Genomic DNA, 72089 nt, shown 5'->3' on the forward strand with positions numbered 1-72089 from the left:
AAGAACAGGGGCGTCTGCACCCTTAGTCGTGCCCGTGAAGCTTGCTTGAAGACATGCGACGCCTGCGAAGTTGTGTATATTTATTAAGGTTTGCAAATTTATTAAATCGTTTGGTTGCTTTTGAAAATTTTATAAAACGTGCTACTCTCTATAAATTTTTCCATTCGCTGTCAACTATTTTCAATAACACAATCCTGTTGTACTGTTTTTTTTCTTTTGTGTTTAGATTTCACAAATTTTCCACCGGGAAACAACAATGTCATGGTGACAGGTAGTGGAACATTTACCTGAGGCTAAGTGGTGAACTACACATACCCAATGCATCTAATGCTTGTCGGAAATAATCAGAACATCTGCCTACGCAACAACATGTGGGGAGTTCCCTCACCTACATGTCTTTCATCTGGGGCTTATGGAGAGAAGTCAGATTGATATTGATAATATACAGAACCACATGATGACGTCGGATCAATCACCTTCACCACTGAAAACTTTCTTCTATTTTGTGTTGATGATGTATTGCGCTTAATATGTAGAATAAATATATGACCTCCAATAACAGCATTTATCCAGCTAAAAGGCGTATAGTCCAGTATTAAACAGTCACGCACACACAATAGTACAGAACATACGATCGTTCTGACCTACAAATAAGATAGTGGTTTGCATTGCGGCGCGAAGGAACGAAATCATTACATCCAAACCGATAGCGTTATTCTCAATACCTCGGATGATAGAGCATTGATTTCTGTTCAGCATATATGCTAGTATACCTCGTATCATAATCAGGCTCACACAACACAGCACTGTCATTATGTGAAAAACAATTAGAACTTTATAGGTGAGAGAGGGTCTTGCAGATTATATTTATGATGATCAAGTGAATAAATTTATAATTGATTAATATAGTGTTGGATATGGATGCAGCTTTACCCTTTTTTCTCTACAAACAAACTGTTTACAGGGGACTTCAACGTTGCTAGAACCACAATTAAGTCACAGCATAGTACCTGTGTAGCTTACGATCATATCTATGTTCATACGTCTTCTCAGCGTCACCACAAATCCGACGCGGCAGTGTTATTTCCTTAACGTTGTCAAATACCACGATCGTTCAATAAATCAAAGAAATGCCAAACAACGTATGCGCATTGCACTAGTGCAACTTCACCACAATACCCGCTGCTATATAAACCAATTCTATGACAAAAATTCTCTTATTGAAGTCAGCAGATTTATTGAAAAAAATTTTTCGTTTCATCCATTTACTTTAAGGAAACGGTATTCATTTATTGGTGGAGAGGTCAAATATTTTAATGAGAGGGTCATTGATCGATATAAGCTAGTGATTTGTGTGCAAAATATTTTTGTATCGATCATTTACCACTTATGGGCCTTAACGATTGCAATGATGCAAGACGTGTGGGTGACGGCAGTCATTTGTCGCTTATTTTATGATGATATGCCAGGTTGCAGCGGGATGGTTACCACTAATTGACGATGTGATAAACGCTTTGCTTTAATGATTTATGTCATGATGTACAGTTTACTTTAGTTTGTAGATTTACAAAACCGTCAGTTGCGTTCCTCAGCTAAGTTTAAATAGCGGTAAAGTACACGGACTGTTGTGTCTATACTGATCTACTGACATCAAACTTCAAAATTCTTTTAGCATTTTGAGGGAGACCTCTCAAAGAGATTAAAATGTCAAGAAAGTGGTTCATTTGCGCTCTTCTAATATTTTTTGTTTTGGGCAATAGAAGTGAAGCAAACAGTAAGTAAGCATTTTACATACCTGACCTCTACCTATGTCCCTAAAATAAGCGCAACCAAATATTTGCTTTCAGCTGTGAGTGGCAACACGGATTTTGGAACCAGTGAAGTTAATACAATCAATGTCTCTCACGTGTACGACACTTGTTACAAGTTACCACCCCTGTGTATTGCTGCAGTGGCATCTGGTGAGAGGTATCAGCCAGACACATATCAAGTCGATATATTGGCTAATGAGGTTTGGGGATTCAGGGGAAGATTGTTTCGATCGGATGACACGACAGGTTGGGGGCAGACAATTACGATGCGATGGATTGCAGAATTCAGTAAGTGGTTTTGTTTCTCAGCTAAAGAAAATGTTGAATTGTTTTCTTTATATAATTCATTGTATTTTCCTGTATATACGCAACTTATTATTTCCAATGAACTTCCAACTCACGTTGAACTTGTATGTGGCTTGTTGAAGAGCACATTTGATGTACCCACTTTTTTTTATATATCTCTCGATAAATTAAAGTTGGATTTGCTTGGGAGTGTAAGTTGTGTTATGTGAACACGCATGCCAAAGTTAATCGCAATGGCAAATTAATATCTGAGACGTTATTTTACAGCTGGAAATTACAGAGGTGATCCTTGCGCACCCGGTGGGAATTGCACCACTGATGTAGGAGTTCAAAACTGCTCATGTTTTAGTGGATACACAGGAGCAAATTGTACAAGTATGCGACTTAAGCGATACTGTTAATTAAGTATAGACTGGAACGCGGTTTCTACAAGTATTACAATGCAGGACATCAGACCTTGGTATTCCCGTGCCGTCGAACAAGTTTTACATTAATTTTGAATGACAATCGCAAAATACAGGGATTAAAGTCTAAATCTAATTAGTTGTATGTTACTGTCTTTCGCAGACATCGACGATTGCTTGTCTAATCCTTGCATAAACGGAGGGACTTGCTTTGACCACATTAACAACTACTCCTGCAGTTGCGTGGCCGGCTTTGAAGGAATCAACTGTGAAACAAGTGAGTACAAATATAAATCTATCAGGGGTTAAATTAGGCACGTTGGGACTTTTTGTGGAAGTTCAATGTTTTTCGTAGAAAAAGACTTCGATTTCCGGTTGCAGTTCATGTACATTAAATATTGCGAGTAATAAAGTTTATAAAGCTGTAGTGTAAATCCTGTCCAATGAAAACACATGTGAGGTGATGGGTCCGCTATCATCATTTGACATTTACAGTGTCGATTTTATCTCACGAGTAATATTTTCAATTATTGTTAAAAAGACATCAACGAGTGTTTTTCAAGTCCTTGTCAAAACGGGACGTGTGTGGACCAAGTCAACCAATACTTTTGTAACTGCAGCTCTGGATATTCCGGCGAAACTTGCGAAACAGGTCGGAGAAAACGTTTACAAGTATTAACTCATTAATAAACATCAGTAACGCTTGTATTTCTTCTACTTATTCCAAGAGAACACGATAATAAAAATTTGAGAAATGTTGAACATTAGGTTTGTTGTGCTGCGATGCGTTATTGTAAACATTCGAAGTGCAGAGATATTTTTGCAAATATTTATCATTTCGATAATTATTCCCCGATATTGACGAATGTAGATCAAAGCCGTGTCGCAACGGTAAATGTGTTGACCGGGTAAATTTACTTCATGTGCAGCTGCGTTGTGGGCTACACCGAATGGCAAGGGCAAATACATATAAGTTTTGTATAAAATAAGGCAATAAAGTCGAAATCTAATTAGTTGTATGTTACTGTCTTTCGCAGACATCGACGAGTGCTTGTCTAATCCTTGCATAAACGGAGGGACTTGCTTTGACCACATTAACAACTACACCTGCAGTTGCGTGGCCGGCTTTGAAGGAATCAACTGCGAAACAAGTGAGTACGAATACAAATATATCAGGGGTCAAATTAGGCACGTTGGGACTTTTTGTGGTGTTGCTTTTGTATAATGTTTATCATAGTGAAGGTAAATGTTTTTCGTAGATAGAGACTTTGCTTTCCGGTTGTAGTTCATACACATTAAATATTGCGAGTAATAAACTTTATAAAGCTGTAGTGTAAATCCTGTACTATAAAAACACATGTGAGGTGGTGGGTGTTTTATCATCAAATTTTTAATATTTTCGGCGTCGAGTTTACCTCGCAAAATATAATTTAAAACTAATTTTTAACAGACATCAACGAGTGTTCTTCAAGTCCTTGTCAAAACGGGACGTGTGTGGACCAAGTCAACCAATACCTTTGTAACTGCAGCTCTGGATATTCTGGCGAAACTTGCGAAACAGGTCGGAGAAAACATTTGCAAGCAATCACTCATTAATAAACATCACTATCGCTTGGAAGTATTTCTACCAACCTACGAAGTGCACAGATTTTTCAAATATTTAATTTTTAATTAACATTCCCAGATATTGACGAATGTAGATCAAATCCGTGTCACAACGGTAAATGTGTTGACCGAGTAAATTACTTCATGTGCAGTTGCGCTGCGGGCTACACTGGATCAACTTGTCAAACAGGTAGGACAAATCCATATTGTAGACTTGTTTCAATTGTTTTGTATACGTAAGTGCGCAATCAAGTCTTGAGCCGTTTGAGGTTACCAACAATGCGTTGTGCGGTAATTGACCACAACCTGATTAACCTCGTTAAATATCTTCTCCAAATAGCGCTGACGTCATACTTTGTCAGGGGTAATATGTTGAATTTGTTCGACCTCAGATATCAACGAATGTGTCTCCTCCCCGTGCATGAACAACGCTGTGTGCCACGACGAAGTGAATGGATACCGCTGCATCTGCAGAGATGGTTTTGCGGGCAACGACTGCCAGAACGGTATCAGCAACTGTTGTGATGCTTCAAAATGTTGAAACACACATTTCTTATAATTTCTACTAGCTTGTTGCACTTGGTCTGTTTCTATAGCAGTTTACAAAATCGACAACAATAAGTTAAAGTATTTCCGCGAATCGAATCGTAAAATGGGCATAATTTTGTCGTGTATTTATATCATTCAGCGGGTGATACTAGAGGACACAAAATAACTGGACTGGACTAGAGAGGATACACCAAATAGTTACTTAGTGTTTGTAATTAGTTGTTCAAGGCGTTTTCTTTATTCCTACGGATTTTCTATATTTCACCATTGTGTTTCGGGTAATTCTTGAAAATATAGTTGGGAGCATGTTTTGTAATGACGACCAATCCCTATGCATGTTCAGCCACTAAATGTTTTACTGTTTTACACTTTCTTGTGTGACTTCTTTGTTATGTTTAGTAACATGTCTACGGAATCCCTGCCAGAATCAGGCAATCTGTTTAGATACAACCACTGGTCACCTCTGCAATTGTCCACCGGGTTACGGTGGAGATAGTTGCGAAATTGGTCAGTATTGACTATGCAGTTACCATCCAACCTTAACGCATGTTGTTGTTTTACGTGTTCGTCATTTTAATTAAATTTCGATGTCTGTTACTTGTTCTTAGCTGTAAGGATACTCTTATAGATATTGACGAATGTGCACACGAACCATGTGAGAACAATGCAACTTGCAATGATTTGGTTAACGGTTACAACTGTTCTTGCCCACTGGGATTCATGGGAAGAAACTGCTCCACAGGTTTGCGATCGATTTTGAAAAGTTTGATAATAAAAAATTAGTCGCTGCAGCGAAATATATATATTTAAAATTTTAGGACCTTCCTCTTCCAGTATTTAACTGGTTTATCCTATATTTTGTCTATTATTTGGTAAAACGTGACCAAAACCGGCAAAATTTGCATATAACGATGAATCAGCTAAGTTTGACATACTGTTCAGCACAAGCAAATACGACCATAATAGCTTAAAATAACCGAGCTGCATAGTAAAGGATGTATTTTTAGTCACCAACATTTGTGGGGATAGAAACTGCAGCAATTTGGCCAAGTGTTTTCTACAAAACGGACTTTACAGTTGCAAGTGTGGAAGCAATTACGAAGGTGATGGTTACACATGCAATGGTAAGATTCAGCAGATGTTTTGTAGAACCTTTAATACACTTTAATTTTCTGTGCATTCCTGTATATGAAGCATACTTTTGTAGAGTACAATTCGGGTGTTAATTATGACATCTGAGCTTTTAGAATGAAAAGAGCCTGACCCCAATAAATGTCATGCCCTATTGTTTCAGCTTTTTGCAAGAGATTGGTCATATTTAGCAAGGCTTCCAATCACTCATTAACTTTTGACAAAACGAGCGTCGGTGAAACCACTTCATCCCATGAACTATGCTTAAACGGTAAGTAAAGGAAGGAAACTGCCTGATATTAGTTTCATTGCACCCTGATTTTGCTTAACTAAAGGACTTCGAAAACAGGTAGTCAATTGAAAGTATTGTGCTTATGTGCCACTACAATAATGAGTACATTCTGAAAAATACCGTGTGGAATAAGAAATGTAGCAGAAATGCATGCGTCTTGGTCAATTTATATCTTTCGTGACATCATTCTGTATATTGTATCAAGGTCGTCCGATGGCTTCGGCTCAGTGCACCTTCACAGATGGAAATGCAGCAAGTTTCGGTGAAATCAATAGTTTTAGTTGCGGTCAGACTCTTTCGTCAGCGGCTGGAATGGTAAGACGTCAAAAAGTTGATACAAACCAACCTAAACAATGCGTTCTGGAAGGTTGGGTAAAAACGACAAGTATAGCAACATGCATTCTATGAACGAGGTGCGTTAGGGTCATAATATACAGCTGTTTCCTTTAAACTGCCAACGATGATATTCTATTGCCACAAATGTAATGGTTCTTAAAGTAGCGTGTTCGGTGTAAGTCATTGATTAAGAAATGCCACTAACGTAGTCCTGACTATTAACGGAGTTTCCCTTTTAACAATTTCCGCTATAAATCACTACAGTATATGGCAGGATGAAATAGCTTTGTTGTGTGCAAAGTCGTCATACAAGGGTTCGAGTGATCTCTGTCATATAAAAGTTGTGTTTTTATGGCAAATTCAGGATAATCCATTGATTAGCTTCTTCAAAAACTGCTGCTTCAATATATAACGAAGCTCATATACATAAATATGTCTCTCACTTAAGAATAGGGGCATTGATATCACCTCCCGGATTCGGACGACCCCTTTGCAATTATAATATCTTTCCAAGATAACGGAACACATAAGCACAGAGGAAATATCTTCAACTGTGGCATTCTTCAACTTGGCTACAAAAAATAAGGATGGTATAACAGCAGAAGGCGCCACACAAATTGTAACGGGACTGGAAACTATTTATTCAGTTGTATCGAAAAACAAAACGGAGGTAAGATTGTGGGCGAGTTTGTGTAACCTGTATCTAGTTTACTCCCAGATATGACTTTTTGCGATAGTTTTACAGCAACGACTGCTTTATCATTTAGATATCTCCAAACACCATGTTTAACACCATGGAAATTGTCGTGCAGCTGGCTGTATCAGCATCATTTCAAACTGACCCTAACGCGTAAGTTGCTAAAAATTCTTGTCAGGTTGTAAATTGGATAATAAATACTGCTCAATTTCTTTGCAACAGAAGTTCCCAAAAGAGTAGAGAAAAAAAGCAGAACCTTTTGAACGTCTTGCAAAATCTGGGGGAACAAGTTGCACTTCCTGGAAATGAGACGCAACTTACACTGAAAACTAACCAAGTTACTCTACAAGTAATTACAATCTTGATTAGTAGCAGCACCTAGTGGTTGGCATGGTATGAAAATCAAAATCAATTCTTGTCCCTGTACTTGTGACAACAGTGGTGTAATTAAAATATCCAAAATCTGGGTATACGGGCCTTATCTAAAGTGATTTATGCGCCGTAATAAAATTACCATAGTATTTCTGGAATAAAAGACCAACAAACACGGGTAAAATAGCAAAGATCCCTCATCTTTAGGTGATCCAAGCAAAACCAATGGGCATCAATGGAGAAACGACCGATGTAACGTATTCGCCCGCCACAAAGTCAGAAACAAAAGTTGTGCTACCTGTGGATGTTACTGTACCTGGAGCTCTTATCGCAGAAGCCGCGGTTGCCACAGAAACTACAGTACCTCGAGTTTCATTTATGCAATTTGACAATGACGTTCTTTTCACATCAACCAATCGAACAAAATATGTAAGAGCTTTTCACTCGAATGTTTGCATGGTCAGAAATCATAATTTTTTCATCAAATTTATTCACCTTTTAAGAAGCTATAAAACACGCATTTATATTAAAACCTTTTCAAATAGGAAGCATAAGTTTCCCAGTAGAAATTGTTAAAACAACTGATTTTCAAAACACATGTAGACTGGCATTTGTCGGTACCCTCAGGTAGTTATAAAACAATTACAAGTTGATTTTTATTTCTGTATACAGGTTATTTCGGTTCGTATTAGGAATTACAATCAATTTTCAATCGGTAAGAGCTTGAATCTAACTTTTAAGAACGAAACAAGTCGACAGGGGAACAAACCTTTCACAAACGGAACACTGAAGGTAAAAATTAAAGTCATTTGCAACTCTAATTTAATCTAAGCAACTCTAATAGTTACATTGGAAATAAGTTTAATGCTTATTTTTATGCGCGACCAAGTGATAGAGACTGCACTGTGCAGTGTTGGAATCATTGTCAAAAAACATCCGTGAAATATCCGTTAAACATTTTATTGAAGCTGGTCAATTGCTGCGAGAAACAAAATTGTCATTTACAGGAAATTGTGACAAGGACCCAATGCACCGTATGGGACAGCAAGCAGCTTCAGTGGGTTCCCAATGGCTGCCAACTTGTCCCCGGAAGTTTTCCACCGCAATGCAAATGTTTCAAATTAGCAAACTTCGCAATGCTGGTGGTACGTCAAACCTAATACTCTTGCAGATTGGTTTTGTATATAATATTATTTGCCACACAAAAATAACATCTATCAAATGAAATCACGCAGTGATACTTCATGCAATGGCATGATTGACTGCTCAAATCAAATCATGCGTATTTTTCGCAAAACTACTTCACGCTAAACAACACACAAAAGAAATAAAATGGCATAGGCACTGACAAAAAGGTTTTCATGTCAAGCGCCCAAAACCGATCATGATTTGGAAACCGTGGTCTTAAACGCATGATGAATTTTGGGTAGTAAAGAATCGTTTAGAAAATTTAGAAATACAATTTCCCTCTCCACAACCGTTTTTACAATTTCCACTAATCAGCATTTTAATTTAAAGAAAAGAATATGTCTTTTTTCATCGCTAAGTTTTAAAAAAAACGCAATAGGCTCATATGTATCAAAACAAGTAAGCATCCCGTTACAGTCTCATCTGTGCAACTACTGATTAACGTGCATGTGTACTTCTTACTTGTTATGCATGTTATTATTGGTGAGGGTATTGGGTTGATGTTTTTCAGGACACCAAAGTCCTTCCGTCAGCATTTGCATTGGGTCTCGTCACTTATATCGGTCTAGGTCTCTCAATTATCTGCCTGGCAGCCACCATTACTATCTACATTACAATACAGTGAGTATCTTACATATAATGATGGAATTCCGTTCGAAATAATTTACTTTCCAACTTATTTATTGGATTATTTGACACTAATTAGTCAACTGTACCTGAAAACATCTAATGACATTTTCGACAAAATCATGCATAATTCACAACTGATAATCATACTTTTGGTCTCTGTAGGAAATTGAGAAGTAAAAAACCAACGGTGTTTCTTCTCAATATATGTACTTGTTTGATGTTGGTCTGCGTTTTGTTTCTCGTTGGTGGAACTCAAGCAACACAGAGGATTCCGTGTTACGTACTCACATGTTTGCTGCATTACTTCCTGCTTGCTACTTGGTTCTGGATGACTTCTAACGCTTACAACATGTACTCAACTTTAGTTAAGGTTTTGAATTTATTGCATTTTTGATAAACTAAGCCCAAGCTGTTCCTCGACGTGACAATGTAGCGATACCAGCAAAAAAATGTACTAAGATCGGTTTATAATTGTGTAAAGCAAAATGATTCAACAATAATTCAGCTAGTTAAGTTTTTCGAAAAGCCATCGCCAGTTTCTGCAAAAAAATTCTGCCAATTTCTTTCAAAAAATGTTTTTTTTACAAGTTTTTGTTGTGGACAAGTAAAAATAATGTGCCGTTGGCAACAAATATCATCATGCAGCCAAATAAACACATTAAATTTTGTTCAACGCAAAATATGCTTCATTTTTGTAGGTTTTGGGAGTTCCCGAAAATTTGCAAGCAAAATCTGCCATCGCGTCGTACATCACACCGTTTGTGATAGTTTTGATTGACTTTTGCACTACAGTTGTCGGTTTTGACCTTAAAGCCTACAGACCGGGTAAGTTTAACTTGTGTGTGCTGATGATACTTACATCTGTAAAATCTCATTTTTTAGATGATATTTTCTTTGAATCGATGTACAAATCTCGTCACATCTGCTGGCTTCGTCTCTACTCACTCTACTATGGATTTCTGCTTCCGGTTGGGATGCTGTTTCTATGCAATGTCTACTTTTTCATTGCTGTGATGGTGAAACTTACTTGTCTGAGAGCAAAGGTATGAGTTTACGTTGACAGAGGGTTCGCTTGTTTCCCTCGTACTTTGACAGACTGATTACTCAAAAACAGATACAGATACTGAAGATTAATAAAATAATGAACATTCGTAGATTCGATCGACAGCCAGGGAGAAAAGTGCAAAGGAAAATTTCCTGAGAGCAGTTACATTGATTGGCATTATGGGTTTGACCTGGGTATTCGGGTTTCTCATGTTGTTCGCTGATAATGAATTGTATCGGAGCATTATGGCATGGCTTTTTACCTTATTTAACTCGACACAAGTAAGTAAATTTCGTATTTTGTCTCAATGTTTGAGTTAGGATTCTTAGTATTTATTGACCCGCAAAAAAATCGAGTAAAAACACTATCAGTTTTGCTGGAGTGCAGTAAAGCACCGCTTTTATACGAAAGAACAAGTGCTTTTAAAATGACTGTTTTGAAACAAAGTCATGAATATTTTAAACGTTTTATTCATACATAATTCGAACACAATATAAATGTGCCATTCTACTGGGAGCGATGGACATTGTTTACAAATATAATGACTTTCTCTAGGGAATTTTTGTTTTTTGGTCGAACTGCGTTCGAAATGAGGATGTACGAAAGTTGTGGCTCCCATGTTGTACGAAGCAAACCCGGACGGTATCAGAATTATCCACGAGAAGCACAGAAACATAATTTCGTCACTAATGTGATTTTATTATCCGAAAAATAAATTTTTTTATTACAATCGGAGTATGCACGAGAATAAATGTGTATGTTTAGCGTTTTTGTATTCAAGACATAAAATAAAATTTCCTTAAAAGTTTAGTGTATAAAATGCTTTTCTTTCTACAAAGCAATCCACCATCTGAATTAAAACATATAAATATCATCAAAACACGTCAGAATAAGTGGAAATGCTTCATGCAAAATTACCTGGTTCAGGTAAAGGTTAACCTTAATTAAGTGATTAATCATGCATTGCTTTGAACCTCCTTTGGTTAGAACGGCCTGCAGTGAGGTCAAAACCCGAACAGAGATTCAAACATTAGAGTTATTGCCTGGTTGCCAGTGCACAGTTTCAATTCGTTTTATTGTTGACGTAAAAACACGGCATTTTGATTTTCACAATCACTTGTTTCTTGCAACTTTAACGACGTGATTGCAATTACACGAAGGGAAATGAAAGGTTCAAAGGATGCAGATTACAGTAAAACGTTTATTATTTTTGGTTAGATATAGGCATACATGACCAGATAGCCTTTATATGTGAAGCTCAGTCATTAGAACAATGGGAACAAAACATATTGGCTAACCGCTGAATAAACTTGTTTTAAGGTTTCTCTACACTGTTAGCCTTGACGCAAAAAGAGAAGATTTAGATCAATTTAAACTCGAAATGTCTGGAACACTTTGCGTTCTGGTTCTTCAAGTCTTTGTTGCAACAGCTCTTTGTGGCAACATTAAGTGTAAGCGTTTGTAACTGCTTCATAGAAGTAACATAATAACTTAAAGTTAGGTACCAACCAGCATTCCTTCTATCACGAACATACTAATGTGTGTAGTTTTGCTCATCAGTTTCAGTTATTTAATATGAAATTGTTTTTCAGTAATTACTGGTTCTGGATTTTTCGGTGCCGATACAGACGGTATTCACCACTTTTCTCAAACTTTTTCATCCTGCTACAAGATACCCCCGGAGTGCGTTGTAGCCGTCGTTGCAGGTGCTAACGACATAGCTGATACGTTTGCAATCAACGTCACATTGATCGAGGTGTGGGGTTTCAGAGCAACCCTGACACGATCCGACCAAGCAACTAGCTGGGAACAAACCCGTCTAACATGGGCATGGACTGCGACCTTTGGTAAGCGCAATGTTTAAACCTTTTAGAGATGTAGTTTGAATGTAATTTGAAAGAAAACGAATCGAGCTTAACGTTGAAACACAACTGTTTTTTTTGATACATAGCCTTTTGCAACCGTGAACACGAATTTTTGGCATAAACGTTCAAATACTAAGAATATGTCGGTACAAACTACTTACGCTAAACGTACGGTATCAATAAACATGTCATTCTGCTATTGTTGCACTGGGATATTTATCAATGAGTTTTGAGTTAATGAGATAAACGGTAAAAAAGTATTACAACAACAACAACAACTGCATTTGACAAAAAAAGTAAAAAAGTTTTGAAAATTATATATATGGTTGCAAATCGCCTGAAAAACGTTTTCGCATACACATGGTGGGAATCCCTGATATAGAACATGTTTGAGTCACTTTATTCAGACCAAAAATACCGTAGAACAGGTATTTGTCTGACATTTCCCACATTCAACTATAGTATTGTTTATTTTTAAGTGGGAGATTTGAACGGAAATAATTGCACGTCACCAGGAGCGATTTGTACGAATATCGAAGGTTCTCAGCAGTGTACGTAAAAGTGTGTCCTTTTGTGGAACTAACCAATGTTTTCCCTGACTGGAGTTGTGACTATGTTACCTGCTAAACCTTTTGTAATGGAAAACTTGTATTCAACGCGTATATTTGCAGTATTTCTATGTGTTCCAAAATTACTCACAAAGAGTAATTGACGATCAGCGTCAGAACGATCTTTACATTTCAAATATTACAGAAACATTAATTTCGCCATAATGACAGTTTCTGTACCAAAACGATTCAAAACAAACAAAACCAAAGCTTAACATTTACACAACTGCATAACCGACAATAAAATACGACATGAAGTTTCTGCAACAGGGAGCTACTCTCAAAAACCATGAATTCCGTCTTACTTCTTTTATTAGGTCGAAATGAGAGGAGCAGGAAAAACGGGGGGTTGCAATCACCAAAGAAAAATCACAAAGTATTTGTCTTTATTTCGAAATGTCTTCCTAGAATGCCAAAAACGTTCCAGGAACACTGGCAAGTTTCATTATGGTATTCCGGTCGGTAACTGTTGAAGCTGTTATTTCCTGTTCCAGTTTAACTGTAGTTTTCGTGCAAAATTCCTGCAGCGTAAAAACAATTCATCAAGGCTTTGTTATTAAATAGTAAAATAAAGCAAAGAGGATACATATAGCAGTGTGGTATTTACCAGAGCAAAACACACACAGACAATAATAAATGGAAACAAACACAAATGTATACAGAACTTCAACAAAGTTCTCGCCATTGAGTAAAACTTATCGCAATCTTAACAACTAATGTGTATAAAAACACATATCTAGCAGCTTTAGAGCAGAAGAGAGAGAGATTAAATAAATTTAGACGAGTAGATTGGTTTAATGCTAGTACACCTATATGTGCGATTGTAAAACATATTTCCGCGCATTGCAAGTTTGTTGAGAACAAATTTAGTTCGTTTCACGTGGTTATAAACATCACCCAATTTTACTGGCAGTAGACACAGAAATAGTTGATGGATTATAGTTAATAGCATATAGATGTAATTAAATACTGCGCGATTCGTGCTATACGTGATTTTCTGTGCATTGCGACCTTTATACAGTATAGCGTCAAATCTTAATTTGCGGCAGTGGTGTGGAGGTAGCACGGAATAATAGCAGATTGCTTGAATCATAATTAATTGCATGCAGATGTGATTGAGTGCTTTACAATTTCTGTTGAACGGGATTTCTTTGCGTTACTACATTATGACACTAGCGTGTAAAACATATTTCCGCGCATTGCAAGTTTGTTGAGAACAAATTTAGTTCGTTTCACGTGGTTATAAACATCACCCAATTTTACTGGCAGTAGACACAGAAATAGTTGATGGATTATAGTTAATAGCATATAGATGTAATTAAATACTGCGCGATTCGTGCTATACGTGATTTTCTGTGCATTGCGACCTTTATACAGTATAGCGTCAAATCTTAATTTGCGGCAGTGGTGTGGAGGTAGCACGGAATAATAGCAGATTGCTGAATCATAATTAATTGCATGCAGATGTGATTGAGTGCTTTACAATTTCTGTCGAACGGAACACCGCTGCACGCCCGATATTGTGAAAGGCTGGAAAAATCTGTATTCTGAAGAAAGATACATGTTGTACCAAACCCTTGTTTCCAGGAACGCTTCACATTCGAAAGAACAGCGTGAGCATCCAGGACGAGAAGCAAATTGTTTCCCCGCAATATGCATCAGCTTATTGAGATTTTGACTTCCCGCACTTTCATCTATCACCTGATGCTGCAAGCAGAGTTAACGTGTTCTTATTTTCTTGCAACCTCGAAATTTCCCATATTTCTCGTCGAATTTGCTGCGCCGTAACCCTGATCTGGTTATATTGGTTGAAACAAAATCTGCATAATGACCTACCATTAAAAATATTTAAACCATTCGTCCTCGCCAGGAGATAGCTTACGATCATATCTATGTGCATGCGCCGTCTCAGCGTCTTTAGAAATCCGACGCGGCGGTGTTATTACCCAATCGCTGTCAATTACCACGATCGTTCAATCAATCAAAAAAATTCCAAACAACGTATATGCGCTTCGCACTAGTGCAACTTGACCACAATACCCGCTGCTATATAAACCGATTCTATGAACAAAATTCCTCCAATTGAAGGCAGCAGATTTATTGAAAACATCGATTGATAAATAACGCTCACGGTAATTTACGTTTCCTAAATTTGCTTTTAGGAAACGGTATTCATTGATGGGTCGAGAGGTCAAATATTTGGATAGGGGTCATTAATCGCTATAAGCTAGTGATTTGTGTGCAAATTTTTTTTGTATCGATCATTTACCACTTAAAGGCCTTAACGATTGCAATGATGCAAGACGTGTGGGTGACGTTAGTCATTTGTCGCTTATTTTATGTTGATATGCCAGGTTGCTGCGGGATGGTTACTAATTGACGATGTGATAAACGCTTTGCTTTAATGATTTATGTCATGATGTACAGTTTACTTTAGTTTGTAGATTTACAAAACCGGCAGTTGCGTTCCTCAGCTAAGTTTAAATAGCGGTAAAGTACACGGACTGTTGTGTCTATACTGATCTACTGACATCAAACTTCAAAATTCTTTTAGCATTTTGAGGGAGAGCTCTCAAAGAGATTAAAATGTCAAGAAAGTGGTTCATTTGCGCTCTTGTAATATATTTTGTTTTGGGCAATAGAAGTGAAGCAAACAGTAAGTAAGCATTTTACATACTTGACCTCTACCTATGTCCCTAAAATAAGCGCAACCAAATATTTGCTTTCAGCTGTGAGTGGCAACACGGATTTTGGAACCAGTGAAGTTAATACAATCAATGTCTCTCACGTGTACGACACTTGTTACAAGTTACCACCCCTGTGTATTGCTGCAGTGGCATCTGGTGAGAGGTATCAGCCAGACACATATCAAGTCGATATATTGGCTAATGAGGTTTGGGGATTCAGGGGAAGATTGTTTCGATCGGATGACACGACAGGTTGGGGGCAGACAATTACGATGCGATGGATTGCAGAATTCAGTAAGTGGTTTTGTTTCTCAGCTAAAGAAAATGTTGAATTGTTTTCTTTATATAATTCATTGTATTTTCCTGTATATACGCAACTTATTATTTCCAATGAACTTCCAACTCACGTTGAACTTGTATGTGGCTTGTTGAAGAGCACATTTGATGTAACCCACTTTTTTTTATATATCTCTCGATAAATTAAAGTTGGATTTGCTTGGGAGTGTAAGTTGTGTTATGTGAACACGCATGCCAAAGTTAATCGCAATGGCAAATTAATATCTGAGACGTTATTTTACAGCTGGAAATTACAGAGGTGATCCTTGCGCACCCGGTGGGAATTGCACCACTGATGTAGGAGTTCAAAACTGCTCATGTTTTAGTGGATACACAGGAGCAAATTGTACAAGTATGCGACTTAAGCGATACTGTTAATTAAGTATAGACTGGAACGCGGTTTCTTCAAGTATTACAATGCAGGACATCAGACCTTGGTATTCCCGTGCCGTCGAACAAGTTTTACATTAATTTTGAATGACAATCGCAAAATACAGGGATTAAAGTCTAAATCTAATTAGTTGTATGTTACTGTCTTTCGCAGACATCGACGATTGCTTGTCTAATCCTTGCATAAACGGAGGGACTTGCTTTGACCACATTAACAACTACTCCTGCAGTTGCGTGGCCGGCTTTGAAGGAATCAACTGTGAAACAAGTGAGTACAAATATAAATCTATCAGGGGTTAAATTAGGCACGTTGGGACTTTTTGTGGAAGTTCAATGTTTTTCGTAGAAAAAGACTTCGATTTCCGGTTGCAGTTCATGTACATTAAATATTGCGAGTAATAAAGTTTATAAAGCTGTAGTGTAAATCCTGTCCAATGAAAACACATGTGAGGTGATGGGTCCGCTATCATCATTTGACATTTACAGTGTCGATTTTATCTCACGAGTAATATTTTCAATTATTGTTAAAAAGACATCAACGAGTGTTTTTCAAGTCCTTGTCAAAACGGGACGTGTGTGGACCAAGTCAACCAATACTTTTGTAACTGCAGCTCTGGATATTCCGGCGAAACTTGCGAAACAGGTCGGAGAAAACGTTTACAAGTATTAACTCATTAATAAACATCAGTAACGCTTGTATTTCTTCTACTTATTCCAAGAGAACACGATAATAAAAATTTGAGAAATGTTGAACATTAGGTTTGTTGTGCTGCGATGCGTTATTGTAAACATTCGAAGTGCAGAGATATTTTTGCAAATATTTATCATTTCGATAATTATTCCCCGATATTGACGAATGTAGATCAAAGCCGTGTCGCAACGGTAAATGTGTTGACCGGGTAAATTTACTTCATGTGCAGCTGCGTTGTGGGCTACACTGAATGGCAAGGGCAAATACATATAAGTTTTGTATAAAATAAGGCAATAAAGTCGAAATCTAATTAGTTGTATGTTACTGTCTTTCGCAGACATCGACGAGTGCTTGTCTAATCCTTGCATAAACGGAGGGACTTGCTTTGACCACATTAACAACTACACCTGCAGTTGCGTGGCCGGCTTTGAAGGAATCAACTGCGAAACAAGTGAGTACGAATACAAATATATCAGGGGTCAAATTAGGCACGTTGGGACTTTTTGTGGTGTTGCTTTTGTATAATGTTTATCATAGTGAAGGTAAATGTTTTTCGTAGATAGAGACTTTGCTTTCCGGTTGTAGTTCATACACATTAAATATTGCGAGTAATAAACTTTATAAAGCTGTAGTGTAAATCCTGTACTATAAAAACACATGTGAGGTGGTGGGTGTTTTATCATCAAATTTTTAATATTTTCGGCGTCGAGTTTACCTCGCAAAATATAATTTAAAACTAATTTTTAACAGACATCAACGAGTGTTCTTCAAGTCCTTGTCAAAACGGGACGTGTGTGGACCAAGTCAACCAATACCTTTGTAACTGCAGCTCTGGATATTCTGGCGAAACTTGCGAAACAGGTCGGAGAAAACGTTTACAAGTATTAACTCATTAATAAACATCAGTAACGCTTGTATTTCTTCTACTTATTCCAAGAGAACACGATAATAAAAATTTGAGAAATGTTGAACAGTAGGTTTGTTGTGCTGCGATGCGTTATTGTAAACATTCGAAGTGCAGAGATATTTTTGCAAATATTTATTATTTCGATAATTATTCCCCGATATTGACGAATGTAGATCAAAGCCGTGTCGCAACGGTAAATGTGTTGACCGGGTAAATTTACTTCATGTGCAGCTGCGTTGTGGGCTACACTGAATGGCAAGGGCAAATACATACAAGTTTTGTATAAAATAAGGCAATAAAGTCGAAATCTAATTAGTTTGTTTGTTACTGTCTTTCGCAGACATCGACGAGTGCTTTTCTAATCCTTGCATAAACGGGGGGACTTGCTTTGACCACATTAACAACTACACCTGCAGTTGCGTTGCCGGCTTTGAAGGAATCAACTGCGAAACAAGTGAGTACGTATAGAAATCTATCAGGGGTCAAATTAGGCACGTTGGGACTTTTTGTGATGTTGCTTTTGTATAATGTTTATCATAGTGAAGGTGAATGTTTTTCGTAGATAGAGACTTTGCTTTCCGGTTGTAGTTCATACACATTAAATATTGCGAGTAATAAACTTTATAAAGCTGTAGTGTAAATCCTGTACTATAAAAACACATGTGAGGTGGTGGGTGTTTTATCATCAAATTTTTAATATTTTCGGCGTCGAGTTTACCTCGCAAAATAAAATTTAAAACTAATTTTTAACAGACATCAACGAGTGTTCTTCAAGTCCTTGTCAAAACGGGACGTGTGTGGACCAAGTCAACCAATACCTTTGTAACTGCAGCTCTGGATATTCTGGCGAAACTTGCGAAACAGGTCGGAGAAAACATTTGCAAGCAATCACTCAATAATAAACATCACTAACGCTTGGAAGTATTTCTACCAACCTACGAAGTGCACAGATTTTTCAAATATTTAATTTTTAATTAACATTCTCAGATATTGACGAATGTAGATCAAATCCGTGTCACAACGGTAAATGTGTTGACCGAGTAAATTACTTCATGTGCAGTTGCGCTGCGGGCTACACTGGATCAACTTGTCAAACAGGTAGGACACTTCCATATTGTAGACTTGTTTCAATTGTTTTGTATACGTAAGTGCCGCAATCAAGTCTTGAGCCGTTTGAGGTTACCAACAATGCGTTGTGCGGTAATTGACCACAACCTGATTAACCTCGTTAAATATCTTCTCCAAATAGCGCTGACGTCATACTTTGTCAGGGGTAATATGTTGAATTTGTTCGACCTCAGATATCAACGAATGTGTCTCCTCCCCGTGCATGAACAACGCTGTGTGCCACGACGAAGTGAATGGATACCGCTGCACCTGTAGAGATGGTTTTGCGGGCAACGACTGCCAGAACGGTATCAGCAACTGTTGTGATGCTTTAAAATGTTGAATCACACATTTCTTATCATTTCTACTAGCTTGTTGCACTTGGTCTGTTTCTATAGCAGTTTACAAAATCGACAACATTAAGTTAAAGTATTTCCCCGAATCGAATCGTAAAATGGGCATAATTTTGTCGTGTATTTATATCATTCAGCGGGTGATACTAGAGGACACGAAATAACTGGACTGGACTAAAGAGGATACACCAAATAGTTGCTTAGTGTTTGTAATTAGTTGTTCAAGGTGTTCTCTTTATTCCTACAGATTTTCTGCATTTCACCATTGTGTTTCGGGTAAATAATACTTGAAAAAATAGTTAGGAGCATGTTTTATAATGACGACCCTTCTCTATACATGTTCGGTGACTACAGGTTTTAATGGTTTGCACTTTCTTGTGTGACTTCTTTGTTATGTTTAGTAACATGCCTACGGAATCCCTGCCAGAATCAAGGAATCTGTGTAGATACAACCACTGTTCACCTCTGCAATTGTCCACCGGGTTACGGTGGAGATAGTTGCGAAATTGGTCAGTATTGACTATTCAGTTACCACCCGACCTTAGCGCATTTTGTTGTTTTACATGATCGTCATTTTAATTAAATTTCGTTGTCTGTTACTTGTTCTTAGCTGTTAGGATACTTAGCTGTTAGGATTTTGTCTATTATTCGGTAAAAAGTGACCAAATCCGGCAATACTTGCATATAACGATCAATCAGCTAAGATTGACGTACTGTACTGCATAAGCAAATACGACCATAATAGCTTAAAATAACCGAGCTGCATAGTAAAGGATGTATTTTTAGTCACCAACATTTGTGGGGATAGAAACTGCAGCAATTTTGCCAAGTGTTTTCTACAAAACGGACTTTACAGTTGCACGTGTGGAAGCAATTACGAAGGTGATGGTTACACATGTAATGGTAAGATTCAGCAGATGTTTTGTAGAACTTTTAATACACTTTAATATTCTGTGCATTCCTGTATATGAAGCATACTTTGTACAATTTAGTACAATTCGGGTGTTAATTATGACATCTGAGCTTTTAGAATGAAAAGAGCCTGACCCCAATAAATGTCATGTACTATTGTTTCAGCTTTTTGCAAGAGATTGGTCATATTTAGCAAGGCTTCCAATCACTCATTAACTTTTGACAAAACGAGCATCGGTGAAACCACTTCCTCTAATGAACTATGCTTAAACGGTAAGTAAAGGAAGGATTAACTGCCTGATATTAGTTTCATTGCACCCTGATTTTGCTTGACTAAAGGACTTCGAAAACAGGTAGTCAATTGAAAGTATTGTGCTTATGTGCCACTACAATAATGAGTACATTCTGAAAAATACCGTGTGGAATAAAAAAAATAGCAGAAATGCATGCGTCTTGGTCAATTTATATCTTTCGTGACATCATTCTGTATATTGTATCAAGGTCGTCCGATGGCTTCGGCTCAGTGCACCTTCACAGATGGAAATGCAGCAAGTTTCGGTGAAATCAATAGTTTTAGTTGCGGTCAGACTCTTTCGTCAGCGGCTGGAATGGTAAGACGTCAAAAAGTTGATATAAACCAACCTAAACAATGTGTTCTGGAAGGCTGGGTAAAAAAGACAAGTATAGCAACATGCATTCTATGAACGAGATGCGTTAGGGTCATAATATACAGCTGTTTCCTTTAAACTGCCAACGATGATATTCTATTGCCACAAATGTAATGGTTCTTAAAGTAGCGTGTTCGGTGTAAGTCATTGATTAAGAAATGCCACTAACGTAGTCCTGACTATTAACGGAGTTTCCCTTTTAACAATTTCCGCTATAAATCACTACAGTATATGGTAGGATAAACTCGCTTTGTTGTGTGCAAAGTCGTCATACAAGGGTTCGAGTGATCTCTGTCATATAAAAGTTGTGTTTTTATGGCAAATTCAGGATAATCCATTGATTAGCTTCTTCAAAAACTGCGGCTTCAATATATAACGAAGCTCATATACATAAATATGTCTCTCACTTAAGAATAGGGGCATTGATATCACCTCCCGGATTCGGACGACCCCTTTGCAATTATAATATCTTTCCAAGATAACGGAACACATAAGCACAGAGGAAATATCTTCAACTGTGGCATTCTTCAACTTGGCTACAAAAAATAAGGATGGTATAACAGCAGAAGGCGCCACACAAATTGTAACGGGACTGGAAACTATTTATTCAGTTGTATCGAAAAACAAAACGGAGGTAAGATTGTGGGCGAGTTTGTGTAACCTGTATCTAGTTTACTCCCAGATATGACTTTTTGCGATAGTTTTACAGCAACAACTGCTTTAACATTTAGATATCTCCAAACACCATGTTTAACACCATGGAAATTGTCGTGCAGCTGGCTGTATCAGCATCATTTCAAACTGACCCTAACGCGTAAGTTGCTAAAAATTCTTGTCAGGTTGTAAATTGGATAATAAATATTACTTAATTTCATTGGAACAGAAGTTCCCAAAAGAGTAGAGAAAAAAAGCAGAACCTTTTGAACGTCTTGCAAAATCTGGGGGAACGAGTTGCACTTCCTGGAAATGAGACGCAACTTACACTGAAAACTAACCAAGTTACTCTACAAGTAATTACATTCTTGATTAGTAGCAGCACCTAGTGGTTGGCATGGTATGAAAATCAAAAACAATTCTTGTCCCTGTACTTGTGACAACAGTGGTGTAATTAAAATATCCAAAATCTGGGTATACGGGCCTTATCTAAAGTGATTTATGCGCCGTAATAAAATTACCATAGTATTTCTGGAATAAAAGACCAACAAACACGGGTAAAATAGCAAAGATCCCTCATCTTTAGGTGGTCAAAGCAAAACCAATGGGCATCAATGGAGAAACGACCGATGTAACGTATTCGCCCGCCACAAAGTCAGAAACAAAAGTTGTGCTACCTGTGGATGTTACTGTACCTGGAGCTCTTATCGCAGAAGCCGCGGTTGCCACAGAAACTACAGTACCTCGAGTTTCATTTATGCAATTTGACAATGACGTTCTTTTCACATCAACCAATCGAACAAAATATGTAAGAGCTTTTCACTCGAATGTTTGCATGGTCAGAAATCATAATTTTTTCATCAAATTTATTCACCTTTTAAGAAGCTATAAAACACGCATTTATATTAAAACCTTTTCAAATAGGAAGCATAAGTTTCCCAGTAGAAATTGTTAAAACAACTGATTTTCAAAACATATGTAGACTGGCATTTGTCGGTACCCTCAGGTAGTTAAAACAATTACATGTTGATTTTTATTTCTGTATACAGGTTATTTCGGTTCGTATTAGGAATTACAATCAATTTTCAATCGGTAAGAGCTTGAATCTAACTTTTAAGAACGAAACAAGTCGACAGGGGAACAAACCTTTCACAAACGGAAAACTGAAGGTAAAAATTAAAGTCATTTGCAACTCTAATTTAATCTAAGCAACTCTAATAGTTACATTGGAAATAAGTTTAATGCTTATTTTTATGCGCGACCAAGTGATAGAGACTGCACTGTGCAGTGTTGGAATCATTGTCAAAAAACATCCGTGAAATATCCCGTTAAACATTTTATTGAAGCTGGTCAATTGCTGCGAGAAACAAAATTGTCATTTACAGGAAATTGTGACAAGGACCCAATGCACCGTATGGGACAGCAAGCAGCTTCAGTGGGTTCCCAATGGCTGCCAACTTGTCCCCGGAAGTTTTCCACCGCAATGCAAATGTTTCAAATTAGCAAACTTCGCAATGCTGGTGGTACGTCAAACCTAATACTCTTGCAGATTGGTTTTGTATATAATATTATTTGCCACAAAAAAATAACATCTATCAAATGAAATCACGCAGTGATACTTCATGCAATGGCATGATTGACTGCTCAAATCAAATCATGCGTATTTTTCGCAAAACTTCTTCACGCTAAACAACACACAAAAGAAATAAAATGGCATAGGCACTGATAAAAGGTTTTCATGTCAAGCGCCCAAAACCGATCATGATTTGGAAACCGTGGTCTTAAACGCATGATGAATTTTGGGTAGTAAAGAATCGTTTAGAAAATTTAGAAATAAAATTTCCCTCTCCACAACCGTTTTTACAATTTCCACTAATCAGCATTTTAATTTAAAGAAAAGAATATGTCTTTTTTCATCGCTAAGTTTCAAAAAAAACGCAATAGGCTCATATGTATCAAAACAAGTAAGCATCCCGTTACAGTCTCATCTGTGCAACTACTGATTAACGTGCATGTGTACTTCTTACTTGTTATGCATGTTATTATTGGTGAGGGTATTGGGTTGATGTTTTTCAGGACACCAAAGTCCTTCCGTCAGCATTTGCATTGGGTCTCGTCACTTATATCGGTCTAGGTCTCTCAATTATCTGCCTGGCAGCCACCATTACTATCTACATTACAATACAGTGAGTATCTTACATATAATGATGGAATTCCGTTCGAAATAATTTACTTTCCAACTTATTTATTGGATTATTTGACACTAATTAGTCAACTGTACCTGAAAACATCTAATGACATTTTCGACAAAATCATGCATAAATCACAACTGATAATCATACTTTTGGTCTCTGTAGGAAATTGAGAAGTAAAAAACCAACGGTGTTTCTTCTCAATATATGTACTTGTTTGATGTTGGTCTGCGTTTTGTTTCTCGTTGGTGGAACTCAAGCAACACAGAGGATTCCGTGTTACGTACTCACATGTTTGCTGCATTACTTCCTGCTTGCTACTTGGTTCTGGATGACTTCTAACGCTTACAACATGTACTCAACTTTAGTTAAGGTTTTGAATTTATTGCATTTTTGATAAACTAAGCCCAAGCTGTTCCTCGACGTGACAATGTAGCGAAACCAGCAAAAAAATGTACTAAGATCGGTTTATAATTGTGTAAAGCAAAATGATTCAACAATAATTCAGCTAGTTAAGTTTTTCGAAAAGCCATCGCCAGTTTCTGCAAAAAAATTCTGCCAATTTCTTTCAAAAAATGTTTTTTTTACAAGTTTTTATTGTGAACAAGTAAAAATAATGTGCCGTTGGCAACAAATATCATCATGCAGCCAAATAAACACATTAAATTTTGTTCAACGCAAAATATGCTTCATTTTTGTAGGTTTTGGGAGTTCCCGAAAATTTGCAAGCAAAATCTGCCATCGCGTCGTACATCACACCGTTTGTGATAGTTTTGATTGACTTTTGCACTACAGTTATCGGTTTTGACCTTAAAGCCTACAGACCGGGTAAGTTTAACTTGTGTGTGCTGAGGATACTTACATCTGTAAAATCTCATTTTTTAGATGATATTTTCTTTGAATCGATGTACAAATCTCGTCACATCTGCTGGCTTCGTCTCTACTCACTCTACTATGGATTTCTGCTTCCGGTTGGGATGCTGTTTCTATGCAATGTCTACTTTTTCATTGCTGTGTTGGTGAAACTTACTTGTCTGAGAGCAAAGGTATGAATTTACGTTGACAGAGGGTTCGCTTGTTTCCTTCGTATTTGACAGACTGATTACTCAAAAACAGATACATATACTGAAGATTAATAAAATAATGAACATTCGTAGATTCGATCGACAGCCAGGGAGAAAAGTGCACAGGAAAATTTCCTGAGAGCAGTTACATTGATTGGTATTATGGGTTTGACCTGGGTGTTCGGGTTTCTCATGCTGTTGGCTGAAAATGAATTGTATCAGAGCATTATGGCATGGCTTTTTACCTTATTTAACTCGACACAAGTAAGTAAATTTCGTATTTTGTCTCAATGTTTGATTTAGGATTCATAGTATTTATTGACCCGCAAAAAATTAGTAAAAGCACTATCAGTTTTGCTGTAGTGCAGGACAGTCAAAGTAATGACAAGCAACATAAACCAAATTGATACCCGCTCCCCGCCAGCAGTTTGTATCAAATTTCCTGACCGCATTTATACGAAAGAACAAGTGCTTTTAAAATGACTGTTTTAAAACAAAGTCATGAACATATTAAACATGTTATTCATACATATTTCCAACTTTACAAATTATAAATGTCTGACAGCAAGTGCAATTCTAACTGGGAGCGATGAACATTGTTTACAAATATAATGCCTTTCTCCAGGGAATTTTTATTTTCTGGTCGAACTGCGTTCGAAATGAGGATGTACGAAAGTTGTGGCTCCCATGTTGTACGAAGCAAACCCGGACGGTATCAGAATTATCCACGAGAAGCACAGAAACATAATTTCGTCACTAATGTGATTTTATTGTCCGAAAAATATATTTTTTTTGCTACAATCGGTGTATGCACGAGAAAAACTGTGTATATATTGCGTTTTTGTATTCAAGACATAAAATAAAATTTCCTTGAAAGTTTAGTGTATGAAATGCTTTTCTTTCTACAAAGCAATCCACTATCTGAATTAAAACATATAAATATCATCAAAACACGTCAGAATTAGTGGAAATGCTTCATGCAAAATTACCCGGTTCAGCTAAAGGTGAAGTGATTAATCATGCATTGCTTTAAACCTAATTTGATTATAACGGCCTGCAGTGAGGTCATAACCCGAACAGAGATTCAAACATTAGGGTTATTGGCTGGTTGCTAGTGCACAGTTTCAATTCGTTTTATTGTTGAGGTAAAAACAAGGCATTTTGATTTTTACAACAACTTGTTTCTTGAAACTTTAACGACGTGATTGCAATTACACGAAGGAAAATGAGAGGTTCAAAGGATGCAGATCACAGTAAAACGATTATTATTTTTGGTTAGATATAGGCATACACGACCAGATAGCCTGTATATGTGAAGCTCAGTCATTAGAACAATGGAACAAATCATTTTGGCTAACCGCTGAATAAACTTGTTTTCAGGTTTCTCTACAGTGTTTTATTGACGCAAAAAGTGAAGATTTAGATCAATTTAAACTCGAAATGTCTCGAACACTTTGCGTTCTGGTTCTTCAAGTCTTTGTTGCAACAGCTCTTTGTGGCAATATTTCGTGTAAGCGTATGCCACTGCTTCATAGAAGTAACATAATAACTTAAAATTAGGTACCAACCAGCATTCCTTCTATCACGAACATACTAACGTATGTATTTTTGCTCATCAGTTTCAGTTATTTAATATAAAATTGTTTTTCAGCAATTACTGGTGCTGGATTTTTCGGTGCCGACACAGACGGTATTCACCAGTTTTCTCAAACTTTTTCCTCCTGCTACAAGATACCCCCGGAGTGCGTTGTAGCCGTCGTTGCAGGTGCTAACGACATAGCTGATACGTTTGCAATCGACGTCACATCGATCGAGGTGTGGGGTTTCAGAGCAACCCTGACACGAACCGACCATGCAACTAGCTGGGAACAAACCCGCCTAACATGGGCATGGACTGCGACCTTTGGTAAGCACAATGTTCAAACCTTTCAGAGATATAGTTCGAATGTAATTTGAAAGAAAACGAATCGAGCTTAACGATGAACCACAATTGTTTTTTGATATATGGCCTTTTTACAACCGTGAACACGAATTTTTGGCATAAACGTTCAAATACTAAGAATATGTCGGTACAAACTACTTAAGAGAATAACACTAAACGTACGGTATCAATAAACATGTTATTCTGCTATTGTTGCACTGGGAAATTTATCAATGAGTTCTGAGTTAATGAGATAAACGGTAAAAAAGTATTACAACAACAACAACTGTATTTGACAAAAAAAGTACAAAAGTTTTGAAAATTATATATATGGTTGCAAATCCCCTGAAAAACGTTTTCGCATACACATGGTGAGAATCCCTGATATAGAACAGGTTTGAGTCACTTTATTCAGACCAAAAATACCGTAGAACAGTTATTTGTCTGACATTTCCCACATTCAACTATAGTATTGTTTATTTTTAAGTGGGAGATTTCAACGGAAATAATTGCACGTCACCAGGAGCGATTTGTACGAATATCGAAGGTTCTCAGCAGTGTACGTAAAAGTATGTCCTTTGGTGGAACCAATGTTTCCCTGTAGTTTTGCAGCTGTTTTACCTTCTTTGTATGAACATTTTGTAATGGGAAACTTATATTCAACACGTATATTCGCAGTATTTCTATATGTATTCCAAAATTACTCACAGAGAGTGATTGACTGGCGGGTGATTGGCAGCATTGGTCAAGCGCCCCAACCATTACCAGGGAGAAAGCCTGATCGGTATTTGTGCCCCGGACACCCTGGGTTCAAATCCCGGTGCGGTTAGGAAAAAAAAGAGTAATTGACGATCAGCGTGAGAACGATCTTTACGTTTGAAATATTATAGAAGTATAATTTTGTCATAATGACAGTTTCTGTACCAAAACGATTCAAAACAAACAAAAGCAAAGCTCAACATTTACACAACTGCATAACCGACAATAAAATACGATATGAAGTTTCTGCAACAGGGAGCTACACTCAAAAAAACATGAATTCCGTCTTACTTCTTATATTAGGTCGAAATGAGAGGAGCAGGAAAAACGGGGGGTTGCAATCACCAAAGAAAAATCACAAAGTATTTGTCTTTATTTCGAAATTTCTTCCTAGAATGCAAAAAAACGTTCCAGGAACACTGGCAAGTTTCATTATGGTATTCCGGTCGGTAACTGTTGAAGCTGTTATTTCCTGTTCCAGTTTAACTGTAGTTTTTGTGCAAAATTCCTGCAGCGTAAAAACAATTCATCAAGGCTTTGCTATTCAATATTAAAATAAAGCAATGAGAATACATATAGCAGTGTGGTATTTACTAGACCAAAGGACACACAGAATAATAAATGGAAACAAACACAAATGTAATACAGAACTTCAACAAAGTATTCGCCATAGAGTAAAACTGATCTCAATCTTAACAACTAACATGTATAAAAACACATATCTAGCAGCTTTATTGCAGAAGAGAGAGATTACATAAATTTTGACGAGTAGATTGGTTTAATGCTAGTACACCTATATATGTGCGACTGTAAAATTTTCCGCGCATTGCAAGTTTGTTGAGAACAAATTTAGTTCGCTTCACGTGGTTATAAACATTACCCAATTTTACTGGCAGTAGACGCAGAAATAGTTGATTGATTATAGTTAATAGCATATAGATGTAATTAAATACTGCGCGATTCGTGCTATACGTGATTTCCTGTGCATTGCGACCTTTATACAGTATAGCGTCAAATCTTAATTTGCGGCAGTGGTGTGGAGGTAGCACGGAATAATAGCAGATTGCTGAATCATAATTAATTGCATGCAGATGTGATTGAATGCTTTGCAATTTCTGTTGAACGGGATTTCCTTTGCGTTACGGCATAATGACACTAGCGTTAGAAATAAGCATTACAAGAACTGTGCAAAAATCTTAACGTGCGACGACTGGAAAACAAAGTCGTATTTAAAAAAAGAATCTGATGATTACAGCCGATGAGAAACGTCAACTTGCGTCCCTTAAACTGTGTTTCAAAGAACTGGCCGAAGTTTGGATTTAGCTTTTCTGTTGATGCGGGTTGTGACTTTGCACAACTACGTATGATAGCCTATGATAGAAAACACACCTACACGGGAATTTGCTTGGCCATAGTGTTTCCAACTTTGTTTTCTCTGTAAGGATGCACCTAGTTTGGTGCCCAACGGATGACGGTGATTGAATAGTCACCACAATGTCAAAGAGTTTGCCTGACCGCATGGTCTGCAAAGTCGTCTTTATGAGTCACCCCAAGCTGGACTAATGAGACTTTATTGGTCGAAACAGTGGCCATCTGTCTGCAGCTCACAGAAAACACACTTACCAAGTTTATAGAAAAGACATTTACACTATCAATATGCGAAAAGTACGTTGTCCTTGGGCGTCCTCAGCACCTTTGAAAATCGATTCTCAATAAAAATCAGCTTGGACATTCCTGGCTTAAGAGGGATTTCAACGTGACATAACAATATGATCTTTATGCAGTAATTAGTTTTGTTAATTATGAATTCGTTGCAACTTCGACTCTCGAGTAAGAGGTATGTTTATATTGCTGTCTCAGTTGTGCTTCCCTCTATTCCGTCCAAAAAAGGCAGTAAAAAAAGGTACTCAAACTATTCGCCCTTACCCAGAGCGATAAAGAAACCTAAACGCAATTTGCGGTAATTTTAATATATTTTCGATCATATAGCCCAGGGTCAAAAGATCCGGCCTCCTGATACTTATTCACTAATATCCACAGTCGCTAATTCCGTTTAAAGTATATTTATTCATTTCAAGCTATCGAAATCCAATCATTTAGGTTGCAATGCATTGCATCGAGTCGACATGATTTGCTGATACGAAAGCGATAGAACAGATTCACGGAATACCGTTGCACGCCAGATATTGTGAAAGGCTGGAAAAATCCGTAATCTGAAGAAAGATACATGTTGTACCAAACCCTTGTTTCCAGGAACGCTTCACATCGAAAGAACAGCGTGCGCGTCAAGGACGAGAAGTAAATTGTTTTTCCCGCCTCAGCTTATTGAGATTGTGACTTCCCGCACTTTCATCTATCACCTGATGCTGCAAGCAGTGTTAACGTGTTCTTATTTTCTTACAATTTCGAAAGTTCCCATATCGCACGTTGGAATTTGCTGCGTCGTAACCCTGATCTGGTTATATTAGTTGAAACAAAATCTGCATAATGACCTAGCATTAAAAATATTGTGTAGATGATTGACGTGTTATCGCCCCACGGAAGGACTTCAAAATCAGTCCTTGCAATACATTTCTCGAATTTAAACCATTCGTCCTCGCCAGGAAAAATCCAAATAAAAGTAATAACATCAGGATATTGACATAAAACTTGGTTACGTTCGTTATGCTAAGACAATGGAGTAAAGACGACAATATGAAAGTTGTCAGGATGATTCTGGGGATTATGATTGCAACAAATGCGCGTAAGTAAATATATTTTATAAGTTTAGTTACAGCTTCCTCCGTTTTATAAATTGATGATGTTACGGAATTATTTCGGCAGCTTTGCAATTAAGCGGTTAGATGTTTTTGGGTGGCGATGTTATCCCCCAATTAACCCTTCTACCTAATTCGGTACTTTGCACAAAACTGCCTCCCTAATTCTGATACTGCCCAGAACCCTGCAATAACGGCTCACCACAAAGCCAAAGTAACCCAGGCTGATTTAACTTATTGGACGTCGTGTTAAACTCAAAGCGACTAAAAACAATACAAGACGTTACTGGCAAAGATCCCGACAACTCACACAACACTGAGATGTTCACAACGCGACGCCCAGAAGAAGACCAATCAGGATGCGCCTTCCCGGCACATCCGGGGCATACAAAAATACGCGGAGCGTTAAATAACAGGAAAAAGAGGGGAGACGAAGGTAATAAAATAGTGTGGTGAAAATAAGTGAAGTGCGAGACTTAAAGGCAGTATGCGTGGGTAAAACAATATATTAAATAAAGTGGTACCAACGAAAGAAAACAGTGAAATTACAAGGTGATAGGAAGAAAGGTGAAAACAATGAAATACAAACAATAACAATAACTAACAAAAGTGAAAGGTGACGTGGAGTAAATTAAATTCGTTACACTCCCCCGGCCCAAGAATTGTCCTACTCCTGTTGGACATTGGTCCACACATGTGTCTCCGAAGAGAATCGAACTGGCCGGCGCCGGGTCCGTGTAGACCTTCTGCATCCGCCCGAATTATCCGGTGAACTTGATACCTCTCCATTGTCCACTCGGGTTGTATTTGGCCTAAACACATACACCAACGTAGGTTGTTGATCCTCACCCTGCGGAGATTCCGCCGTTTGCTCAGCGGGCATTGGGAATGTATCTGTGGTCGGTTTAAGCCGGTTGAAATGGACAGTCTGTTGTTTACCAGTCCCATCTTCAATGACATAGTTCACAGGCCCGCGTACTTCGACCACTCGGTACGGACCTTTGTAGGGATACTGCAATTTCTTGCACCGACCTACGGGAACGACCGGGTTCGTTAACAGCACATAGTCTCCCGTCGAGTATAGCTTTCCCCGTTGTAGCGGTCTCACATACGCTTGCGCTGTGTCATAAGACTTTCCCTGACAATTTCTTCGGCCATCTCTGGGCCGTCGCGTAACTGGTCGATCTCCACTCCGTTAGATCGTCTTGAATCTTCTCGGAGGAATCCCATTAAATCTGCCGGAAGGCGCAACGGTCGGCCGGTCAGAAGGGTGTGCGGAGCTTCTCCCGTTGCTTCATGGGCGCTTGCGTTGTAAGCCGCGACTACTCCTGGCAACGCGTCGTCCCATCGTCGTTCGTCTTTCTGTATGTAATTTCTTATCATTGTTATCATGGTCTTATTATTGCGTTCGACACCGCCATTTCCGGGCGCGTGATATGACGTAGTACGGCTTTTCTTACAGCCCATCAGGCGCAACAGCTCGGAAAACAGGTAACTTTCAAAATTTGTCCCTCTATCGGAATGGACCGTTTCCGGGACGCCGTGCACCGTAAACCAATTGCGATAAAGCAAACTAGCGGTTTCGTTTGCGGTTTGGTGTCGCATCGGCCACGCTCTAACGTATTTCGTGAAAAGGTCGCAGGCTACCAGTATAAATTGGTAACCCGAACGGGTAAGTGGTAGTGGCCCAATAACATCAACTTCGATCCTTTGCATGGGTTTATCCTCATGCGAAGGCATAATCGGCGCTTGAAAATGTTGGGTTGGCTTTTTGTTGTATTGGCACGTTGTACAGTTGCGACAAAACGTCTCGACGGATTCGCGCTATTTATGCCAATAAAACCGCTCGGAAACTTTTGCTAACGTTTTGGCGATGCCCAAATGTCCCCCTCCATGTACATCATCATGTAAGCTGGACGTCGCTTCCCAGACCAGGCTTGTCGGCAAAACGATTTTTAAATCATCCTCCCAAGAGGAGTTTCCGCGGCAACAAAGAATGTCTGCCTTCAGTAACAAGTCACTATAGCGGGACCAGTAGAGGCGAATCGCGGCGGATTCTCGCTTGACTGCTTTAAAGTACCGGGGTAACATCGGACATGCCTGGGGATATCTCGGACAGCAAGTTTTGACAGACGTTTTTTTTGTTTATTTAACAAATAACTGAAATCAAACTTGGCGCAATATCAGCATTGGGTCATTAGCGCATAAAATATCATTCAAACTTTCAGGAATCGGGGCGTGGCCACTTGTCGTTTCGACCCTTCCACACGTTCATGCTTTGGGTAAATCGTGTACGTTTTAACGGCAGCACGGATATCATAGATTTTAGAGTCAACAAACGATTTTTTACCTTTGGGACTTTTTCTTACTGCCAAAATTCAATCATTTCATCCAGTCTCTGTATATTCTCATCTATGACCGATAATTTTTCATAAAACTCAAAAATTGTTGCCTTTTCGCGATATTTTGCCATGATGTCCGAAGTATCCCCGACCACGTGACGACATAGAAATTCTTAAACTATGGCCGTATTTTTAAGGTTACACAAAATCATCATTGGCCTATCCAAGAATACATATTTGATTATGCAATCAACCCAAAATTACTGCATTTTGATTAACTGTGACAGATATATAACCTTCCACATACAAATTGAAAAACTTGGTTTAAAATACCTGGTCCGAGGTATCCCCGGTCTCCCCATACTCAACGCTGCATCAAATAAATGTCAAATGTCTTTCAGCATCAAACTAATGCCAGCGCTAAACAAGCCGAGGACAAGGAACTAACAAAAAAAATTCCAGATTGTCGTCTGATAGTCGTTTACGCAATAATAAACGAAGGAACCAACAAGCGCTCACCCACCATTAGACCGAACAACAAAACCAGATGTAAATTTCTGGTAGCCATGCTGATATCGTGGGGACATGGTTAAGCATTTTAGCCTTCTGTTTCGTTGTTGTGGTAAGCGTGACAACAGAATGTTGCTCAGGCATTCGGGAGAATTACCAAATTTTAGATGCAGCATAACTGCTGCAAATTTTGTCAAAACTCCTTAAAATACCAACATATTTTGAAGTGATTACCCATTCATTTTGGGTCATGATGACCCAATTTCATTTGCAGTGTTTGTGGCGCATTTTTTTTCTGTTCTTCAGCAAAATTTAGTTTTCTAAACGTTTTAAATTTGAACAAATATCGCTAAAGGAACAAATTTGTAAATCAATCGTTGATCCACAACTTTCATTCCCTTGTGATATACGCTTTCGTATTACTTCCGTTGTGGCACATCACTTTTATACCTAAAAACGCCATGTAGAATAAAAAGCTAAACATGTGTGAATTGATTAACTTGTTAAATGACCCTTGGCAATGTAAATTATCAGTAATTAATTGTTTGTTGAAAGTTACTAACTCGTTTGAGTTCGTCTGCAAAGGGAGGTCGTATTATCTCACTAACGTAAAAGGGCGCCATATTTGTTTAAACTTGACTTACCACAAATGTATTCAGGGCTCACAAAGACACCACAAAAAAGTCAGAAAAGCAAGTTAAAATAAACGAGTTTCCTTAAATGTTGTCTGTCATGATTGGAACAAACAAAACTTTACGCCGCCTGGCACTGCAAACGTGTGTTTCCATAAATAAATAAGTCTGTTCACGGGTATTAAATTCAGCAGTCTACAGCAAGAACACGACTTAGTTTCAGTGATAGCAGAGACCGGGAACCAAATTGTACGCTGCAATCCCGATAAGTTTTTTTCTCGGTAAAAGCATCCTTACGAATAACGTCTCGTGGATGCCATCTAGCGGAAATATAAATTTCCGTGTTCGGCTGAAGAAAACCACGCAGTGGTGCAATTGGTTTGTGGAAATTTATTTTGGTTTTCAGCAGCGTCATCGCCTTTGACTTGTCCAAATAAGTTAAAATAAGGTGCTAATCGACAATTAGGCCTACTTGCTACAAGATATTACTTGACTCAAAAACATTGCTTTCGCGTGTTTGAAAGATGTAGGAGCATCACAACATTCCAAGAAACAATTTTATAATGTTTAAAGACCAATATAGACAGTCCTTTGCTAATGTAAAAAACATTGAGGTTCTTGTAAGTTGCAGTTTTTAAACTTTTGTGTTTTTCTAACAGTTGCAAATTCAGTTCGTTAATATTACCGTTCAACGTGTGGCGAACTTACAGTGTAATTGCAGCTCACACTGACACACAACATGTATCATTTTTACGCTGTAGTGTATCCCAACCATCAGATTGTTTATCTATTAAATGCAAAAAATCCAAATATTGCATGTACTGTCAGCAATAAGATTTTTGCAGCATACTGGCTAAAGATTTTTTGTTCAAAGTTAAGAATAAACCTGGTGCTAAAGGCTTCACGAGAAAGAGATTGTGCGTCATTACGAAACTCTCATAACAATTGTACGTAGCATGTTTCTTATACTGTTCTGCGAGATTGTGCTTGTTGTACGTATGATGGTGGGTGACAAATGTATTATCTTTATTGCGTATGTGTCTTATTCATGCCGTGTTGTTGCGACATACAGGAGATAAGGTGGCGGCTGTTGAACTACCAACATGAGCAAGAAATACTCGCACTGGAAAAAGTCATTTCATCACTTTCACAACACTTTTCACAACATATTATTAACAAATATTGACAAAGTTTTACGTTACAAATATAAAAATACGGAATGGCAAGTGTGAAATGAAATAAGCATATTTCGTGCGGTTTGTCATAGGAATTTATGCTAATTGTGACGAGCAAAACCAATGGTGACGTCACATATGGGAAAACATCGCATGAATTCACCAATTAATCTGAATAAAAAGTAACGCAAATTAACTGAGCATCAAAACTTTTTTACCTTTAGTTGCACTAAAGTGGAAATCCATTATCGACAACGAATTATAAGCAAAATCACTCTTTTAAAATTGTCTTCATTCCTGTGTTATTAGATGCAAACGAAGCAAAAATTAGTTGACGCAATATGTTGTCATCTGCTACGTAACGCCGTTAATATTATCTTTTACTCACCTGCGCTTTCAAAATATCCTGGCATCCCACTGCTGTGTGGGTAGCCCAAGCTATAAATCGATGATGTGAGAGTGGAAATTCTCAGACAATAGCAAGGAGAAGTTGAGATGGGTGAATATTACGAAGATCCTCAACAATTTTCAATGGGGAAGTCAAATAATCAAGGTAACTTTGTTAATACACAAAAGACATAAAATATTCGCAATTTCTCTGTTGTTTTAGGTAAGGAATCTAATGGAAAGTGGTGTGGGTGTTTTGGAGTAGGTCATTTGGCGATTCTGATTGCAGTTGTGTTTTTTCTTATTAATGTTGGTGGTTTCCTGTTCATCATAACAAACTACGTAAGTGTTTACTCTGAAATATGAAATTGAAGGTACTTATTTACATTAACAATATTTGGTTCCTCTAGCAAACTGTGGCATCGATTAATTCAAAATCAACTCAAGGTATATATCAAAGATTTGTATTGTTCACAACAAAGGAATATACGTAATTTATTTGTAGTTGACAAAATAACATGCAACAAACCGCCATCGGTTGGAAACGCCTCGTGTATTCCGGTTCGTTCAACGTACAGTGTTGGATCAAGCGAGACTTGTATATGTAATGAGGGATTCTACTCCACAATCCCCATGATTAGATATTGTCTTGAAGATGGAAATTGGAGCAAAATCATGTCACAGTGCATAAAAAAAGGTTTGTTGAGTTGTTACTCTGCATTAATAGAAATCGATTATGGTGTTTAAACGTGTCATAATTCGTTGCAGGCGAGGAAAACAATGCCAATTCAATATCAAGTCAAGGTATATATCATAGTTTTGTATTGTTCACAACAGAAGAATATACTTAATTTGTTTGCAGCTGACAAAATAGCATGCAACAAACCGCCATCGGTTGGAAACGCCTCGTGTATTCCGGTTCATTTGACGTACAGTGTTGGATCAAGCGAGACTTGTATATGCAAAGAGGGATTCTACTCCACAATCCCCATGATTAGATATTGTCTTGAAGATGGAAATTGGAGCAATATTATGTCACAGTGCATGAAAAAAGGTTTGTTGAGGTTGTAACTCTGCATTATTGGAAACTGATTTTTAGTGGTTGAGCATTTCATGTCTTGTTGCAGGCGAAGAAAACAAAATCATGAGCATTTCAATTCCTGCAAATAGAGGTGAATAATAAATAGTAAAAGAAGTAATAACAATCAATATCCATCATTGTTTTTGTTCCAGATTCTTTGTGCAAATTGGGTTTGAAAACGGGCTATATCAAAGACAGTGCTATAACTGCGTCGTCATATCTCAACAGCCACGGTCACGATTTGCACCATGAAAGAAACGGTCGTTTAGATCGCCCTTATATTCCTGGTGTCCATTATGGTGGTTGGGTTGCTGCAGCAAGTAAATAGCAAAAAGTTACACATAAATAGTTGCCTGAGTACATAAAAATATTTATCGCTTATAGATTTGATCCACAGCCTAACATATGTTTTATTATCCCAAAAATGTTTTGTCTTTACAACAGATAATGCTGATCAGTGGATTCAGGTCGTTTTGGAATCACCCACCAATATCACAGGTGTTATCACGCAAGGAAGAAACGGCTGGGATCAATGGGTGAAGAAATTCAAGATATCTTTCACAAGTCCAGGAGATTCTCACTGGAAGTTTGTGACAGGAAGTGACGGACAAGTTGTTGTGAGTTTCAAAATTGGTTTGGAATCTATTTTGATTTGAAGAACTTTTATTATTGTGCGTAAATTTCAATTGAAACGAATTTGTTAATAACAGCACAAACCCTTGTATTTTTGTTGTCATATTTAAGAAATTCAACGGCAACAATGACAGAAACACGAAGGTGACCAAAATGTTTGAAAAACCTGTGGAAGCTGTGAAACTACGACTGATTCCAACTTTGTGGCATGTCCGTGTAACACTCAGACATGAATACTTGACTTGCTAAATATCGGATGTTGAAAATTGTGGACATTTCTTGCATAAAAGTTTAATGCTTTTAAATTATTGATTTGTTGGAATTTAAATAATGATTATTGGATTTATCCAACAACAAAAAAGTGATATTCTCATCTGATGCATAAAGAAAGATGACATTTTTAACATGTATCTTACAAATATTTATGTGTCAAATATTTACTGCAAATAATTTGATTACCCCATGTGACTTGGTTTTCACAAAATGTAATGAACTTTTAATTTATTGTAAATAGTAAAAACAAGAGCAACAAAACGTATGAACAAAAAATTGTGTTTTTTCTTTTGTTTATCAAAGTGTGTCTACTTCGATGCAAAATACTTGGGAGTTGATTAATTTGAATAGGAAAGCCAAAGCTAATGTGCTATGAATCATTTTAAGTAGAATTGACGTTTCAAACACTAAAAGCATCAGAGCACCGAGGTAGACATGCAACTGAACGGGCAGAAAAAACAACAACACAAAGCTACACGCCAGAGTCACATCACGTGACAATACCATTAACAACATAGCAGCGACGTAATCAGTTGAGATATGTCAAGCTGCAGTGAGGACTTAAATGTTGAACAGATTGAGAGGTTTGGAGATGTCATGTTGGTTCAATGATGGTTTAAGCAACTGCTCCGTGTTTTTGTTGTTACGATTATCACATCTTCGTAAGTATTTCTTTCTCGTTTTCAGCTTGACTGTTATTTAAATCCACCATAGTTTTCATTTGCCCATTCTTGGCCATATTGCAAAGCACTTCTCCATACAAAACTGCTATAGCAGTAATAATGTGACTTTTTCTGCATACTCAATCGCAGTACAATTTTATTGTGATACAGTTTTAAGCACATTGCGCTGCAAAACCAAGGTTAAGAATCAAACGGAGCGCTAATCGTTGCATCTGACAAGAAAATATTTTTTTTACTACATTGCCAACAGGAGGCTCTGTGCAAGTATTTCCACCTCATGTTGTACTTCGTTATTGTTGTAAGCCAGTTAACAAATCGCTGCTCTTCCATTTAACGAAACTACCAGAAGCATTACATCAAAAGTTTATCTCAAGCGACCTGCATAAAAGCAGCCCAACGAATTAGGTCTCGTGGATATCATCTAGCGGAGATTATTTATTTTGTCGTTCAGCTGTGGACAACCACGCCACGCCACGACGCTAACGATTAATTTCCAACCGCATTTTCTGCGTATATCTATCAGATCCATGATGTACGGTTTGTGCAAAGCTTCTTTATTTTTTTTTCACAATTGATTACGTCCTAAGAATGCCAACACGTAGCAGTTTACTTTTTTCTCTTTGCCTACCCTTGGTTACAATTTATATTTGAAAAAAGGAAAACTGCACAAAAATATGCGATTTTTTAAACGAGTGCAATCAGTTTTATAAACAATTTTTATGATATGAGAGAATTCACAAAATAAACTTTACTTACAAGCAGACATGGCATGTTTGTTGCAAGCAAAACTAACAGATCGAAACATTTGCCATATCTGTATACAGCTCACATAAATCTTATTGTTGGCTCCACTTGCTTATGACTTAACCCCATTGGTTCTGTTCCGCTTCTTGTAGCAAGGCCCATACCCATGTTTCCAGAACGCCGCACCAACGGCTAACCATGGAGCCTGACGCGTTCCATCATGATGGTTAACATAAATTTTCTTTACATCCATAAATAAACATGGAAAACAGTGACAAAAGTATCCACAAACGACTTCTGACATCGATGCGGATTATACAGAGTCGCTCTAATTCTAAGGAAGTGAAGCAAGAATTAAGAAACTTAGGCGCCGACCATTCGTCAATCGCAATCACGTAAGAGGGAGGAGGAAGATAAGCAGGCGTTGAGATATAAAAATTGGTGGCGAGAAATCCTTTAAATTAACATAGATAAATTAGCGCAGCTTGATTAAGAACAATCAAGCAGGTGAAAAAATGTACAACTGAGAAAAGGGGAACTGTTTCGTTATCACTTTAATTGCAGCCCGTAATTACAATAAACTGCTCAATGCGAGTTTTTGTTTAATTGCTGCATTTGTCCTGTCTGCAGGAAGGCCTCAACAACATCAATAAGGAAAATATGACACAGAGAATATTTGTATGTGTAAAGGTACCAACACAATTCTTTGTTAGAAAAATATACTTTATTATGGACACAAGATTCCCTTTGAAGTGTCAATGACACGGCGGTTAATTTGAAAAAAAAGTAATTACGCAGTAATCTAAGTATCGAAAAAAAAGTTCATCGAAGAAAATGGCCTTAAGTGCATATGACACGTAAAAATGAAGCATGCTAATAATCAAACTAAGAAATGCTCATATCTTTAGAACATTTTTGGCAAAAAAAGTAGCTTAATACGGCGACTGGTTTCTGAGATACAGCTGATCAAATTCGCACTTTTGTCGCTGCGAACGAAATCGTGCGAAAGCGAGATATTGTTGCGTGACGTCATAGAAAGCGCTGCGGTCGTGCGTGAGTGCTGACAGCAAGCTTTATGCGTAGGAATGGAAAACATTGTAAAACTGGTTAAGCATAATATTGCATTAAACAGGGGTCAAAATGTGAACAAGTGCAATAAACGGATTTCAATGTTAACTTAAGCTGAAGACAGATGGCCACGGTTCGACCTATTATGTCTTGTTTAGTTGGGTAATAATAAAACAGTTACTGGGACAGGGTGTTCCTGTTGTTACAGCATTTATGATAGCTAACGTGATTCATGAACTTTGGCCGTCCAGATTAGCTGTCATTCTGTCGTAATACCACTTTTTGCCCGACAGTATAGCGTTGCCGACGAGTTCGCGTCATAAATGATTTACTTACTAGTTCGAAACAAGAAATGTTGGAATCATCAAATTAAAGTTAACACAAAGGGGAGGTTAAAGTTATGACATCACACTAAAAATGACTCCAACTTTGTGGCAAGAACTTAAGGTTTACGATTTTTGGTCGCCGTTACTTTTCGTGCAGTTTTCTACATATTTTAGTTGACGTAGAACCGTAAAACTTTGGATATATGTTTATTGTAGATGTACCTTTAGTTTTACGCAAAGTTGCCATGGCCGTGGCATATGCACTTTAAAAGAGCTGTGGTTTACAGGTTATCAAAATTGTGCTTAGACTGTTGTGAACGCAATCGATCAAAAGTGACAAAAGTGTGACAAAGTTCGCGGCGCAGTGTTATAATCGCAGTATCTGGCAACATCCAGCAAGAGTGGTCATGCCATGTTATACAGCTTTGGACAGTGCTAGAATAATTTTGGACCTAGACGAAGACACTGGAAATTCATGGGTGTTTGAGCCGTAATATGTTAAGAATGTGTCTCGCCAAATGTGTCTCGCCCTTGTCTCGCCAAATTTCAAACTTGGAAACTCATGGCTAAAAGAGGTGGACAATCAATTCTTGTTTAAGAATATATCGGGAAATAAGTTTGTTTGAAGTGAACATGCAAAAATTTTATTGCATGGCTTTCTCTCTCACAATCACTATTTTACTATGAAGTGCAGCTACTAAATGAAATGATGCAAAGTACTAATTTTACTTGTATTATGAAACATCTGGTAAGTGTTATGTCTCAATCTCTGCGTTGTTACAAATTGCACATTTAGCTTATAAGCAAGATGATGGCAATGCTGTTGATACAAGTTATGAAGTCTTCTTGTATTACATAATATCCGTGTGGTGGAGCTAGAGCATATCTCTTTAACCTGGGTTCCCCGGAAACCTAATATTCCGGGAAGTACTCGAAGTGGTTTCTTTAACTTTACCAGCAAGTCTTTAAATGTAACATTAACAACATCAAATACTGCATAACATTAAAATATTCTTCAAGTAGTCCTCTAGCTCCTTGTAGAAATAACCCGCACATAAAAACTTGCTTTAGCATTATACCAGGCTGATTCTGTTTGAAAAGCAAGTGATTTGTGGGTGCTCAAAACGTAACATTTTGTTATTGCGAGACCAAAAATGTTTTTTCTTAACCACACTGGGATTTGAACCCAAGATTTAATGACCACAAATCCCGATTAGGTATTTCTCGGTAAAAGCATCCGCATGAATAACGCCTCGTGGATGCCATTTAGTAGAAATTTTATTTCTGTGGGTGAGAGCCACTGAGTGGTGGAAGTGGTTTGTGGAAATTTTTTTTGGGTTTTCAGCAGGGTTATTTATATTTGACCCAACCTAAAGGCGTTGTGTATTACATTCCATGCAAGGACTGCGGTGGAGCATACATCGGTGAAACCGGAAGAGCGTTAAAGACTCGGTGCCAATGTTATCCATTCCCTTTTTTCTTGTGTGTTTTTCTTACGTTTTTGTTGCGTTTTTAGTGTTTATGCGCTTGGTGCATTATTGTTGACACAACCCCGAGAAAGTCTCACCGGATGGTAGACGAAACGTCGGTTTGAATAAACACTTTAAAAATCTTAGTGCCAGAAGTGCAAATTCCCATTGATTACTATGCCTGGCAGCACAAATAGCAGTATCTCATAACAACTGTAGGTTACATGTTCCTTATACGGTTCTGTGATATTGTGCTTGTTGTGCGTATGATGGTGGGTGGCTAATGTCTTTTGTTATTGCGTATGTGACCTATTCATGCCTTGTTATGGCGACATGCTGGAGGTAAGGTTGCGACTGTAGATCCACCCACACGAGCAAGAAATACTCGCATTGGAAACAGTCATTTCATCACTTTCACAACATATTACAATGTGACGAGCACAAACCAATGGTAACGTCACGTATGGAAAAACATTGCATAATTTAACTAATTAATCTGAATAAAAAGTAACGCAAGTTAACTCATCATCAGAAGTCTTTCATTCCCTGTGTTATTAGATGCAAACAAGGCAATAATCAGTTTACGCAATATTTTGTCATCTGCTACGTAACGGCGTTAAAATTACTCACCTGCGCTTTTCAAAATATGCTGGCATCCCACTGCTGTGTAGGTAGCCCAAGCTATAAATCGAAGATGTACGAGGAAACACCTCAGACAATAGCAAGGAGAAGCTGAGATGAATAAATATTACGAAGATCCTCTACAAGTTTCAATGGGGAAGTCAAATAATCAAGGTAACCTTGTCAATACACAAAAGACATTAGGTATTTGCAATTTGTCTGTTTTTTAGGCAAGGAATCCAATGGGAAGCAGCGTGGACGTTTTGGAGTAGGTCATTTGGCGATTCTGATTGCAGTTGTGTTTTTTCTAATCAATATTGGTGGTTTCCTGTTTATTATAACAAACTACGTAAGTGTTTCCTCTGAAATATGAAATTGAGGCTTCTTCGTATAAACAGTCATTGACATTCCTTTAGCAAACCATGGCATCCAGTAATTCAAAATCAACTCAAGGTATATTAAAACGTTTTGCATCGTTCAAGTTGGCGGTGGAATATAGTTGATTCCTTTTTGTAGTTGACAAAATATCACGCAACAAACCGCCACCAGTTGGAAACGCCTCGTGTATTCCTGTTCGTTCGACGTACAGTGTTGGATCAAGTGAGACTTGTGTATGCGATGAGGGATTTCATTCAACAAACTCCATGATTAGATATTGTCTTGAAGATGGAAATTGGAGCAAAATCATGTCACAGTGCATGAAAAAAGGTTTGTTGAGTTGTAACTCTGCATTAATAGAAATTGATTTTGGTGGTTTAACGTGTGATATTTTGTTGCAGGCGAAGAAAACAATATCATGAGTATTTCAATTCCAGCAAATAGAGGTAAATAATTAATAGTAAAAGCAATAAGCAATAACAATCAATATCCATCATTATATTTTGTTCAGATTCTTTGTGCAAATTGGGTTTGAAAACAGGCCACATCAAAGACAGTGCTATAACTGCGTCATCATATTTCAACAGCCACCTTGACGAATTGCACCATGAAGGAAACGGTCGTTTAGATCGACCATACATTCCTGGTGTCAATTATGGTGGTTGGATTCCTGCAGCAAGTAAACAACAATAAATTATTATTAACAGTTGCTTGATTATATAAAAAGTATTTGCCGCGTATACATTTAATCCACAGTCTATAACCCCATGTTCTTTTTTCTACAAAATATATTGTATTAACAACAGATAATAGTGATCAGTGGATTCAGGTCGATTTGGATTCACCCACCATGATAACCGGGGTTATCACACAAGGAAGGAACGATTGGAATCAATGGGTGATGAAATTCAAGATATCTTTCACAAGTCCCGGAGATTCTCATTGGAAGTTTGTGACAGGAAGTGACGGACAAGTTGTTGTGAGTTTCAATTTGGTTTGAAATCTATTTTCATTTAAGGAACATTTATTATTGTGCGTAAATTTCAATTGAAATGAATTTGTTAATAACACAAACCCTTGTATTTTTGTTGTTGTATTTCAGGAATTTAACGGTAACAATGACAGAAACACGAAGGTGACCAACATGTTTGAAAAACCTGTGGCAGCTGTGAAACTACGATTGATTCCAACTTCGTGGAATACCTATATAGCACTCAGGCATGAATACTTGACCTGCTAAGTATCTGTTGCACAAAACTGTGCGATTTATTCTGAGGCTTTCGAAAATTACATTTGCGATTTATTGATTTGTTGGAATTTGTATTATGTTTTATGGAAAAAGGCTTTTACTGGATTTATTCAACAACAAAAAAAGTGATATTCTCATCTGATGCAGAATGAAAGATGCGATTTTAAACATAAATCTTACAGGTGTCATATTTACCACAAATGACGCAAGGTTTGAATACCCTATTCGCAAAACGTAATGACATTTGGAAAATTATTGTAAATAGTGAAAATAAGAGCAACGAAAAGTATCAACCAAAGCGTTGTGTATTATTCTGTCAAACTGCAAATATTTTTTTTTGTATTATTTCAGTTACTGTTCGGATTATTATTATTCTATTGCAACAGATTGAATGCATCCGAGTTTTTGTCGTTCTTCGTACAAATGATATTTTCCGATTTGAACAGAAATAAGGTTGTTTTCAGCGAAATAAACGGTTTTGGAAAAAAATTTCATTGTAACCGATTATGTCTAAATGTCATAGCTGTGTCACTGTAAATTTTGAACGTTTTATATGAATAAAAGTTAGAGTGCGCTTATTTCTTGGCAACAATTGTTCTCGGTTTTCCTAGATGAGTTTGCCGAGTTTGTTCTGCGGTGTCATTTTAATTGTTTAAATACTTTATACCAGGGTTCCTCAAACGATTTTGCTCTTGATGTCTTCAGTTAATTCAAATTTAACGCGGCCTTTTGTTTTTGACAGACATCCAATTTTTAGATACTTATTTAGATTTTAATTAAGCGACGCGAAAATGAGCCTATGTAGTGTATGGAGCGTGTGTTCGACAAGCATTGCAGTTAAATATTGCATTTAGCGTCACATTTGTGTGCTGTTGTTACTCTTAAAACTCGCCGTCAATTATCCCGCACTTTCAGGACTCAAACCTTAAGAAGCCTTGCTCTGTACCACAGATAGGAAACTTTCGCCCATCAACACATCTGAAAATAAAATCAATTTTCCATTATATTGCACACAAGCAGGCTCCGTGTGTGCAAGTATTTTATCCTCATGTTGCACTTCGTTATTGTTGTAGACCAGTTAACAAATCGCTGCTGTTGCATTTGACGAAACAGAGACATTGCGTTAATGTTTATTACAAGCGACCTGCATAAAAGCAGCCCAACGCATTAAGTCTCGTGGATATCATCTAGCGGAGAATATTTGTTTTCTCGTTCAGCTGTGGACAACTATATGCAATGCAACGACGCAAACGATTGTGCAACGTGCAAGCAGGTGAAAAAATGGACAATTGAGGAAATGGGAACTGTTTCACTATCACTTTAATTGCAGCCGAAATTATAACAAACTGCTCAGTTTTTGTTGATTTTTTGCATTGTCCTGTCTGCTGGAAGGCCTCAACAGCACAAACAAGGAAAATATGACACAGGCAATACTTGTAGTTTGTAAAGATACCAACGTAAGTTTTTGACAGAAAAATAGACTTTATTATGGACGCAAGCTTTCCTTTTAGTGCCAATGACAAAGAAAATTTGAAAAAAATGAATTTGCAGTTATCTAACTAGCGAAAAAAATGTTCAGCGAAAAAAGAACCGCGGTTTACAAATGATCACAATTGTGCTTGAATGATTGTGAACGCAATCGACCAAAAGCGACAAAAGTGTGACGAAGTTTGCGGCGCAGTGCAAAATCGCAGTATCTGGCAACATATAGAGAGATTTAGATTAGTCTTGCCATGTTTTAGAGCTTTGGAAATTGCTACAATAATTTAAGACCAAGACGAAGACACAGTGGAAATTCATGGGTGTTTGAGCCGTAACAGGATAAGGATCGGGTGCGATCCCATACTTGTCTCGCCAAATTTCCAAGTTTGTACAGGAAACTCATGGCGAACAGAGGTTGATGATCAGTTCTTTTTTTAAGTTTGTTCGAAGAAAACATGCAAAGATTTTATTGCATGGCTTTCTCTCTCACAATCACTATCTTACTGTGCACATTAGTACAGCCACTAAATAAAAAGATGCAAAGAACTGATGTTACTTGTGTTATGAAACATCTGGGAAGTGTTATGTCTCAATCTATGGTTTGTTAGAAACTGCACATTTAGTTGCATGCATAAAATAAATCCGTGTGGTAGAGCATATCTCTTTAACCTGGGTTCCCCGGAAACCCAATGTTCCGGGAAGTACTCGAAGTGGTTCCTTTAACTTTACCAGCAAGTTATTAATTGTGACATGATCAAATATTCTCTAAGCAGTACTCTAGCTCCACCACACGGATGTTATCATCAATTATCCATTAGTTCATCAAGCGAACATTGAGTATCCAGTCCTCCAACTCTATGACACGTTGCACTTGGTTTCACTATATTTATGATAAGTATGTGAGTTTTTTTAAAAATTATATGGTAATTTTGCATTTGCCTCTTGTGCAACAAGTACCCGCGAGATATCACCTATCACCAATACCCGTATTTCACCTTTCCGATGCTCTCTTGACAATACTGTGCAGTTTGTTTGTGTATTCAACAGATGGTGCTTGTTCTGCTCCTCCTATGATACTTAATGATGGCATCAATCGTCAATCCAGGGGGTACCACAACGGGGGAAGAGGCACGTTATGAATATCATCCGCGTCACAGACATGTTGGCGTTGCAAACAACCCGGGACCTGTTTGTTCATTCGGTAAGTTTGTAGGAATCTTCATTTCATTGGAACGCTTATTATCAGTTAGAACCACTCCGTGCAGAGGTATGAACACATTTTTGTTTTAAAGTTTGCAAAGACAGAGTCGCCACCGAAACTTGTCTATACACCACAAGAACAGGGGGGTCTGCACCCTTAGTCGTGCCCGTGAAGCTTGCTTGAAGACATGCGACGCCTGCGAAGTTGTGCATATTTATTAAGGTTTGCAAATTTATTTAATCGTTTGGTTGCTTTTGAAAATTTTATAAAACGTGCTACTCTTTATAAATTTTTCCATTCGCTGTCAACTATTTTCAATAACACAATCCTGTTGTACTGTTTTTTTTCTTTTGTGTTTATATTTCACAAATTTTCCACCGGGAAACAACAATGTCATGGTTACCTGAGGCTAAGTGGTGAACTACACATGCCCAATGCATCTAATGCTTGTCGGAAATAATCAGAACATCTGCCTACGCAACAACATGTGGGGAGTTCCCTCACCTACATGTCTTTCATCTGGGGCTTATGGAGAGAAGTCAGATTGATATTGATAATATACAGAACCACATGATGACGTCGGATCAATCACCTTCCCCACTGAAAACTTTCATCTATTTTGTGTTGATGATGTATTGCGCTTAATATGTAGAATAAATATATGACCTCCAATAACTGCATTTATCCAGCTAAAAGGCGTATAGTCCAGTATTAAACAGTCACGCACACACAATAGTACAGGACATACGATCGTTTTGACCTACAAATAAGATAGTGGTTTGCATTGCGGCGCGAAGGAACGAAATCATTACATCCAAACCGATAGCGTTATTCTCAATACTTCGGATGATAGAGCATTGATTTCTGTTCAGCATATATGCTAGTATACCTCGTATCATAATCATGCTCAAACAACACAGCACTGCCATTATGTGAAAAACAATTAAAACTTTATAGGTAAGAGTTGGACTTGCAGATTATATTTATGATGATCATGTGTTTTACAGGCTGAATAAATCTGTAATTGATTGACGTAGTGTTGGATATGGATGCAGCTTCATCCTTTTTTTCTACAAACAAACTGTTTACAGGGGACCTCAACGTTGCTAGAACCACAATTAAGTCACAAACTTTATAGCTTACGATCGTATCATGCGCCCTCTCAACGTCATCAGAAATCCGACGCGGCAGTGTTATTTCCTAATCGTTTTCAATTACCACGATCGTTCAATCAATCAAAAAATGCCAAACAACGTATGCGCTTCGCACTAGTGCAACTTGACCACAATACCCGCTGCTATATAAACCGATTCTATGAACAAAATTCCTCCAATTGAAGGCAGCAGATTTATTGAAAACATCGATTGATAAATAACGCTCACGGTAATTTACGTTTCCTAAATTCACTTTTAGGAAACGGTATTCATTAATGGGTCGAGAGGTCAAATATTCTAATAGGGGGTCATTGATCGCTATAAGCTAGTGATTTGTGTGCAAAAATTTTTTGTAATGATCATTTACCGCTTAAAGGCCTTAACGATTGCAATGATGCAAAACGTGTGGGTGACGGCAGTCATTTGTCGTTTATTTTATGTTGATATGCCAGGTTGCAGCGGGATGGTTACTAATTGACGATGCGATAAACGCTTTGCTTTAATGATTTATGTCATGATGTACAGTTTACTTTAGTTTGTAGATTTACAATACCGTCAGTTGCGTTCCTCAGCTAAGTTTAAACAGCAGTAAAGTACACGGACTGTTGTGTCTATACTGATCAACTGACATCAAACTTCAAAGAATTTTGAGGGAGAGCTCTCAAAGAGATTAAAATGTCAAGAAAGTGGTTCATTTGCGCTCTTGTAATATATTTTGTTTTGGGCAATAGAAGTGAAGCAAACAGTAAGTAAGCATTTTACATACGTGATCTCTACCTATGTCCCTAAAATAAGCGCAACCAAATATTTGCTTTCAGCTGTGAGTGGCAACACGGATTTTGGAACCAGTGAAGTTAATGCAATCAATGTCTCTCACGTGTACGACACTTGTTACAAGTTACCACCCCTCTGCATTGCTGCAGTGGCATCTGGTGAGAGTCATCAGCCAGACACATATCAAGTCGATATATTGGCTAATGAGGTTTGGGGATTCAGGGGAAGATTGTTTCGATCTGATCAACCACTAGGTTGGGGGCAGACAATTACGATGCGATGGATTGCAGAATTCAGTAAGTGGTTTTGTTTCTCAGCTAAAGAAAATGTTGAATTGTTTGCTTTATATAATTCATTGTATTTTCCTGTATATACGCAACTTATTATTTCCAATGATCTTCCAACTCACGTTGAACTTGTATGTGGCTTGTTGAAGAGCACATTTGATGTAACCCCCTTTTTTTATATATCTCTCGATAAATTATAGTTGGATTTGCTTGGAGTGTTAGTCGTGTTATGTAAACACGCATGCCAAAGTTAATCGCAATGGCAAATTAATATCTGAGACGTTATTTTACAGCTGGAAATTACAGCGGTGATCCTTGCGCACCCGGTGGGAATTGCACCACTGATGTAGGAGTTCAAAACTGCTCATGTTTTAGTGGATACACAGGAGCAAATTGTACAAGTATGCGACTCAAGCGATACTGTTAATCAAGTAAAGACTGGAACGCAGTTTCTATAAGTACTACAATTCAGGACAGACCTTGGTATTCCTTTGCCGTCGAACAAGTTTTACATTAAATTTGAATGACAATCGCAAAATAAGGCAATAAAGTCGAAATCTAATTAGTTGTATGTTACTGTCCTTCGCAGATATCGACGATTGCTTGTCTAATCCTTGCATAAACGGAGGGACTTGCTTTGACCACATTAACAACTACACCTGCAGTTGCGTGGCCGGATTTGAAGGAATGAACTGTGAAACAAGTGAGTACAAATACAAATATATCAGGGGTCAAATTAGGCACGTTGGGAATTTTTGTGGTGTTGCTTTTGTGTAATGTTTATCATACTGAAGTTCAATGTTTTTCGTAGAAAAAGACTTCAATTTGCGGTTGCAGTTCATGATTAAATATTGCGAGTAATAAAGTTTATAAAGCTGTAGTGCAAATCCTGTCCAATAAAAACACATGTGAGGTGATGGGTCCGCTATCATCATTTGACATTTACAGTGTCGACTTTATCTCACGAACAATATTTTCAATTATTGTTAAAAAGACATCAACGAGTGTTCTTCAAGTCCTTGTCAAAACGGGACGTGTGTGGACCAAGTCAACCAATACCTTTGTAACTGCAGCTCTGGATATTCTGGCGAAACTTGCGAAACAGGTCGGAGAAAACGTTTACAAGTATTAACTCATTAATAAACATCACTAACGCTTGTATTTCTTCTACTTATTCCAAGAGAACACGATAATAAAAATTTGAGAAATGTTGAACAATAGGTTTGTTGTGCTGCGATGCGTTATTGTAAACATTCGAATTGCAGAGATATTTTTGCAAATATTTATCATTTCGATAATTATTCCCCGATATTGACGAACGTAGATCAAAGCCGTGTCGCAACGGTAAATGTGTTGACCGGGTAAATTTACTTCATGTGCAGCTGCGTTGTGGGCTACACTGAATGGCAAGGGCAAATACATACAAGTTTTGTATAAAATAAGGCAATAAAGTCGAAATCTAATTAGTTGTATGTTACTGTCTTTCGCAGACATCGACGAGTGCTTTTCTAATCCTTGCATAAACGGGGGGACTTGCTTTGACCACATTAACAACTACACCTGCAGTTGCGTGGCCGGCTTTGAAGGAATCAACTGCGAAACAAGTGAGTACGAATAGAAATCTATCAGGGGTCAAATTAGGCACGTTGGGACTTTTTGTGGTGTTGCTTTTGTATAATGTTTATCATAGTGAAGGTGAATGTTTTTCGTAGATAGAGGCTTTGCTTTCCGGTTGTGGTTCATACACATTAAATATTGCGAGTAATAAACTTTATAAAGCTGTAGTGTAAATCCTGTACTATAAATACACATGTGAGGTGGTGGGTGTTTTATCATCAAATTTTTAATATTTTCGGCGTCGAGTTTACCTCGCAAAATATAATTTAAAACTAATTTTTAACAGACATCAACGAGTGTTCTTCAAGTCCTTGTCAAAACGGGACGTGTGTGGACCAAGTCAACCAATACCTTTGTAACTGCAGCTCTGGATATTCTGGCGAAACTTGCGAAACAGGTCGGAGAAAACGTTTACAAGTATTAACTCATTAATAAACATCAGTAACGCTTGTATTTCTTCTACTTATTCCAAGAGAACACGATAATAAAATTTGAGAAATGTTGAACAATAGGTTTGTTGTGCTGCGATGCGTTATTGTAAACATTCGAAGTGCAGAGATATTTTTGCAAATATTTATCATTTCGATAATTATTCCCCGATATTGACGAACGTAGATCAAAGCCGTGTCGCAACGGTAAATGTGTTGACCGGGTAAATTTACTTCATGTGCAGCTGCGTTGTGGGCTACACTGAATGGCAAGGGCAAATACATACAAGTTTTGTATAAAATAAGGCAATAAAGTCGAAATCTAATTAGTTGTATGTTACTGTCTTTCGCAGACATCGACGAGTGCTTTTCTAATCCTTGCATAAACGGGGGGACTTGCTTTGACCACATTAACAACTACACCTGCAGTTGCGTTGCCGGCTTTGAAGGAATCAACTGCGAAACAAGTGAGTACGTATAGAAATCTATCAGGGGTCAAATTAGGCACGTTGGGACTTTTTGTGATGTTGCTTTTGTATAATGTTTATCATAGTGAAGGTGAATGATTTTCGTAGATAGAGACTTTGCTTTCCGGTTGTGGTTCATACACATTAAATATTGCGAGTAATAAACTTTATAAAGCTGTAATGTGAATCCTGTACTATAAAAACACATGTGAGGTGGTGGGTGTTTTATCATCAAATTTTTAATATTTTCGGCGTCGAGTTTACCTCGCAAAATATAATTTAAAACTAATTTTTAACAGACATCAACGAGTGTTCTTCAAGTCCTTGTCAAAACGGGACGTGTGTGGACCAAGTCAACCAATACCTTTGTAACTGCAGCTCTGGATATTCTGGCGAAACTTGCGAAATAGGTCGGAGAAAACATTTACATGCGATCACTCATTTATAAACATCACTAACGCTTGGAAGTATTTCTACCAACCCTCGTAGTGCACAGATTTCCAAATATTTAATTTTTAATTAACATTCCCAGATATTGACGAATGTAGATCAAATCCGTGTCACAACGGTAAATGTGTTGACCGAGTAAATTACTTCATGTGCAGTTGCGCTGCGGGCTACACTGGATCAACTTGTCAAACAGGTAGGACAAATCCATATTGTGGACTTGTTTCAATTGTTTTGTATACGTAAGTGCCGCAATCAAGTCTTGAGCCGTTTGAGGTTACCAACAATGCGTTGTGCGGTAATTGACCACAACCTGATTAACCTCGTTAAATATCTTCTCCAAATAGCGCTGACGTCATACTTTGTCAGGGGTAATATTTTGAATTTGTTCGACCTCAGATATCAACGAATGTGTCTCCTCCCCGTGCATGAACAACGCTGTGTGCCACGATGAAGTGAATGGATACCGCTGCACCTGCAGAGATGGTTTTGCGGGCAACGACTGCCAGAACGGTATCAGCAACTGTTGTGATGCTTTAAAATGTTGAAACACACATTTCTTATAATTTCTACTAGCTTCTTGCACTTGGTCTGTTTCTATAGCAGTTTACAAAATCGGCAACAATAAGTTAAAGTATTTCCGCGAATCGAATCGTAAAATGGGCATAATTTTGTCGTGTATTTATATCATTCAGCGGGTGATACTAGAGGACACGAAATAACTGGACTGGACTAGAGAGGATACACCAAATAGTTACTTAGTGTTTGTAATTAGTTGTTCAAGGCGTTCTCTTTATTCCTACGGATTTTCTATATTTCACCATTGTGTTTCGGGTAAATAATACTTGAAAAAATAGTTGGGAGCATGTTTTATAATGACGACCCTTCTCTATACATGTTCGGTGACTAAAGGTTTTAATGGTTTACACTTTCTTGTGTGACTTCTTTGTTATGTTTAGTAACATGTCTACGGAATCCCTGCCAGAATCATGGAATCTGTATAGATACAACCACTGGTCACCTCTGCAATTGTCCACCGGGTTACGGTGGAGATAGTTGCGAAATTGGTCAGTATTGTCTATTCAGTTACCACCCGACCTTAGCGCATTTTGTTGTTTTACATGATCGTCATTTTAATTAAATTTCGTTGTCTGTTACTTGTTCTTAGCTGTTAGGATACTTTTATAGATATTGACGAATGTGCACACCGACCATGTGAGAACAATGCAAATTGCAGTGATTTGGTTAACGGTTACAACTGTTCTTGCCCACTTGGATTCACAGGAAGAAACTGCTCCAGAGGTTTGAGATAGATTTCGAAAATTTTAATAATAAAAAATTAGTCGCTGCAGCGAAATATATATATTTAAAATGTTAGGACCTTTCTATTCCAGTATTTAACTATGTTTATCCTATATTTTTGGGTCCTATATTTTGTCTATTATTCGGTAAAGTGACACCAAGACCGGCAATATTACCACATAACGATGAATCAGCTAAGTTTGACGTATGTACTGCATAAGCAAATACGACCATAACAGCTTAAAATAACCGAGCTGCATAGTAAAGGATGTATTTTTAGTCACCAACATTTGTGGGGATAGAAACTGCAGCAATTTGGCCAAGTGTTTTCTACAAAACGGACTTTACAGTTGCAAGTGTGGAAGCAATTACGAAGGTGATGGTTACACATGCAATGGTAAGATTCAGCAGATGTTTTGTAGAACTTTTAATACACTTTAATTTTCTGTGCATTCCTGTATATGAAGCATACTTTGTAGAGTACAATTCGGGTATTAATTATAACATCTGAGCTTTTAGAATGAAAGGAGCCTGACCCCAATAAATGTCACGCCCTATTGTTTCAGTTTTTTGCAAGAGATTGGTCATATTTAGCAAGACTTCCAATCACTCATTAACTTTTGACAAAACGAGCGTCGGTGAAACCACTTCCTCCCATGAACTATGCTTAAACGGTAAGAAAAGGAAGGGTTAACTGCCTGATATTAGTTTCATTGCACCCTGATTTTGCTTAACTAAAGGACTTCGAGTCAATTGAAAGTATTGTGCTTATGTGCCATTACAAATATGAGCACATTCTGAAAAATACCGTGTGGAATAAAAAAAATAGCAGAAATGCATGCGTCTTGGTCAATTTATATCTTTCGTGACATCATTCTGTATATTGTATCAAGGTCGTCCGATGGCTTCGGCTCAGTGCACCTTCACAGATGGAAATGCCGCAAGTTTCGGTGAAATCAATAGTTTTAGTTGCGGTCAGACTCTTTCTTCAGCGGCTGGAATGGTAAGACGTCAAAAAGTAGATATAAAACCAACCTAAACAATGTGTTCTGAAAGGTTGGGTAAAAACGACAAGTATAGCAACATGCATTCTATGAACGAGATGCGTTAGGGTCATAATATACAGCTGTTTCCTTTAAACTGCCAACGATGATATTCTATTGCCACAAATGTAATGGTTAAAGTAGCGTGTTCGGTGTAAGTCATTAATTAAGAAATGCCACTAACGTAGTCCTGACTATTAACGGAGTTTCCCTTTTAACAATTTCCGCTATAAATCACTACAGTATATGGCAGGATGAAATAGCTTTGTTTTGTGCAAAGTCGTCATACAAGGGTTCGAGTGATCTCTGTCATATAAAAGTTGTGTTTTTATGGCAAATTCAGGATAATCCATTGGTTAGCTTCTTCAAAAACTGCTGCTTCAATATATAACGAAGCATATATACATGAATATGTTTTTCTCACTCATAAGGGTATTGATATCACCTCCCGGATTCGGACAACCCCTTTGCAATTATAATATCTTTTTAAGATATCAGAACACATAAGCACAGAGGAAATATCTTCAACTGTGGCATTCTTCAACTTGGCTACAAAAAATAAGGATGGTATAACCGCAGAAGGAGCCACACAAATTATAACGGGACTGGAAACTATTTATTCAGTTGTATCGAAAAATAAAACGGAGGTAAGATTGTGGGCGAGTTTGTGTAACCTGTATCTAGTTTACTCCCAGATATGACTTTTTGCGATAGTTTTACAGCAACGACTGCTTTAACATTTAGATATCTCCAAACACCATGTTTAACACCATGGAAATTGTCGTGCAGCTGGCTGTATCAGCATCATTTCAAACTGACCCTAACGCGTAAGTTGCTAAAAATTCTTGTCAGGTTGTAAATTGGATAATAAATATTACTCAATTTCTTTGGAACAGAAGTTCCCAAAAGAGTAGAGAAAAAAAGCAGAACCTTTTGAACGTCTTGCAAAATCTGGGGGAACGAGTTGCACTTCCTGGAAATGAGACGCAACTTACACTGAAAACTAACCAAGTTACTCTGCAAGTAATTACAATTTTGATTAGTAGCAGCACCCAGTGGTTGGCATGGTATGAACATCGAAAACAATTCTTGTCCCTGTACTTGTGACAACAGTGGTGTAATTAAAATATCCAAAATCTGGGTATACGGGCCTTATCTAAAGTGATTTATGCGCCGTAATAAAATTACCATAGTATTTCTGGAATAAAAGACCAACAAACACGGGTAAAATAGCACAGATCCCTCATCTTTAGGTGGTCCAAGCAAAACCAATGGGCATCAATGGAGAAACGACCGATGTAACGTATTCGCCCGCCACAAAGTCAGAAACAAAAGTTGTGCTACCTGTGGATGTTACTGTACCTGGAGCTCTTATCGCAGAAGCCGCGGTTGCCACAGAAACTACAGTACCTCGAGTTTCATTTATGCAATTTGACAATGACGTTCTTTTTACATCAACCAATCGAACAAAATATGTAGGAGTTTTTCACTCAAATGTTTGCATGGTCAGAAATCATAATTTTTTCATCAAATTTATTCACCTTTCAAGAAGCTATAAAACACGCATTTATATTAAAACCTTTTCAAATAGGAAGCATAAATTTCCCAGTAGAAATTGTTAAAACAACTGATTTTCAAAACATATGTAGACTAGCATTTGTCGGTACCCTCAGGTAGTTATAAAACAATTACATGTTGATTTTTATTTCTGTATACAGGTTATTTCGGTTCGTATTAGGAATTACAATCAATTTTCAATCGGTAAGAGCTTGAATCTAACTTTTAAGAACGAAACAAGTCGGCAGGGGAACAAACCTTTCACAAACGGAACACTGAAGGTAAAAATTAAAGTCCTTTGCAACTCAAATTTAATCTAAGCAACTCTAATAGTTACATTGGAAATAAGTTTAATGCTTATTTTTATGCGCGACCAAGTGATAGAGACTGCACTGTGCAGTGTTGGAATCATTGTCAAAAAACATCCGTGAAATATCCCGTTAAACATTTTATTTAAGCTGGTCAATTGCTGCGAAAAACAAAATTGTGATTTATAGGAAATTGTGACAAGGACCCAATGCAGCGTATGGGACAGCAAGCAGCTTCAGTGGGTTCCCAATGGCTGCCAACTTGTCCCCGGAAGTTTTCCACCGCAATGCAAATGTTTCAAATTAGCAAACTTCGCAATGCTGGTGGTACGTCAAACCTAATAATCTTGCAGATTGGTTTTGTATATAATATTATTTGCCACACAAAAATAACATCTATCAAATGAAATCACGCAGTGATACTTCATGCAATGGCATGATTGACTGCTCAAATCAAATCATGCGTATTTTTCGCAAAACTACTTCACGCTAAACAACACACAAAAGAAATAAAATGGCATAGGCACTGATAAAAGGTTTTCATGTCAAGAAAAGAATATGTCTTTTTTCATCGTTAAGTTTAAAAAAAAACGCAATAGGCTCATATGTATCAAAACAAGTAAGCATCCCGTTACAGTCTTATCTGTGCAACTACTGATTAACGTGCATGTGTACTTCTTACTTGTTATGCATGTTATTATTGATGAGGGTATTGGGTTGATGTTTTTCAGGACACCAAAGTCCTTCCGTCAGCATTTGCATTGGGTCTCGTCACTTATATCGGTCTAGGTCTCTCAATTATCTGCCTGGCAGCCACCATTACTATCTACATTACAATACAGTGAGTATCTTACATATAATGATGGAATTCCGTTCGAAATAATTTACTTTCCAACTTATTTATTGGATTATTTGACACTAATTAGTCAACTGTACCTGAAAACATCTAATGACATTTTCGACAAAATCATGCATAAATCACAACTGATAATCATACTTTTGGTCTCTGTAGGAAATTGAGAAGTAAAAAACCAACGGTGTTTCTTCTCAATATATGTACTTGTTTGATGTTGGTCTGCGTTTTGTTTCTCGTTGGTGGAACTCAAGCAACACAGAGGATTCCGTGTTACGTACTCACATGTTTGCTGCATTACTTCCTGCTTGCTACTTGGTTCTGGATGACTTCTAACGCTTACAACATGTACTCAACTTTAGTTAAGGTTTTGAATTTATTGCATTTTTGATAAACTAAGCCCAAGCTGTTCCTCGACGTGACAATGTAGCGATAGCAGCAAAAAAATGTACTAAGATCGGTTTATAATTGTGTAAAGCAAAATGATTCAACAATAATTCAGCTAGTTAAGTTTTTCGAAAAGCCATCGCCAGTTTCTGCAAAAAAATTCTGCCAATTTCTTTCCAAAAATGTTTTTTTACAAGTTTTTATTGTGAACAAGTAAAAATAATGTGCCGTTGGCAATAAATATCATCATGCAGCCAAATAAACACATTAAATTTTGTTCAACGCAAAATATGCTTCATTTTTGTAGGTTTTGGGAGTTCCCGAAAATTTGCCAGCAAAATCTGCCATCGCGTCGTACATCACACCGTTTGTGATAGTTTTGATTGACTTTTGCACTACAGTTGTCGGTTTTGACCTTAATGCCTACAGACCGGGTAAGTTTAACTTGTGTGTGCTGAGGATACTTACATCTGTAAAATCTCATTTTTAGATGATATTTTCTTTGAATCGATGTACAAATCTCGCCACATCTGCTGGCTTCGTCTCTACTCACTCTACTATGGATTTCTGCTTCCGGTTGGGATGCTGTTTCTATGCAATGTCTACTTTTTCATTGCTGTGATGGTGAAACTTACTTGTCTGAGAGCAAAGGTATGAGTTTACGTTGACAGAGGGTTCGCTTGTTTCCTTCGTACTTTGACAGACTGATTACTCAAAAACAGATACAGATACTGAAGATTAATAAAATAATGAACATTCGTAGATTCGATCGACAGCCAGGGAGAAAAGTGCACAGGAAAATTTCCTGAGAGCAGTTACATTAATTGGCATTATGGGTTTGACCTGGGTATTCGGGTTTCTCATGCTGTTGGCTGATAATGAATTGTATCGGAGCATTATGGCATGGCTTTTTACCTTATTTAACTCGACGCAAGTAAGTAAATTTCGTATTTTGTCTCAATGTTTGATTTAGGATTCTTAGTATTTATTAACCTGCAAAAAAATCGAGTAAAAGCACTATCAGTTTTGCTGGAGTGCACTCAAGCACCGCATTTATACGAAAGAACAAGTGCTTTTAAAATGACTGTTTTAAAACAAAGTCATGAATATATTAAACGTTTTATTCATACATAATTCGAACACAATATAAATGTGCCATTCTACTGGGAGCGATGGACATTGTTTACAAATATAATGACTTTCTCTAGGGAATTTTTGTTTTTTGGTCGAACTGCGTTCGAAATGAGGATGTACGAAAGTTGTGGCTCCCATGTTGTACGAAGCAAACCCGGACGGTATCAGAATTATCCACGAGAAGCACAGAAACATAATTTCGTCACTAATGTGACTTTATTATCCGAAAAATAATTTGTTTTACTACTATCGGAGTATGCACGAGAAAAACTGTGTATAAAAATTTTTGTATTCAAGACATAAAATAAAATTTCCTTAAAAGTTTAGTGTATAAAATGCTTTTCTTTCTACAAAGCAATCCACCATCTGAATTAAAACATATAAATATCATCAAAACACGTCAGAATAAGTGGAAATGCTTCATGCAAAATTACCTGGTTCAGCTAAAGGTTAACCTTAATTAAGTGATTAATCATGCATTGCTTTAAACCTCCTTTGGTTAGAACGGCCTGCAGTGAGGTCAAAACCCGAACAGAGATTCAAACATTAGAGTTATTGCCTGGTTGCCAGTGCACAGTTTCAATTCGTTTTATTGTTGAGGTGAAAACACGGCATTTTGATTTTTACAATCACTTGTTTCTTGCAACTTTAACGACGTGATTGCAATTACACGAAGGGAAATGAGAGGTTCAAAGGATGCAGATTACAGTAAAACGTTTATTATTTTTGGTTAGATATAGGCATACATGACCAGATAGCCTTTATATGTGAAGCTCAGTCATTAGAACAATGGGAACAAAACATATTGGCTAACCGCTGAATAAACTTGTTTTAAGGTTTCTCTACACTGTTAGCCTTGATGCAAAAAGAGAAGATTTAGATCAATTTAAACTCGAAATGTCTGGAACACTTTGCGTTCTGGTTCTTCAAGTCTTTGTTGCAACAGCTCTTTGTGGCAACATTAAGTGTAAGCGTTTGTAACTGCTTCATAGAAGTAACATAATAACTTAAAGTAAGGTACCAACCAGCATTCCTTCTATCACGAACATACTAATGTGTGTAGTTTTGCTCATCAGTTTCAGTTATTTAATATGAAATTGTTTTTCAGCAATTACTGGTTCTGGATTTTTCGGTGCCGATACAGACGGTATTCACCACTTTTCTCAAACTTTTTCATCCTGCTACAAGATACCCCCGGAGTGCGTTGTAGCCGTCGTTGCAGGTGCTAACGACATAGCTGATACGTTTGCAATCAACGTCACATTGATCGAGGTGTGGGGTTTCAGAGCAACCCTGACACGAACCGACCATGCAACTAGCTGGGAACAAACCCGTCTAACATGGGCATGGACTGCGACCTTTGGTAAGCGCAATGTTTAAACCTTTAAGAGATGTAGTTTGAATGTAATTTGAAAGAAAACGAATCGAGCTTAACGTTGAAACACAACTGTTTTTTTGATATATAGCCTTTTTACAACCGTGAACACGAGTTTTTTGCATAAACGTTCAAATACTAAGAATATGTCGGTACAAACTACTCAAGAGAATAACACTAAACGTACGGTATCAATAAACATGTCATTCTGCTATTGTTGCACTGGGATATTTATCAATGAGTTTTGAGTTAATGAGATAAACGGTAAAAAAGTATTACAACAACAACAACAACTGTATTTGACAAAAAAAGTAAAAAAGTTTTGAAAATTATATATATGGTTGCAAATCCCCTGTTTTTTCGCATACACATGGTGAGAATCCCTGATATAGAACAGGTTTGAGTCACTTTATTCAGACCAAAAATACCATAGAACAGGTATTTGTCTGACATTTCCCACATTCAACTATAGTATTGTTTATTTTTAAGTGGGAGATTTCAACGGAAATAATTGCACGTCACCAGGAGCGATTTGTACGAATATCGAAGGTTCTCAGCAGTGTACGTAAAAGTGTGTCCTTTGGTGGAACCAATGTTTCCCTGTAGTTTTGCAGCTGTTTTACCTTCTTTGTATGAACATTTTGTAATGGGAAACTTATATTCAACACGTATATTCGCAGTATTTCTATGTGTTCCAAAATTACTCACAAAGAGTGATTGACTGGCGGGTGATTGGCAGCATTGGTCAAGCGCCCCAACCATTACCAGGGAGAAAGCCTGATCGGTATTCGTGCCCAGGACATCCTGGGTTCAAATCCCGGTGCGGTCAGGAAAAAAAAGAGTAATTGACGATCAGCGTCAGAACGATCTTTACATTTCAAATATTACAGAAAGATTAATTTCGCCATAATGACAGTTTCTGTACCAAAACGATTCAAAACAAACAAAAGCAAAGCTCAACATTTACACAACTGCATAACCGACAATAAAATACGATATGAAGTTTCTGCAACAGGGAGCTGCTCTCAAAAACCATGAATGCCGTCTTACTTCTTATATTAGGTCGAAATGAGAGGGACAGCAAAAACGGGGTTGGCAAATGACCAAAGCAAAATCACAAAGTAATTGCCTTTATTTCGAAATTTTATCATATGCAAAAAAACGTTCCAGGAACACTGGCAAGTTTGATTACGGTATTCCGGTCGGTAACTGTTGAAGCTGTTATTTCCAGTTCCAGTTTAACTGTAGTTTTCGTGCAAATTTCCTGCAGCGTAAAAGCAATTCATCAAGGCTTTGCTATTCAATAGTAAAATAAAGCAATGAGAATACATATAGCAGTGTGGTATTTACCAGAGCAAAAGACACACAGAATAATAAATGGAAACAAACACAAATGTAATACAGAACTTCAACAAAGTATTCGCCATTGAGTAAAACTGATCTCAATCTTAACAACTAACGTGTGTAAAAACACATATCTAGCAGCTTTATTGCAGAAGAGAGAGATTACATCAATTTTAACGTGTAGATTGGTTTAATGCAAGTACACCTATATGTGCGACTGTAAAATTTTCCGCGCATTGCAAGTTTGTTGAGAACAAATTTAGTTCGCTTCACGTGGTTATAAACATCACCCAATTTTACTGGCAGTAGACACAGAAATAGTTGATTAATTATAGTTAATAGCATATAGATGTAATTAAATACTGCGCGATTCGTGCTATACGTGATTTCCTGTGCATTGCGACCTTTATACAGTATAGCGTCAAATCTTAATTTGCGGCAGTGGTGTGGAGGTCGCACGGAATAATAGCAGATTGCTGAATCATAATTAATTGCATGCAGATGTGATTGAATGCTTTGCAATTTCAGTTGAACGGGATTTCCTTTGCGTTACGGCATTATAACACTAGCGTTAGAAATAAGCATTACAAGAACTGTGCAAAAATCTTAACGTGCGACGACTGGAAAACAAAGTCGTATTTGAAAAAAGAATCTGATGATTACAGCCGATGAGAAACGTCAACTTGCGTCCCTTAAACTGTGTTTCAAAGAACTGGCCGAAGTTTGGATTTAGCTTTTCTGTTGATGCGGCTTGTGACTTTGCACAACTACATATGATAGCCTATGATAGAAAACACACCTACACGGGAATTTGCTTGGCCATAATGTTTCCAACTTTGTTTTCTCTGTAAGGATGCACCTAGTTTGGTGCCCAACGGATGACGGTGATTGCATAGTCACCACAATGTCGAAGAGTTTGCCTGGCCGCATGGTCTGCAAAGTCGTCTTTAAGAGTCACCCCAAGCTGGACTAATGAGACTTTATTTGTCGAAACAGTGGCCATCTGTCTGCAGCTCACAGAAAACACACTTACCAAGTTTATAGAAAAGACATTCACACTATCAATATGCGAAAAGTACGTTGTCCTAGGGCGTCCTCAGCACCTTTGAAAATCGATTCTCAATAAAAATCAGCTTGGACATTCCTGGCTTAAGAGGGATTTCAACGTGACATAACAATATGGTCTTTATGCAGTAATTAGTTTTGTTAATTATGAATTCGTTGCAACTTCGACTCTCGAGTAAGAGGTATGTTTATATTGCTGTCTCAGTTGTGCTTCCCTCTATTCCGTCCAAAAAAGGCAGTAAAAAAAAAGTACTCAAACTATTCGCCCTTACCCAGAGCGATAAAGAAACCTAAACGCAATTTGCGGTAATTTTAATATATTTTCGATCATATAGCCCAGGGTCAAAAGATCCGGCCTCCTGATACTTATTCACTAATATCCACAGTCGCTAATTCCGTTATATTTATTTAAGTATATTTATTCATTTCAAGCTATCGAAATCCAATCATTTAGGTTGCAATGCATTGCATCGAGTCGACATGATTTGCTGATACGAAAGCGACAGAACAGAATCACGGAACACCGTTGCACGCCCGATATTGTGAAAGGCTGGAAAAATCCGTATTCTGAAGAAAGATGCATGTTGTACCAAACCCTTGTTTCCAGGAACGCTTCACATTAAGAAGAACAGCGTGCGCGTCAAGGACGAGAAGCAAATTGTTTTCCCGCAATATGCATCAGCTTATTGAGATTGTGACTTCCCGCACTTTCATATATCACCTGATGCTGCAAGCAATGTTAACGTGTTCTTATTTTCTTGCAACCTCGAAATTTCCCATATTTCTCGTCGAATTTGCTGTGCCGTAACCCTGATCTGGTTATATTGGTTGAAACAAAATCTGCATAATGACCTACCATTAAAAATATTTAAACCATTCGTCCTCGCCAGGAGATAGCTTACGATCATATCTATGTGCATGCGCCGTCTCAGCGTCATCAGAAATCCGACGCGGCGGTGTTATTTCCCAATCGCTGTCAATTACCACGATCGTTCAATCAATCAAAAAAATGCCAAACAACGTATATGCGCTTCGCACTAGTGCAACTTGACCACAACACCCGCTGCTATATAAACCGATTCTATGAACAAAATTCCTCCAATTGAAGGCAGCAGATTTATTGAAAACATCGATTGATAAAGAACGCTCACGGTAATTTACGTTTCCTAAATTTGCTTTTAGGAAACGGTATTCATTGATGGGTCGAGAGGTCAAATATTTGGATAGGGGTCATTGATCGCTATAAGCTAGTGATTTGTGTGCAAAATTTTTTTGTATCGATCATTTACCACTTAAAGGCCTTAACGATTGCAATGATGCAAGACGTGTGGGTGACGTTAGTCATTTGTCGCTTATTTTATGTTGATATGCCAGGTTGCAGCGGGATAGTTACCACTAATTGACGATGTGATAAACGCTTTGCTTTAATGATTTATGTCATGATGTACAGTTTACTTTAGTTTGTAGATTTACAAAACCGTCAGTTGCGTTCCTCAGCTAAGTTTAAATAGCGGTAAAGTACACGAACTGTTGTGTCTATACTGATCAACTGACATCAAACTTCAAAGAATTTTAAGGGGGAGCTCTCAAAGAGATCAAAATGCCAAGAAAGTGGTTCATTTGCGCTCTTCTAATATATTTTGTTTTGGACAATAGAAGTGAAGCAAACAGTAAGTATGCATTTTACATACGTGATCTCTACCTATATCCCTAAAACAAGCGCAACCAAATATTTGCTTTCAGCTGTGAGTGGCAACACGGATTTTGGAACCAGTGAAGTTAATGCAATCAATGTCTCTCACGTGTACGACACTTGTTACAAGTTACCACCCCTCTGCATTGCTGCAGTGGCATCTGGTGAGAGTCATCAGCCAGACACATATCAAGTCGATATATTGGCTAATGAGGTTTGGGGATTCAGGGGAAGATTGTTTCGATCTGATCAACCACTAGGTTGGGGGCAGACAATTACGATGCGATGGATTGCAGAATTCAGTAAGTGGTTTTGTTTCTCAGCTAAAGAAAATGTTGAATTGTTTGCTTTATATAATTCATTGTATTTTCCTGTATATACGCAACTTATTATTTCCAATGATCTTCCAACTCACGTTGAACTTGTATGTGGCTTGTTGAAGAGCACATTTGATGTAACCCACTTTTTTTTATATCTCTCGATAAATTAAAGTTGGATTTGTCTGGGAGTGTTGGTGGTGTTATGTGAACACGCATGCCAAAGTTAATCGCAATGACAAATTAATATCTGGGACGTTATTTTACAGCTGGAAATTACAGCGGTGATCCTTGCGCACCCGGTGGGAATTGCACCACTGATGTAGGAGTTCAAAACTGCTCATGTTTTAGTGGATACACAGGAGCAAATTGTACAAGTATGCGACTTAAGCGATACTGTTAATTAAGTAAAGACTGGAACGCAGTTTCTACAGGTACTACAATTCAGGACAGACCTTGGTATTCCTGTGCCGTCGAACAAGTTTTACATTAATTTTGAATGACAATCGCAAAATAAGGCAATAAAGTCGAAATCTAATTAGTTGTATGTTACTGTCTTTCGCAGATATCGACGATTGCTTGTCTAATCCTTGCATAAACGGAGGGACTTGCTTTGACCACATTAACAACTACACCTGCAGTTGCGTGGCCGGCTTTGAAGGAATGAACTGCGAAACAAGTGAGTACGTATAGAAATCTATCAGGGGTCAAATTAGGCACGTTGGGACTTTTTGTGGTGTTGCTTTTGTATAATGTTTATCATACTGAAGTTCAATGTTTTTCGTAGAAAAAGACTTCAATTTGCGGTTGCAGTTCATGATTAAATATTGCGAGTAATAAAGTTTATAAAGCTGTAGTGTAAATCCTGTCCAATAAAAACACATGTGAGGTGATGGGTCCGCTATCATCATTTAACATTTACAGTGTCGACTTTATCTCACGAATAATATTTTCAATTATTGTTAAAAAGACATCAACGAGTGTTCTTCAAGTCCTTGTCAAAACGGGACGTGTGTGGACCAAGTCAACCAATACCTTTGTAACTGCAGCTCTGGATATTCTGGCGAAACTTGCGAAACAGGTCGGAGAAAACATTTACAAGTAATAACTCATTAATAAACATCAGTAACGCTTGTATTTCTTCTACTTATTCCAAGAGAACACGATAATAAAAATTGGAGAAATGTTGAACATTAGGTTTGTTGTGCTGCGATGCGTTATTGTCAACATTCGAAGTGCAGAGATATTTTTGCAAATATTTATCATTTCGATAATTATTCCCCGATATTGACGAATGTAGATCAAAGCCGTGTCGCAACGGTAAATGAGTTGACCGGGTAAATTTACTTCATGTGCAGCTGCGTTGTGGGCTACACTGAATGGCAAGGGCAAATACATATAATTTTTGTATAAAATAAGGCAAACAAGTCGAAATCTAATTAGTTTTATGTTACTGTCTTTCGCAGACATCGACGAGTGCTTGTCTAATCCTTGCATAAACAAAGGGACTTGCTTTGACCACATTAACAACTACACCTGCAGTTGCGTTGCCGGTTTTGAAGGAATGAACTGCGAAACAAGTGAGTACGTATAGAAATCTATCAGGGGTCAAATTAGGCACGTTGGGACTTTTTGTGGTGTTGCTTTTGTATAATGTTTATCATAGTGAAGGTAAATGTTTTTCGTAGATAGAGACTTTGCTTTCCGGTTGTAGTTCATACACATTAAATATTGCGAGTAATAAACTTTATAAAGCTGTAGTGTAAATCCTATACTATAAAAACACATGTGAGGTGGTGGGTTTTTTATCATCAAATTTTTAATATTTTCGGCGTCGAGTTTACCTCGCAAAATATAATTTAAAACTAATTTTTAACAGACATCAACGAGTGTTCTTCAAGTCCTTGTCAAAACGGGACGTGTGTGGACCAAGTCAACCAATACCTTTGTAACTGCAGCTCTGGATATTCTGGCGAAACTTGCGAAACAGGTCGGAGAAAACATTTGCAAGCAATCACTCATTAATAAACATCACTAACGCTTGGAAGTATTTCTACCAACCTACGAAGTGCACAGATTCTTCAAATATTTAATTTTTAATTAACATTCCCAGATATTGACGAATGTAGATCAAATCCGTGTCACAACGGTAAATGTGTTGACCGAGTAAATTACTTCATGTGCAGTTGCGCTGCGGGCTACACTGGATCAACTTGTCAAACAGGTAGGACAAATCCATATTGTAGACTTGTTTCAATTGTTTTGTATACGTAAGTGCGCAATCAAGTCTTGAGCCGTTTGAGGTTACCAACAATGCGTTGTGCGGTAATTGACCACAACCTGATTAACCTCGTTAAATATCTTCTCCAAATAACGCTGACGTCATACTTTGTCAGGGGTAATATGTTGAATTTGTTCGACCTCAGATATCAACGAATGTGTCTCCTCCCCGTGCATGAACAACGCTGTGTGCCACGACGAAGTGAATGGATACCGCTGCATCTGCAGAGATGGTTTTGCGGGCAACGACTGCCAGAACGGTATCAGCAACTGTTGTGATGCTTTAAAATGTTGAAACACACATTTCTTATAATTTCTACTAGCTTGTTGCACTTGGTCTGTTTCTATAGCAGTTTACAAAATCGACAACAATAAGTTAAAGTATTTCCGCGAATCGAATCGTAAAATGGGCATAATTTTGTCGTGTATTTATATCATTCAGCGGGTGATACTAGAGGACACAAAATAACTGGACTGGACTAGAGAGGATACACCAAATAGTTACTTAGTGTTTGTAATTAGTTGTTCAAGGCGTTCTCCTTATTCCTACGGATTTTCTATATTTCACCATTGTGTTTCGGGTAATTCTTGAAAATATAGTTGGGAGCATGTTTTGTAATGACGACCAATCCCTATGCATGTTCAGCCACTAAATGTTTTACTGTTTTACACTTTCTTGTGTGACTTCTTTGTTATGTTTAGTAACATGTCTACGGAATCCCTGCCAGAATCAGGCAATCTGTTTAGATACAACCACTGGTCACCTCTGCAATTGTCCACCGGGTTACGGTGGAGATAGTTGCGAAATTGGTCAGTATTGACTATGCAGTTACCATCCAACCTTAACGCATGTTGTTGTTTTACGTGTTCGTCATTTTAATTAAATTTCGATGTCTGTTACTTGTTCTTAGCTGTAAGGATACTCTTATAGATATTGACGAATGTGCACACGAACCATGTGAGAACAATGCAACTTGCAATGATTTGGTTAACGGTTACAACTGTTCTTGCCCACTGGGATTCATGGGAAGAATCTGCTCCACAGGTTTGCGATCGATTTTGAAAAGTTTGATAATAAAAAATTAGTCGCTGCAGCGAAATATATATATTTAAAATGTTAGGACCTTTCTCTTCCAGTATTTAACTGGTTTATCCTATATTTTGTCTATTATTCGGAAAAACGTGACCAAAACCGGCAAAATTTGCATATAACGATGAATCAGCTAAGTTTGACATACTGTTCAGCACAAGCAAATACGACCATAATAGCTTAAATTTTTAGTCACCAACATTTGTGGGGATAGAAACTGCAGCAATTTGGCCGAGTGTTTTCTACAAAACGGACTTTACAGTTGCAAGTGTGGAAGCAATTACGAAGGTGATGGTTACACATGCAATGGTAAGATTCAGCAGATGTTTTGTAGAACTTTTAATACACTTTAATTTTCTGTGCATTCCTGTATATGAAGCATACTTTTGTAGAGTACAATTCGGGTGTTAATTATGACATCTGAGCTTTTAGAATGAAAAGAGCCTGACCCCAATAAATGTCATGCCCTATTGTTTCAGCTTTTTGCAAGAGATTGGTCATATTTAGCAAGGCTTCCAATCACTCATTAACTTTTGACAAAACGAGCGTCGGTGAAACCACTTCATCCCATGAACTATGCTTAAACGGTAAGTAAAGGAAGGAAACTGCCTGATATTAGTTTCATTGCACCCTGATTTTGCTTAACTAAAGGACTTCGAAAACAGGTAGTCAATTGAAAGTATTGTGCTTATGTGCCACTACAATAATGAGTACATTCTGAAAAATACCGTGTGGAATAAAAAATGTAGCAGAAATGCATGCGTCTTGGTCAATTTATATCTTTCGTGACATCATTCTGTATATTGTATCAAGGTCGTCCGATGGCTTCGGCTCAGTGCACCTTCACCGATGGAAATGCAGCAAGTTTCGGTGAAATCAATAGTTTTAGTTGCGGTCAGACTCTTTCGTCAGCGGCTGGAATGGTAAGACGTCAAAAAGTTGATACAAACCAACCTAAACAATGCGTTCTGGAAGGTTGGGTAAAAACGACAAGTATAGCAACATGCATTCTATGAACGAGGTGCGTTAGGGTCATAATATACAGCTGTTTCCTTTAAACTGCCAACGATGATATTCTATTGCCACAAATGTAATGGTTCTTAAAGTAGCGTGTTCGGTGTAAGTCATTGATTAAGAAATGCCACTAACGTAGTCCTGACTATTAACGGAGTTTCCCTTTTAACAATTTCCGCTATAAATCACTACAGTATATGGCAGGATGAAATAGCTTTGTTGTGTGCAAAGTCGTCACACAAGGGTTCGAGTGATCTCTGTCATATAAAAGTTGTGTTTTTATGGCAAATTCAGGATAATCCATTGATTAGCTTCTTCAAAAACTGCTGCTTCAATATATAACGAAGCTCATATACATAAATATGTCTCTCACTTAAGAATAGGGGCATTGATATCACCTCCCGGATTCGGACGACCCCTTTGCAATTATAATATCTTTCCAAGATAACGGAACACATAAGCACAGAGGAAATATCTTCAACTGTGGCATTCTTCAACTTGGCTACAAAAAATAAGGATGGTATAACCGCAGAAGGCGCCACACAAATTGTAACGGGACTGGAAACTATTTATTCAGTTGTATCGAAAAACAAAACGGAGGTAAGATTGTGGGCGAGTTTGTGTAACCTGTATCTAGTTTACTCCCAGATATGACTTTTTGCGATAGTTTTACAGCAACGACTGCTTTATCATTTAGATATCTCCAAACACCATGTTTAACACCATGGAAATTGTCGTGCAGCTGGCTGTATCAGCATCATTTCAAACTGACCCTAACGCGTAAGTTGCTAAAAATTCTTGTCAGGTTGTAAATCGGACAATAAATATTACTTAATTTCTTTGGAACAGAAGTTCCCAAAAGAGTAGAGAAAAAAAGCAGAACCTTTTGAACGTCTTGCAAAATCTGGGGGAACGAGTTGCACTTCCTGGAAATGAGACGCAACTTACACTGAAAACTAACCAAGTTACTCTACAAGTAATTACAATCTTGATTAGTAGCAGCACCTAGTGGTTGGCATGGTATGAAAATCAAAAACAATTCTTGTCCCTGTACTTGTGACAACAGTGGTGTAATTAAAATATCCAAAATCTGGGTATACGGGCCTTATCTAAAGTGATTTATGCGCCGTAATAAAATTACCTTAGTATTTCTGGAATAAAAGACCAACAAACACGGGTAAAATAGCAAAGATCCCTCATCTTTAGGTGGTCCAAGCAAAACCAATGGGCATCAATGGAGAAACAACCGATGTAACGTATTCGCCCGCCACAAAGTCAGAAACAAATGTTGTGCTACCTGTGGATGTTACTGTACCTGGAGCTCTTATCGCAGAAGCCGCGGTTGCCACAGAAACTACAGTACCTCGAGTTTCATTTATGCAATTTGACAATGACGTTCTTTTCACATCAACCAATCGAACAAAATATGTAAGAGCTTTTCACTCGAATGTTTGCATGGTCAGAAATCATAATTTTTTCATCAAATTTATTCACCTTTTAAGAAGCGATAAAACACGCATTTATATTAAAACCTTTTCATATAGGAAGCATAAGTTTCCCAGTAGAAATTGTTAAAACAACTGATTTTCAAAACACATGTAGACTGGCATTTGTCGGTACCCTCAGGTAGTTATAAAACAATTACAAGTTGATTTTTATTTCTGTATACAGGTTATTTCGGTTCGTATTAGGAATTACAATCAATTTTCAATCGGTAAGAGCTTGAATCTAACTTTTAAGAACGAAACAAGTCGACAGGGGAACAAACCTTTCACAAACGGAACACTGAAGGTAAAAATTAAAGTCATTTGCAACTCTAATTTAATCTAAGCAACTCTAATAGTTACATTGGAAATAAGTTTAATGCTTATTTTTATGCGCGACCAAGTGATAGAGACTGCACTGTGCAGTGTTGGAATCATTTTCAAAAAACATCCGTGAAATATCCCGTTAAACATTTTATTGAAGCTGGTCAATTGCTGCGAGAAACAAAATTGTCATTTACAGGAAATTGTGACAAGGACCCAATGCACCGTATGGGACAGCAAGCAGCTTCAGTGGGTTCCCAATGGCTGCCAACTTGTCCCCGGAAGTTTTCCACCGCAATGCAAATGTTTCAAATTAGCAAACTTCGCAATGCTGGTGGTACGTCAAACCTAATACTCTTGCAGATTGGTTTTGTATATAATATTATTTGCCACAAAAAAATAACATCTATCAAATGAAATCACGCAGTGATACTTCATGCAATGGCATGATTGACTGCTCAAATCAAATCATGCGTATTTTTCGCAAAACTACTTCACGCTAAACAACACACAAAAGAAATAAAATGGCATAGGCACTGATAAAAGGTTTTCATCATGTCAAGCGCCCAAAACCGATCATGATTTGGAAACCGTGGTCTTAAACGCATGATGAATTTTGGGTAGTAAAGAATCGTTTAGAAAATTTAGAAATAAAATTTCCCTCTCCACAACCGTTTTTACAATTTCCACTAATCAGCATTTTAATTTAAAGAAAAGAATATGTCTTTTTTCATCGCTAAGTTAAAAAAAAACGCAATAGGCTCATATGTATCAAAACAAGTAAGCATCCCGTTACAGTCTTATCTGTGCAACTACTGATTAACGTGCATGTGTACTTCTTACTTGTTATGCATGTTATTATTGGTGAGGGTATTGGGTTGATGTTTTTCAGGACACCAAAGTCCTTCCGTCAGCATTTGCATTGGGTCTCGTCACTTATATCGGTCTAGGTCTCTCAATTATCTGCCTGGCAGCCACCATTACTATCTACATTACAATACAGTGAGTATCTTACATATAATGATGGAATTCCGTTCGAAATTATTTACTTTCCAACTTATTTAATGGATTATTTGACACTAATTAGTCAACTGTACCTGAAAACCTCTAATAACATTTTCGACAAAATCATGCATAAATCACAACTGATAATCATACTTTTGGTCTCTGTAGGAAATTGAGAAGTAAAAAACCAACGGTGTTTCTTCTCAATATATGTACTTGTTTGATGTTGGTCTGCGTTTTGTTTCTCGTTGGTGGAACTCAAGCAACACAGAGGATTCCGTGTTACGTACTCACATGTTTGCTGCATTACTTCCTGCTTGCTACTTGGTTCTGGATGACTTCTAACGCTTACAACATGTACTCAACTTTAGTTAAGGTTTTGAATTTATTGCATTTTTGATAAACTAAGCCCAAGCTGTTCCTCGACGTGACAATGTAGCGAAACCAGCAAAAAAATGTACTAAGATCGGTTTATAATTGTGTAAAGCAAAATGATTCAACAATAATTCAGCTAGTTAAGATTTTCGAAAAGCCATCGCCAGTTTCTGCATAAAAATTCTGCCATTTTCTTTCAAAAAATGTTTTTTTTGCAATTTTTTATTGTGAATAAGTAAAAATAATGTGCCGTTAGTAACAAATATCATCATGCAGCCGAATAAACGTATTAATATATTGACTTTAAATTTTATTCAACGCAAAATATGCTTTATTTTTGTAGGTTTTGGGAGTTCCCGAAAATTTGCCAGCAAAATCTGCCATCGCGTCGTACATCACACCGTTTGTGATAGTTTTGATTGACTTTTGCACTACAGTTGTCGGTTTTGACCTTAAAGCCTACAGACCGGGTAAG

At 37.6% G+C, this 72089-nt stretch overlaps 3 protein-coding genes and 1 pseudogene across 3 annotated transcripts; 3 read left to right on the plus strand and 1 right to left on the minus strand.

Moving 5' to 3' along the window:
* The first annotated feature begins 11705 nt into the window (after positions 1–11705).
* LOC145901384 (uncharacterized) lies at positions 11706–12855 on the plus strand. Its single transcript, XM_082989046.1, has 3 exons — positions 11706–11817; positions 11959–12213; positions 12717–12855. The coding sequence occupies exons 1-3, from the start codon at positions 11748–11750 to the stop codon at positions 12788–12790; spliced, it is 399 nt and encodes a 132-aa protein (XP_082845172.1). The 5' UTR covers positions 11706–11747; the 3' UTR covers positions 12791–12855.
* An 18048-nt stretch (positions 12856–30903) lies between these two features.
* Positions 30904–31703, minus strand: LOC145903025 (uncharacterized; annotated as a pseudogene).
* A 3681-nt stretch (positions 31704–35384) lies between these two features.
* LOC145903026 (uncharacterized) lies at positions 35385–37260 on the plus strand. The gene is made up of 10 exons (XM_082991115.1): positions 35385–35448; positions 35506–35624; positions 35693–35729; positions 35788–35979; positions 36051–36086; positions 36145–36336; positions 36410–36454; positions 36516–36683; positions 36808–36980; positions 37108–37260. The coding sequence occupies exons 1-10, from the start codon at positions 35391–35393 to the stop codon at positions 37243–37245; spliced, it is 1158 nt and encodes a 385-aa protein (XP_082847241.1). The 5' UTR covers positions 35385–35390; the 3' UTR covers positions 37246–37260.
* Positions 37261–42288: 5028 nt separating this feature from the next.
* Positions 42289–43798, plus strand: LOC145903027 (putative carboxypeptidase X1). The gene is made up of 8 exons (XM_082991116.1): positions 42289–42354; positions 42411–42529; positions 42597–42633; positions 42697–42888; positions 42960–43004; positions 43070–43237; positions 43365–43537; positions 43661–43798. Exons 1-8 carry the CDS (start codon positions 42297–42299, stop codon positions 43796–43798), a joined length of 930 nt encoding a protein of 309 aa, XP_082847242.1. The 5' UTR covers positions 42289–42296.
* The last annotated feature ends 28291 nt before the right edge of the window (positions 43799–72089 follow it).

The sequence above is a fragment of the Ascidia mentula genome, chromosome 5, assembly GCF_947561715.1.
Source record: "Ascidia mentula chromosome 5, kaAscMent1.1, whole genome shotgun sequence".
Lineage (NCBI taxonomy): Eukaryota > Metazoa > Chordata > Ascidiacea > Phlebobranchia > Ascidiidae > Ascidia > Ascidia mentula.

Coding starts and splice junctions, on each gene's coding strand:
- LOC145901384 (XM_082989046.1), top strand. CDS start 11,748: ATGTCTGGAACACTTTGCGTTCTGGTTCTTCAAGTCTTTGTTGCAACA. Junction 11,818..11,958: donor TCTTTGTGGCAACATTAAGT/GTAAGCGTTTGT, acceptor ATTGTTTTTCAG/TAATTACTGGTTCTGGATTT. Junction 12,214..12,716: donor GGCATGGACTGCGACCTTTG/GTAAGCGCAATG, acceptor TTTAAGTGGGAG/ATTTGAACGGAAATAATTGC.
- LOC145903026 (XM_082991115.1), top strand. CDS start 35,391: ATGGGTGAATATTACGAAGATCCTCAACAATTTTCAATGGGGAAGTCA. Junction 35,980..36,050: donor GTCACAGTGCATAAAAAAAG/GTTTGTTGAGTT, acceptor AATTCGTTGCAG/GCGAGGAAAACAATGCCAAT. Junction 36,087..36,144: donor CAATTCAATATCAAGTCAAG/GTATATATCATA, acceptor ATTTGTTTGCAG/CTGACAAAATAGCATGCAAC.
- LOC145903027 (XM_082991116.1), top strand. CDS start 42,297: ATGAATAAATATTACGAAGATCCTCTACAAGTTTCAATGGGGAAGTCA. Junction 42,634..42,696: donor TAATTCAAAATCAACTCAAG/GTATATTAAAAC, acceptor TCCTTTTTGTAG/TTGACAAAATATCACGCAAC. Junction 42,889..42,959: donor GTCACAGTGCATGAAAAAAG/GTTTGTTGAGTT, acceptor ATTTTGTTGCAG/GCGAAGAAAACAATATCATG.